The following is a 72,089-nucleotide window of genomic DNA, read 5'->3' as shown; positions in this document are numbered from 1 at the left end:
TTTATCCCACACTCCACTTTAAAATCTTGTCCTTTATCTAAACCTTGGTTTTCCAATAAATGTGCTAAGGCTGTTCAAGAGAAGAACGTTGCATATCATAATTGGCTTGTTTCTAATTCTTCAGTTTCATTTTCTGCCTATACCAAAGCTTTCAACAATTGTAAAGCAGTTATTAATCGGTCCAAACTAGAGTTTGAACAGGCTAAGAGTAGAAAACTTGCTTTTTGCCCTAATGGTAGCCAAGCATTCTGGTCTCTTGGCAAAGCTACTGGCCATAACTTTTGCCCATCTCTGCTCCCACCTCTATCCAAACCAGATGGTTCTGTTGTCACTTCAGCCAAGGATAAAGCTGACCTGCTAGCATCCCATTTTTCTTCCAATTCATGTAGTAATGATCTTGGTAAAACACCTCCCACCATTCCCAACACACTCCATTCAATGCCTCCTGTGGTCTTCCGTCAAAAGGATGTCAGAAGGGTTTTGACGAATCTTGATACTAAGAAAGCTCCAGGTCCCGATGGTATTTCTCCACTTGTTCTCAAAACCTGTGCTCCTGAACTTACTCCTATTCTTTGCCGCCTTTTTTCACTTTCTTATTCCAAAGGTGTTTTTATCTTCTGCTTGGAAATTTGCTCATATCCAGCCAGTTCATAAAAAGAGTGACAAATACCTCCCATCCAGTTATCGTCCCATTGCAATTACTTCTACTCTTTCTAAAGTAATGGAGAAATCAATTAACCACCAACTCTTAAACTACCTAGAAACCTTCCATCTTATCAACGATCTCCAGTATGGATTCTGTCAGTGTCTATCCACTGGTGATATTCTGTCTTATGTTACCCATTTATGGACTAACTCAGTGGAAAGGTCCGTTGAAACCCAAGTAGTTGCTCTTAACATCTCAAAGGCGTTTTATCGTGTTTGGCATAAAGGTGTCTTCTAAACAAACTTCCATCTTATGGTTTGCCAACTGTTTTTTGTAATTGGTTATCCAGTTTTCTCTCTGATCGCTCACTAGTGGTAGATGGCTTTCTGTCTTCTAATTTCTCCACTAATGCCAGTGTCCCCCAAGGTTCAGTTCTTTTCCCCACCCTTTTCCTCTTGTATATTAATGCCTTTCCATTTTGAGAAACCTTGCCCTGCTCAATCAGCCTCAACTTCTCGAAAATCTGCTACCAATTTGTTAAATGCAGATCTTCAGGAAATTCTCCGGGGCAAAGACAACTTAGTTGATTTCAATCCTTCTAAAACTCAGTCTTGTCTTATATCTCGCAAAAAGGATTCTTCTGCTCCTGTGCTTATCTTTGCTGACACTCCGATTTCTAGGCAAAATGATATATCTCTTTTTGGGGATTACCCTGACTTCTAATCTCTCTTGGCACAAGCACATTACAAATACTGTATTGCTTCCTCTGCATCTAAAAAACTTGGTTTTTGCTTTCGGCGTTACTTTTCTTCCAAACAGCTGTTCACTCTGTATAAATCGCAAATCTGCACTACCATGGAATATTGTTCCCTGGGGTGGTGCCCCCAAAACCTCTCTCAGGCTTCTTGATTCCATTCAGAAGAGGGCAGTTAGGTTAATTAATGATTCATCTCTAACAGAGTCTCTCCATTCGCTGTCTTGTAGACGTACTGTTTCTGCTGCATGCCTCTTCTACAGATATTTCCATGGGCACTGTTATGAATTGGCTTCTATAATTCCCGCTCTCTCTTTCAAAACAGTCCGAACACATGCAGCCACCAGCCAACATCCATTTACTGTCCAACTTCAAACTCACAGAACTAACTTTTCTTCTTCCTCGTTTATTCATTCAACTGCCGTTTTCTGGAACAACCTTCCTTCATGTGTATTTCCTGAAAATTAGTCTACAGTGTAATTCTGTAACCCAAGCACGGTACTAAGTACTATTGGTTCTAATACCTCTCGTGTATTAGGGGTTTACATAAAAAAAAAAAAAAAAACTCATTTTGATGAGTTAATCAATTCTGCACTTCTCCAAGCACAAGAGATGCTGTTCACTATTTTCATGGTTAGAAAAAAGGAAATTACAGTACAGTATATAAATTTTAAACGGATAACCGATCGTTTTCCCGCATGTGACGTAGTTTTCCCGCGATCATTGCATTCGTAGAAATTGGTACTCCAGCTTCTCTGCTACTGCTGAAGTGTCGGGTAGTTGTCCTGCGATCAACGCAAATTTGGAAACTGATACGTCGACACCCAGTCGTTGATGGGACAGCTTCCACGCTGCTTCGCCATCGTTGCTTGCCACGAAGATGCTTGGGAAATCGGTCACGTGACAACTGACCCTCGCTTCAGAATGGCGGCGGCAGTCCCCGTGCTATCCTAGCAATCGTAGAAACTGGTACTCGTTCTGATGCTTTGGCGCGGTTGTGAGGCAGGGAGGAAGGGGTCATGTGACAAACTAAACGTAAACTGTAGGAGGAGCGAAAGTTGTCGATCACTGCAGTGACTTCCGTCTCCTCCCTCAACTAAACCGGATGTATCAGCTTTCAAAGTTTAACATACATATATAATTACTGTATGTGGTAACTACATTACGTAGCAAAATTAAACTTAAAATCATGAATTTATTAATCTGATGGCCCTGTGCTGTCAAGTTTTCGTATCTTTGGTAGAGAGAGAGAGAGAGAGAGAGAGAGAGAGAGAGAGAGAGAGAGAGAGAGAGAGAAGGAATCACCAAGAAAGAGAAGAATGATGATATCCGGCTCAGGACCCTGGGTGTACCAAGCCCATACTCACCAGGTGTGAGCCCCCGATATGAAACTTCTTTTAGGCATTCGTTAAAAAGAAAAAAAGTCCTGTTTCATCTATGTTAAAAACTTGTTAAGAAGTATAACACCTCTCTTCCATAATTTTAAGTTCTTTTATGAAAGTTTCGGCTGCTTGATGTGCACTTACGGCTTATCCCTGGATTTTAAATCTATCGAACTTACTAGCTTTAAATGGCTCACATTTTTTTTTTAAGGTGAGCTTTCTTCAGATCATCATATAGACTAATTGCTTTTTATTTAATAATATTTAACTTAACGGAATTTCATTGGATAGTCAATAAAATTAGAAGCCTCCATTTCAATTATAATAGCCAGCCTAGCCATAACCGATTTAGTTGTTTGCATTGGAATAGCTGTCTTTCCTGCTGCTAAAATTAATTCTTTATTTTTTATAATTGTTCTTATAGTTGAATCTGCCAGTCCTAAATGATTGCACACATCTACTTGTCTTTAAATGGAATCGATTCACTTCAAAACGTGTAATTTTAATTTTCAAATTCAGTCTTTTTCTTACCTTCATACCAGTAGGCTTCATACCACGTCCAGACGTTGTTGCTTTTTAATTCTTATCCACGTTTATTAATCTTCGCAAATGTAACTGCGTCGCATTAATTATTATACAATGTTCGAGTAACACTGTACTGAGTAATGACTAGACTTCGGATAAATGCATATAACGCAAACATTACAAGCAATATACTTGATCATCTTTTAAAATGTTGATCTCTCAACTACGTAACAAGCCACCATACTGCAATTAAATTAGGGGGGAAGAAAATTTCACTGAGTGTGGGAAAATTTTGCAAGTCAGCATAGGAAACTTTTTAATGCTGCTTTGCTGTTCATTTTCAAGCTACATCAGATGAAACGTTTTATGTTAAACATGCCAAAAATTTAATCTATACACTGGTAGGAGCATTATAGTGAGCTGTTGACAGCTTTAGAGTGAGATTTGGGTTATAATATAAAAACAGCATTAAGGGAACCACGTTCTAATGAAGGCCTGCTTTATATCTTTTCAGTATAAAAATGTGAAAGCTGGTCCAAAATAATTCGAAAAAACCAATAGGCAAAACAAAAAATAAATCGCGACTAAAGTAAGTAAAATCTAATTTTTTCACGTTTAAGCACGATATCAAACTATATATTCATATAAAAAATGGATTTTTATCAAAGATAAGAGAAAAAAAACATTATTATATATATTTAAAGTGTTCCGCCGATTATTTTTAAATTTTAGAAATTTTTCTTGCATAAGAAATAATTTAAAATAGTTTTTTGCCTGGCATTCAAAAGATTTTTTTTTTTTTTTCAAATTTTTAAGTTTTTAAAAAAAAGAGGAAATAAAAAAAATGTGATTTTTAAACTTCCAACAAAGGTCAAACTGGTTCTGGTTCAGGTGAACTGAAGGGATTGTATCTGATCTATTTTCTTTTTCTGATTTTTTTTTCATTCCTTCTATTTTCTTATTGCAGGTCAAATTTGCTGTTTCCTATTCCTCCCCTAACTATATGAAAATTTTATAAAATTGAATGTCTCTCTGCAGCACACCAGTACTCTTTCTGTGGCACACTCGTTGGGAAGCTCTGGGTTAGATAAAGCATTCCCAACATTAATATATGCCACGCTGTTATTGTACATTTCCCTAATCAGTTCCACAAGTTCTGAATCAACTGACATATTTTGAAGGGCTTTCCATAATTCCTTCCTTGGAATGGAGCCATAACCCTTTTCTAAATCTATGAAGGCAAAGGATATCTTTATTTTTTGCTTTTCTTTTCTCTACTAGCTATTGTAGAACAAACAAATTGTCCACACAAGAGCGACCTGACCTAAATCCACTTTGTTCTTCGCTTATCTTTTACCTCCTGTCATAATTTTAACTGAAGCACTTTAGAGTATAGTCTAGACAGTGTGCAATTAACACTTAAGCCTCTATAGTTCCCCGGATCCAGATTATTTCCTTTTGATATATGAATGAAATATAACTTACTTTCCATTCATTTGGAGTTTTCCTTAGCTGTGTACAAAAATCATGGGATACCTACCTAGTAATGGGTAGGCCCACCTTTCGCCCAGATAAGGGCAGTCACAAGGCGAGACATTGAGTCCACTAGTTCACAAAAGCATTCCACGGGTATTTCCATCCATGCTTGCTGCACTGCTGTCCATAATTCTGTCGCATTCCTGGGTGGAGACTCCAAAGCTTGAACGGACCTTTCCACAACATCCCAAAGCTGCTGCACAGGGTTCATGTCCTGTGAATGGGGAGGTCATTCTATGGTTGTAAAATCTGTGGAATACTCTTCAAACCATGTTCTAGTCACCACAGCTCTGTGGGGAGGTGCATTGTCCTCCTTTTGGAAGAGTCCATTACCTTGTGGGTGCACAATGACCACAAAGGGATGCGGATGGTCTGCAAGGATGGACATATAACCTGGACCATTCAGAGATGTGTCTTGACATACCAGAGGTCCCAGCATGTGCCAGTTGAACACGCCCCAGAACATTACCGACCATCCACCTTGTTGACATATGGGTGTATAGCTTCGTGCAGTTTCCACCAGATACGCACTCTCCCGTCTCCTACTCATTGGAGTAGGAGAGCCATCTCCAACCATCGAAGGTGTAGTGCTGATGTTCTTTTGCGCAGTTGAGGTTTAGTCCTGTGTCGTGGTGCTAGCATTGGGGCTTGGGTGGGTCGGCGGCTCCCGTAACCTATTGTGGCTAATGATTGCCTGATGGTCAGTGGAGATGTTTCTGGCACCTCCCTCGTTGAAGTCTACAATGATTTGTGCCACTGTTTCTCTCCAGATGTCGACGGCCACGTTCATCCACCACCTTTCTCCACTCACGATGAGATGTTATTCTGAAAATGGTGTATTCCCAATACACTGTTGATAGTGCGATTTCTGTACCACCTTGGAGATAGCATGGCCCATGCGTAGGGCACCACTGTCATTCCTCTTTCAAAGTCTGTTAACTCACGACGTTTATCCATACTAACATCGAATTTCTGTCTGTGTGGATGCAGTGTACCTATACACCTGCCAAGCGGTGGGTTCGTCCACTAGTGAGAGTGTTGACAGCATCACATTGCCCAGTAACCAGGTATCCCATGAATTCTGTCCTTTCAATGTACATCTGTTAATCAGCTGTAGAAAACTTGATGGTCCATATTTATTAGTTCCATCGCTTGATACTGGGGGCTGGAAATTTTTGTTTTTTCATTAATTTTGCAGTCAAGAACTTAGTGTTTTGTAATTTCTATCTCCCTTTTATCTGCTGGTGGAGTGGTAATTATGCTCTGATATTGAGATAGCCTTTCTTGTAGGAGGTTATTATAATGATTTTCCCATGTTGGCATATCTCTAAAGTTCTTATTCGACTGAGATTCATTTGTTTTCAGTGCTCAAGCTTCGTCAGGCTTAAGATGACTGTTCCTTATGAGCTGTCAATATCTTTTCTCCCATGCTGCATTCTTGGATTCAGCAATTTTCCTTTTAACTTCTCTATTGCACCTTTTGTGTTCTCTATTTTACTGAATTTTATTCATCAACCATTTGTTATAGGCTCTTTTCTTTCTCCAAACCTGCTACCTCCTCGTTCCACCGATACTGTTAATATGTGTGATCTATTAGGCCTAGTGCTTTGTTAGCTGCCTTGTGTATGGTGGTTTTAATGCTGTTATACAAGATATTCACCTCTTCTATTTCGTCAATGTGAGATAGATGGTTCTGGAGTCTTCTCTGCTAAAGATCTTTAATACTGTTGAGATAGTAGTACCAGTTTATAACCAATAACAAAACAAATATACACACAAACAAACAATAACAAATAAAAATAACAAATTTCAATTAATATAAATTGAGAACAAAAGCCAATTAATAGAAATGACAGCAATGTCCCCTCGATGGTACCAGGTCCAAATTATGCGAAATATCCACATAAGTGGAAACAAACCAACCACAACAATGAAGGCAACAAGATTAGTGAGGGGAACAAAAGAGTGCTCTTAACAGATAAGACTTTAGTTTTGCAAATTGCAGTGTCTGGAGACTAGTCACTTGTGAGGAGATGTGATTGAGATTTTAAATGCATTGAGTAAGCAGTTGAGTTGGCATTCTTCCTCTTGCTCAGACTACATGCACCAGGGGGCATAAATTCAAATTGAAGGATGGCTGCAGGATAGATATAGGTAAATTTGTGTTCAGTATGCAGGTAGTTTGTTGGAACGAACTTCCATCTGGTTTTGTAAAAGTGGGTAGTGTTGTTTTTTTTTCTCTTCAGGGGGTGATACTGCATAAGTTTACTTTCTTGCATTATTTGCCATAGATACTGTGCTAAGGCCACAAGACTAACAGTGGCCTTGGAATCACTGCATTTAAATTGTTGCTTAATGTTTGAAATGCAATCATTCCACAGCCATTATTAGCCTTGTTGCCTTCTGATATTATGGGGCTCAATGATTGGTTTCTTTTTTTGTTTTACTAATAGTCATGTTGGATTTGAGATCTGTGCATAGTGATATTTCATGTCATTTGGATGCTGTCGAGTAAGCACTGATAAATTGGTGTTACTTGGTATCTTTTGTTATTGGCATTTCTTCTAAGTTATTTTTGGAACTTAACCTTCTGCAATACCCTTATCTCAGTTTTTCTTCCCCCTCCTTTTTTTTTTTTTTTTTGTTTCTCTAGTTATGTACTGCTTTATTTTATATTCCTACATTACTGCGCTTGTCAAATGACTGGTATACTCTTGTTGAAATGTATATTTCTTTGTTTGTTTGTGTGTGTGTGTGTGTACACACACAAAACTGCCACGTATTAGTAGTGTCAAATGATGCAAGAAAGCAAGCTCATGCAACATCAACAAAAAAAAAAAATTGTCACATCACCTGTCCATCCCATCCAATAGCATGTCTACTTCCTTAAATTTATTCAAGCTACCCACTTCCACAACAGATGGAAATTAAGGTGTGTAGTCTGAGCAAGAGAGGAGAATCCCATTAGCATTGAGCTGATGGGATTCTTCCTCTTCCTCAGACTAAGCTGACTCCATTCAAAGCCTTAAACACCTAAATGAGATTGCCTCACAGGTGCATAATCTTCAGATGCTGCAATTTACAGAACTGAAGCATTTCTTGCTAAGAGCACCCATAATGATGTTTTCCTCACCAGTCTTATTGCTCTTCTCTGTATCTGCTCCACGCGATACACATCCTTCTGTAAAAGACATTTCCAGACCTGTATGCATTATTCTAGATGTGGCCCAATGATTGCATTAGACAATGGGATAATCACGTCCTTATCCCTGCTAGCACAATTCTTGTATATCATTGAAAAAATGCCATTACTGGCCTGGAAATCTGCTTGCATCCTCAGCTTCATATCTGACTACACAATTACCTCCAGGTCTTTTATTTTCCCCTATCCTAAGTGTATTACCATAGAGTTTGTATATTAATGTGGGATTACTGCTACCCACATACAATACCTTGCATTTGTCAATGTTAAACTGTAATTGCCATTTCTCAGCCCATCACCTAATTTTTCTAGATCTTATTGCAGTAGCATGCTCTGCTTACTGTCATTAACCAGCCTGCAAATTTAGATATTAAGCCTGATATACCTTTATCAATATCATTAATAAATACAGAAAACAACAATGGGACCAGCACTGAAACATGTGGAATTCGACTAGGACCAGGGTGTGTCCTGAAGTTCTCCAGACTAGAGGGTGCCAGCAATCCCACCCCCAGATTGCCCAGGCCTGGGAGCCAGCATAAAAAAATAATAAATAAATAATAATAAAGAAATATAAATAATAATAAATATTTTTTAAAAATATATTAATAATAAAATAACATAACTCTCCTCCCCGCACAGGCATTCAGGAATCAAAGCCTCCTACTCCTGTGCAGAGGAAAAAATAAAATAACAAAAAAAAAGGAAATAAAAAAAAAACTACAATCCTGCACTTTAGTTACATCCTGCAAACACAAAAATAAAAAAAATAAAATAAACAAACACCAGGGTGGTTAGGAAAAAAAAAAAAAAAAAAACTATCCCCACCCAAATCTCAACCTGGCAATTTATCCCTCACAAGGTTAATTTCCACAGTGCTGCAAACAAAAAAAAAAAAAAAAACAGGGGAAGAGAAAAAAAAATATAGTGAACAGTTATTTTACAAATATCCAGACTGATGACCATCTTTTTTAGAAATACAGAAATAGCAAACCTTTGAAAATCTGACAAGTAATTATTTTCATTTCCATACCTCAAATCACTAATTACATTTTTAATTGAGCTCTGTAATTCTCATACAACAAACAATCATATAATATATGGTACCAAGTTTCTTCACCACCACATGCACAGTAAAGGTTTGACTTTAAAGCAAAATAATACAATTTACTATTCAAAGAACCATGCCTTGTTAACAAAGAAGTCTCCATACAGAAATCACTTATTCAATTTAAAGCATGCAAAAAAAAAAAAAAAAACACATTTGGAATAAAAAAATCTGGTGACCGCACCAGTAATACTATCTGTCCATCTGGCTTCCCAGATTTCCGTTAACTTATCATATAATTAAGGTCACATACAATGTTTAAACATGTGAAATTATTATGCTGCCTAATATAGTAACAGAAAGCTCTATATACAGGGAGATTGAGATTTTGTAGCAAAAAACACCAAGTTTTACTGACGTACTGAATTCTGTCACCATGAGCGCCAGCAGCTTGTATTTCAAAATTGGCTACTTTCACAGGAGCGGAGTGTGCTTGGTGTGTGTTTTGGTTTGAAGAACCGAAATCTGCACCAACGGCGCAATGGAATTTTCACACCAAATATGGAAAGGAGCCTCCCAGTAGACCTACAATGTACTCATGGCATATAAGAATTTTGTTGACACAGCTTGCTCTATTTGCCATGACAAATCTCCAGGGAGCCCCCCCCCATGTGTTTCTGATACTGTCATGGAAACGGCGAGGGAGATTTATTCAGTGTCCTCTGGAATCAAATGCGACGTGCGCCCTGTGAGACGCATTCCACAACCGACTGTTTGGCATGTGTTACGAAGACGTTTGCACTTGCACCCATACCGGTTTACCATGATGCAACAAATTACTCACTGAGATAAGACTGCTCGTCAGGAATTCTGTGCAGGCGTGTTACGTCAGATAGAGGAAGACAAGGCATTACTGGATAACATAATCTTTAGTGATGAGTCAACATTTCATGTTAGTGGCAGGGCCCACAACTGCAGGATTTGGGCTGGCGAAAACCCGTGTGCACATCTAGAACATGTTCGTGACAGCCCAAAGGTGAATGTCTTTTGCACCCTCAGCAAAGTAGTATAAGTTTACGGACCATTCTTTTTCCATGAGAACGGTATCGTGTATCTGGATAAGCTGGAAAATTTTCTCATTCCACAGTTTGACGAAGGACACTTTCAGCAAGATGGAGCACTACCTGATGGAGGTAAGGGAATTCCTCAATAACCATTTCCCAGGTCGATGGATTTGTTGAGCATGCTCGACAGTATTGAGCATGGCCACCTCGTTCCCCAGATTTATATGTCTCCTGAATAGATTTCTATACACTTACGAAGTTGTAAAGTCCTTTTTGAATCACCCTGTATAATAAAAATATCTAACTCTGTGGCCTGCTAATACCTGCAGTGCATTTGTTGACAGTTCTGCAAACCCTCTGAATTGCCAACAGCATTGTTCTTTGAACAGAATTTAACTTGGCTTTAAACAATCTTATTCAAACAAGTTACCAACACTGATGATACATAAGTCACTATTGGCATAAAAACTGCCGTATGGCCCATGATAGACTGAAGAACCATTTCAGCCTTCTCTTCAATGTCCCTTCTTGAGTTACCAGGCACACAGATAAGCAGATCATCTGCAAATGCTGTTGTATGGCAAACGATTTGTCTCAATTGAGGCCATTGGTTCAGAACCAAATTCCAGAATAGAGGACCCAACACAGATCCCTGTGGGCATCCCCTAGACACTAATTTCTTGTAATTTAAATGCTGTGCCCTTACAATTATCTGCCTTGAAGTTAAGTAGCTTATTACAACCCGGTATATAATCCCTGAACAATGGAGTGGTCTTAACGAGTGAAGAATACTCTCATGCCAGACTGAATCAAAAACTCCTGCAAAGTCAATGAACAGAGCAAGAACATATTTACTATCTGCATTTTTAACATAAAGCACCAAATCATTAATCAGTCCTCAGTAGATTTGGATTTTCTAAAGCCATACTGAAATGGCATCTGAATATGGTGTAAATTCATAATCGCTGGAAAATCAATCTCAAACAACTTGCCTAGGTTACATAACAGTGATATTGGTCTAAAGCTCTTGGGGCTTGTTTTTTCTTTACCTAGTTTTTGCAACAATTTCAGAAGGGCACATTTCCAGAAAACAGGAAATGTGCCTTCCAATATTTGTTATATGTATTGAGCAGAACTGGAGGATATATCTGTAATAACTTACTGATACTGTTGTTCTCAATTAAATTAGTCCCCAAAGTTTTATCAACATTTATCTGTTTGCTGACTATAAGTAACTCTGCTCTCATCTCACACTGTTCAAGAGTATCATTACTTACACAATCCTCAAGAAACAGCTTGTCTATGACAACTTTAATAGTTGCCTCCCAACTGTTGCCCTACCATCTACAATTATTATGTGAAATACATCCTGCTCTATCTTTTTATTAATAGTCAACTTATACAGTAGTCCCCAAGGGTTACTGTTTTCTGCAGTTACCAAATTCTGCCATGATCTTAACTTATACTGTACTGATAAATATCCCTCTGATATTCCCTCCTTTTACACCTATATATGTCACAAGCCTCTTTTATATCACGAGACCTATCTTTGAAATTGTATCCTGGCCGAAAAAAACCTCACCTTAAAATTTTCGGTTGTTCAGACCACCATGGTACCTGCTTATCTGTGGCTTTCCTACACCTAGTTGCACACTTCAAAAAGTACATTTTGAATATAAAATGCATATATATTCTGTGGCATTCATAGCGTTCAGAGCCAGATACTTATCATTACCAAAAAACCAATTGCAAGGAATCATTACGTTTTTCCCAATTTATCTTTTTGTATGCAAACCTCATCTGCTCATTGATTTTAATATGTCTTACTATATATCCCCACATTTATATGAAATAATATAGTCTGGTGGTCACGGTTTGTTGCATTCTCATCAGCAACCCAGTGACACTTTCTTAATCTGTTGAAACTAGTGTCAAATCGATGTTCGATTGTCCATGTACGTTACTAAAAGTATACGGTTGTGATTCATTTAGTAAAAAAAAAAAAGTAAAGTGCAGCCATTATCAACCCACTGCAGGATGGAAGCCTCCTCAACAATTCATGCTGAGGGAAATAGACCATAATCTGCCACGCTGGTCCAGTGCGGGTTGGCAGATCGACCATATTCAGCAGTCAGGGGCTTGAACCCCGGTCTACTCAAAGAGCACATGCTACTGCACTCCCGCTCCTGACCACTGGGCTACGGAGGCCTTAGTACAACTAAATTATTTCATATTATAAAGTCCTCCATACACATTCCCCTGTTATCAGTCATCCCACTGAACCACATATTGGATTTAGCATTTGTAAAAAGCCAATACTACATTGCCATAACCTATTGTGCCAATGCACATTCCATACATGAAATGAAATATTCAATATTATTTGTTGGAGAACAATACAATGACAATAAATGAAACGAAATGTCAGGCATAACAACATGAATGCAAACAATATCTTGATTGCACAACCCTGATACCACAATTATATTTAAATTCCTATTAAAGATAACTATTGCTACTCTTGGCCTCACTCTAGTAACATAAACTGACAGCAGTTACAGGAAACCTACCAATCTATAACTCTGCTCATGCTGCAATGCATATGGCTCCTGCAAACAAAGTAGGTCACACCGGTTTTCCATTGTATATATTCTAATTTCATTCATTACCATGTGAGGCCTTTGTCCATTCAACTGAACTGTTTAATATCTGGTTATTATCACTTATGTGCCATCGGTTGACACGATCATTATTATTATCCATAATTTATGCATGTACTTGCTAATTCAAGGGCTTTAGCATATTCTGGACAATTTACATCTCTTTTAGTCACGACCTCTACACTTAGAGTTAACACAATTTGGATGTTGGTCCCTGTGCTGACAGCATGAACATAGCCACCCCTCAGTGCAAAGACCACATGACATTGTTTTATGACTACAGTACTGGGCAGAGTGGCCATATCCCAAACATTTAAAATATTTGGCCACAACTGTGAATTTTGTTCGCTGCCACCAGCTTGTTTTCATCCCACGCTGCATCCAGGCATCATCACTTCCCCAGGTAAATGACACACACACATACTCGGCCGTCCACATGGTGCAACAGGAAATGTGATCCATTGGACCAGACGACCTTCTTCCAATCACTTAAGGTCCAGTTTCGATGCTTGCGTGCTCATTGTAGGCGCTGTCGCGGGTGAACCGTGGTTATCCTGGGCACTCAGAGCAGCCTGCGGCTACGCAGTCCCATTTTCGGCAGAGTTCGATGTGCGGTGTGTTGTGACGCATTACTCCCGTCACCAGCATTCCAATCCAATTACCGGCCAGTTCCGCCACAGTCTCCCTTCTGTTGTCACATACCATTCGGGAGAACCTCCGCTCAACTCAGGCATCGATGAGCTGTGGTGTTCCAACATCTTGCTGGCAGTTCATGGGTTCCCCCTCCTCGGACCACTTTCGGTAGGTACTAACCACGGCTGATCGTGAGCATCTCACCAGCCGTGCCGTTTCGGATATGCTCTGACCCAGTGGTCTGGCCATTACAATTTGGCATTTGTCAAACTCGCTTAAGTCAGTTGCCTTTCCCATCGGAAGAACAAAGGTAACACTGATTAACTGAGCTCAGTATCAGGTGTTTTTTAATACTGTGTCCCGACACGCGCATACGCCGTAGTTCACCTGCAGTCGCTTCGATTTGCATAACGACCGCTGGTTATAATGTTTTGGCTCATCAGTGTACCAATAAACTGTGTTAGAACATTTTTCTGAGCTTTAGATATATCTATAGTGACATCAGAAGTAAAGTTCATGAAAGAAAAACTATGCCTTTTTTAATGTAATAAAAAAAGGCCCGATGCACAATAAGTCTATAGAAAAGTGCCCGATCAAAACCTGCATAGCATTCGTTGAGACTGTTCTGCACAAACTAGAAATAACATAAAGCATTGAGCACTGAATCGATAACAATTTCTGTTTAAATTTAACGTGAATAACTCTGAAGTACCATGCTGATGCTCTGTATGCAACTATGGATAAGAAAACTGCCTTATAGTATAAATTAAAACCCTCCTTTTCAACCCCCATCTGACCTAAAACAAATTATTGCTGCACTAAATTTTTTTAACTTTTCGTGTAAGCAATTTAAATGTGGATAAAACGATAATCTCTCATCAATTCTTATACCAAGATATTTCACCTCAGATATTAGGGGAATCTGCCTCCTCTAATTAAAGCATAATTTAGTCGTGCATAATTTAGTTTCCCCTTAAGCAGCATCATAACTGTTTTAGTTGTAGATATAATTATGCAGATCAGCCTATAACACTTGCCTTTGTAACGTCTGGACCACTTTCAAGCAGACCTGGATTTACCAGTAACACATAAAACCAAATCATCTGCATAAGCAATCTTATGCAGATTTTCAGCATAAATTAAGTACTAAGTTCCAAAAAAGTGGGCCCAATACAGACCCTTGAGGACACCCTTTCGAAAGATTTCTATAAAATTATACATGCTTAGATTTGAGTATAATTTTCCTACCATACAAATAACTCTGTATCGTTCTGTACAATAAATCTGGACAATGCATATGCCTTAATGCAGACAGAAAAAAAAATCTATAAATCTAATGTCAGTGCTCTCCTCGTCAGCTTTAATGCTTATTTTATCAACTAATCCTTGTTGCTGTCAAACATTCTAGTAGTTTACCTAAATTTGCTAGTAACGCAAGCGGTTTGTAAGACTTTGCATCGCCACATGTGTGTGTGGACATGTGTTGTAGGCGCCTCCGTAGCCAGGTGGGAAGGAGCAGCAGTGCGTAGCACACGCTTCTTGATTAGACTGGGGTTCGAGCCCATCACCACCAAATACGGAGGATGCGGGAAGGTCAGGAAATGACCACCGCATATCCCCGAGCAATATGGCCTTAGTTGCTAATGCTCCTAAAAACCAAATAACAAAAAAACATGTGTTGTGTCTTACGCAAGGCGGCCCCTAAAAGTTAGTTTATCTCCGCCATGGTTCTCTGTAATAATATACAAGACTCTATACAATGGCCAGAAATGAGTGTAGTGTTATGTTTGCGTAATGTGTGTGTTGTGTTGTTGTTTAGCTGTTTCTGGCCGCTTTGCAACTAGGAAGCAGAGATCACCAGGAAGGCTGCTTCCCAGTACCCGTCCACGCCACGAGGAGGCGGGCCCAATTAGACACATACTAACTAAATATATTATTTCAAGCACCCATAGGAATAAGCGCAAGTCTTGTGGGTGCAGCTGTCTTTAGGAGTTAAAAATTAAAATGATTAAAAAAGCCCATCTGAATTTAAAGCCAGTACAGGATGGCTGAAAATTTTCAAATCTAACCACATTATTATTATTATATTAGGATTCTTCGTAATTGATTACATAAACCAGTATTTGTGTCTGTAAATTGAGAGTGTTCTCTGGTCGATTTGTCTGTTTTGCTGGACGAAAAAACTCCAGTTTCTGGGAGAAAAAAACCTTGCTATCTATGCCTGAGAAGCGCCATGGTATAAGGCAGCTTGAAATTCAAGGAGAAGATTTATCAGGTGATGCCCCGGAAGCAGAAGCTTTTAAAGAGTCTTGGCGCAGGAAGAATGTTTTCCAAGGATGACGTTTACAATGCAGATGAAACAGTCACTCCTTCGTAAATCATTTGCATCACGACGCGAAATGGCTGATCCTGGTTTCAAAGCTAAAACAACGTGTTACAGTTATGGTGTGTGCAAATGCAAGTGAACAGAATGTTTTACCATTGTTGGTCATTGAGAAATTCAAGATGCTTTAAAGGTGTAAAATGCCTACCAGTACAATATAAAGGACAGAAAAATGCTTGGATGGATTCCAACCTGTTTTTTTTTTTAATTAGTTTAGCCAAGATTTTATTCCAAATGTGAAGAGGCATCGGGAAAATGAGGATTAAGCTGGTAAAGTTTTGTTTATTATTGATAATGCATCCTCCTCTTGAAAATATAAATTCAGTTGACGAGAACTTCATTGTCAGGTTTTTACCGCCAAAATGGATCAAGGTGTTATAGAAAAACTAAAAAAGATGTGCAAAAAACAAGTCTTGAGTCACTTGCTGCTACCAGAAGGAGATGAAGAGAATGTGGTCGAGTTTTCAAAGGTGGTCAACATTAAGGATTGTTGCTACATGTTGGTAGATGGCTGGAACATGTTGTTGGAGAGAACTCTGAAAAAGGCATAGCATAAACTTTGGGGTTCTGCCTAAGAGCTGGTCACACTTGTGCAAAATTTAAATGAAGACGTAGGTGAGATTGTAACTTTATTTCAAGGGATTCAGGCGTTTTCCGACTGTGGGCAAGATGATGCAGAGGGATGGTTAAACAGCAATGCTGATGATCCTAGTTGTCCATGTTTTAACCGAAGAAGAAATTGTTGCATTAGTCCAGGATGAAAAACGTGCTGACTTTAACCAAGGTGATTTTAATGACGAAGAAGAAGAGGGAGCGGGCCCACTCACGCGGAAGTCTTCACTGTCTAGAAACTGCAATGGCATGGTGTGAACAACTGTCTGAATGCAGTTCTACGAAGATATTGCTATTAAAGAAGATGAGAGATCTCGCCACGAAAAAAAAGAAAAATTCAAGATTGCATATTTTATAAAATAAACCTTCCCAAGATTCATTATACTCTTATTTGTGTGAAATTACTTGTGTTTGTTTATTTCTGTTTATGTAAAAAAAAAATATATATGATTTATAGTTGCAACTATGTCAAGCATTTAGGCAAGTTCAAAATATATGTAATACATAATATACATTGTTTTTTAAAACGTTTATTTTTTATGATACTTCATACACTGGTGTGCAAAACTTAAGCACCAGTCAGGTTTTCACCTGTAGTTTCTCATAAGAGCGGCCTGGGTACGGGAAAATCATACCAAATGGACCTCGTGAGGTACAGAAATGATGAAGGAAACGACACAACAACGGAAACAAAACGGTACAGAGGAACTTTATTCAAAAACGGCAGCATAGCACTGGCTGCCACGATGCACATCACTGCCAAGGATGGAACAAAGAGAAGAGGTGGTCCTCAGTAGGAGATATGGCCACCCCTAATGTCGATGCAGTCTTTGCACCGCCTGTCCATACTTACAACAATGTTGTTGATAAGATAAGTTCTTGCGGTAACATCGTCCATTCCTCTGTTAACGCCATCTTCAGCTGGTGAACATTTTCTGGTGGGTGTGGACGTGCTGCTAGGCGTATTCCAAGATCGTCCCATATGTGTTCCATGGGATTTAGATCGATGAAAGGGCAGGCCAATCCACGAACAATGTCCTCACTTTTCAAAAGCATATCAAGAGCTGCAGTGCGATGGGGTGTGGCGTTATCATCCATAAACACGAACTCGGCGCCAATGGTACCTCGGAAGAGACGCACATGGGGAAGGATTACCTCAGTACATTAGCATGCACCGGTTACAGTACCGCCTTCCAGTATCTGCAGTTGTGTACGTCCATCCAAGATAACTAAAAAAAAAAAAAAAAAAACTATTATATTTAGGCCACCCGAATAATTAAATTCATCTGCCGTGCTGTGTCTTATGTCTGTTAATTGCGTGTGTTCGATTTGTCTGTTTGCTGGACGGAAAAAAATATGAGGTTTGAAAGAGAGGAAGTCAAGGAGTTCCGAGTGATTAGTGGATTTGGAGAACGATAGAGGCAACAGATGGATTTGATAGAATGTACTAAAGAGATTTTAAGTCAGCGAAGATCGAAATGACGATATTCCAGATTACTAAGTCTCTGACAGGGAACATCAGAGCAGATAAATGCAAAAGTACCACCTTGAAGCGAAAAGAATTAGGATAACTGAGATATGCAGTGTTGTTGTTGTAGGAGGATTTTTAGATGCATCAGCGACTTTGGCCATATTGCTCCTTTTATACTATTTGTAAATTGCATGTGTTCTTTGGTCGATTTTCTGTTTACTGGACGAAAAACCCATGCTACCCTCGCCTGAGACCGACTAACTCATCCACGTCGTGATAAAGGTCCATAAAAGTTCCTAACGTCATCGACGGGACTGCAACTCAGGTCTTTTTCACCCGGTGTGGGGAGGACGGCGATTCTACCAACTGTGCTACGAGTGCAGATGAGAAGTGGTTGAATCAACTAATAATCGGGATTCTGTCAAAAAAAGTACAAGGGCTTTTGGCAGACTGTAAGTGGAAATGAACATCATTGAGATTAGAACTGAGCCCACGGATATTTGTGAAATGAACCAGGACGTATTTGGGAGGTTTAGATGTTTTTGCAGATAAGTTTGTCTTTTAATTTAAAAAATCATAATGTATTCAGTAGTAAAAAAAAAAAAAAAAAAGGTGGCGAAGACTTGCTGTATGAAGTAATGAAATTTTGGATGTGGCGTACACACGACATGAATATACTCAGCTCCGTGACATAACGTTGCCTCGACAATGCTCCCCACATACACACTATTCGGACTCCCTCTAGCCACTATCTGGCAGAGTAGGGGCAAAACAAAAAACAAAAAAAAATAATAATAATAATAATAACTATTTATTAGGTCACCGGAAAGTTATTTCATCTACCGATGTGTATTGTGTCTGTAAATTGCGAGTGTTCTCTGTCCGATTTGCTGGAAGAAAAACCCCAAGTTCCGGGTAAAGAATTTGCTATCAACGCATGAGACCGACTAACACGGCCACAGAGTGAAAAAAGCCCATAAAAGTTTTTAGCGTCATCGACGGGATTCCAACCTTTTCCATTGACAGAGTAGGGGCGGCAAGATTATATACTAGTTAGCCTCCTAGAGAGTTACCATTGGTTTGGTCTGGTGGACTATCTAGCAGCCAGCCTGTGAACATCGTTTTCAGCTATACTCTCGAAATGTAAGGAAGATTGCATCTCGTCATGATGTCCATCAAACCTCAAAAGTCATCAATCATAGTGCATGATGGAAGAGATACGGGGGAGGGGTTGTCTGAATTGGAACGGGATTATATGTTTAAGGTTTGCGGCATATCACAATGCAAATGACAATGCGTTTATGTCCAAAAGTGGAGTGCACTTGCAATGGTCGATTACTGGATCGGAGACATTTCAAAGACGTTAAGGGGATGGGGAATATGTAAATATTTTCATGGCTATCATAACAGACAACCAAATCCAACAGTGAGTAATGTCATAGAACTTTTTATGTTCATTCCAGCGTCTCCTGAAAGACTTGCATACGAATCTAGGGTGGTACAGTGAGTTAGGGACGAATTTGGTGTGGTAGGTTGGTCTACCGGTCTTCTCTGGTGATTAAAATTTACAGAAATATGTAAAAATCCCCCTTGCTCGGATAGTTCTTGGGTCAAACCTTGCACGTGATAAATTTTCATGTGAGTAGTGACAGAAATATTACTTAAACAGGAATGGGAAGTCTAGCGCAAGTGAAAGATTGTTTTCTAAGGTAAGCGTTGATGTATTTTATTGTCTTACATTTTGTGATCATTAATTTTTTTAGAAATAAGTAGGATTTGTAAACGTAAATTTTTCGAGTAGTTTTAGCCCGAGGAATTATTTTTATATAAATTTATTGTATTTAAAGACTAAATGCACAAGGCATAATGATATGGATTTAAATTAACTACATAATATCGGTGTATCTACAGAATGAGAATAAATAACAGTAGTAAGAAATCTGTTTTTATTGACTAAAGGTACATTACCTAAAATGTGCTAAAGAAAAAGTTCAAGTGAATTGATTTGCCACAAGCTTTTTTGACAGCACTTTAGTGATGATCCGTAAAGAATTAGTGACTGATGCTTCCCACCTAGAGAAGTGTTATTTATTCGCAGTAGTGCAATACCTGATATCTCGTTGTGCAGGGAGCCACAACATGAGAAAATTAAACGATGCCTTCACGCTACGCATGTAATTCAATTTATGAGTAAACTATAGTGTATCTACACCGATATTATAAATAAATGTTTATTTTCGTATTGTAATTAGTTTGCTAAGACCATGGTTTTGGGATTTTCTTTAGAAATTTACAGTTTCTGGCACTTGATGTTTTTACCTTACTGTACATCTCTTTATTATTACTGAACTGAAGGGGGAACTTAATTCCCCGCACAGAACTTCAACTGGATATTTCAAATGCGTGGAGGATTGTTCCCCGGCATCATACTATGGGACCATGACTACTGGTTTGTACTACGCATCACAGAAGAGAATCTTTCTGAATCGCCCCCACTCTACGATTTTCTTTCAAATTTTTTCCTTTTTAAAAGGAACTGTAATTCTTAGTATGCGCGAGAGGATAACTAGAAAGCATTAGCATCTTGATCTAATGCTACTTCCCCCGTATTTTAAACTTGATTAAATAACCTGAGGTAACCATTACCCATAATCAGTGGCTCAGCAACCAAAGTTCACTTATATATATTTTTTTTTTTATGAAAACCCCAAACACGAAAGGCATCAAAACCTATAGTACTTAGTACCATGCATGGGTTGAAGGAGAAGTATGGGGGGAGGGGGATGCCGGAAACTTTGCTCTAGAGACTAAACATGGGGTTTCACCACTTCAAGCCTCCAATAAGCAAAGTGGTGGTATTTCACCGGTTGATGAAAGTCATCTACCACCTATGATACACCAGTTGGCTAATTAGTAAACTAACAAAGTTGATTTGGCATTTTAGATGAGTTATCAAACTTTTATGATACACCATGAGTCACTTCATTTCTTTTCAGGGGGTTATTGAACACTGCAACTGAATGTAGTTGTCGCTTTGGGTTCCAGTGTGTTCGTCTCGTTAAATTTGATCGCCCCCTGTCGATCAAACGTCACGCGCACATCGTATAGTAGTTAATACCTATTAAATTTGTATTTCCTAAATCTGGTTAATGTGCCTAACATAGAATAATTGGTAGTTGTTGATAGTTAACTGAGGATTTAAGAAACCTGTTTTTATTGACTAAAGGTACATTTACCTAAAATGTGCTAAAGAAAAAGTTCAAGTGAATTGATTTGCCACAAGTTCTTTTGACAACACTTTAGTGATGATCCGTAAAGAATTAGTGACTGAAGCTTCCCACTTACACTGTGCCAGTTTATTAGATACACCCCTGCTGTGCACACAAATGGCTTGTACCACAACGTTTCAGGTCACATGACAACAGTTGTGGGTATAAATGCAGCAGCAGAACAACCTTTCTACTATCAGTTAACTACAAACCGGAGCAAGCAACCCCAGGGGCTCACATCTGGTGAGTATGGGCTTGGCAAACCCAGGGTCCTTAGCTGGATATCATCATTCTTTTCTTGGTGATTCCTTTCTTCTCTCTCAGGGAAACGCGGGGAATTTTTTTTTTTTTTGGCTGGTGCAGCATAAGCCTCAGGCTTTCTTGCACCATATGGCCAATAAGAATGGTGAAAGGAGTGATCTAACGGACTTCGAACGTGGCATGGTAGTACGTGCTGGACAAAGCATCTCTGAAACGGCAGCTCTTCTAAACTTTTCACGCACCACAGTTTCAAGGGTGTATCGAGAATGGTGCAACGAACAGAAAACATCCTCTCAACAGCACTTCTCTGGAAGAAAATCTCTCATTGATGAGAGGTCAAGAGGAGGATTGCTAGAATTGTGCAAGCAAACAGATGGGCCACAATGTCACACATCACGTCAAAATACAACCTTGGTGCGCAGAACAAAATATCGCAACGGACCACTAGTCGCACTTTGCCGCGAATGGGCTACAACAGCCGACGGACACATTGCATACCTTTGTTATCAATGAAGAACAAGAGACCACGCCTCCTGCAAGCACAGCAACAGAAGTACTGGACTATCGACGATTGGAAAACAGTTGCTTGGTCTGACGAGTCGAAGCTCCTGGTGCATCATGTTGATGGAAGGCTCAGAATTTGGCGAAAATAACAGGAATCCATGGTTCCGTCATGTCTAGCGACTACTGTGCAAGGTGGTCGGGGCAGTGTTATGGTGTGGGGAATGTTTTCTTGGCACACGTTGGGTCCATTGATACCCATAGATTCACGTCTGAATGCCACATCGTTGCTGACCAAGTGTATCGGTTCGTGTTGACAGTTTATCCTTAGTCAAATGGTTACTTCCAGCAGGATAATGCGCCGGTGCGCAAAGCCCGAATCGCTATGGAACGGTCCCCGGAACATGACAATGACTTTTCTTTGCCGCAGTGTCCCGCTCAGTCCACGGATCTCAATCCTATTGAACATCTTTGGGATGAGTTGGAAAGAGCCGTTCGCTGCAGGCCTACACCTCCGTCGAATCTCAAGGAACTACGTGACACGTGTCTGCATGGTACTCCATTCCTGCACAACATTTTCAGCATATTATTGAACAAGATGCATATTAGCATCTTGTTCAATCCATGCCTAGACGAATTCAGGTTGTGTTGAAGGCTAAAGGAGACTCAACATGCTACTAGGTAGGTGTACCTAATAAAGTGGCAGCACAGTGTATCATGTTGAAGCGTTTTTTTTTTTTTTTTTCCCTTTCTGTAGCGTAAAAGGTTCCTTTAGTCAACCCCCTGTTAAATCGTTAACTTTTTTTATATATTTCTTTAATAAACGGATCTCGAATTATACTGCTAGAGTTGCCACCTTTTACAAAACTTCACCCGAAGGTGACAGAGGAGATGCAAGTGAATGAAACTAACGTGCAACACTTGCGCATATTCAGTTAATAGAAAGAACATGCTAAAAGGAACTCTTTACTCCTGTAACTTCCAAATCAGCGTTGGTAAACTGCTCGATCACGGTGCATCGAGATAAATTTTCTGGAGAATGCAGTTTCCAGAATTACTAGTCTGATTTAGTTTACCTAAAATTTATGTACGTTCTTAACTTAGTTTATTTTTATTAATAAACTTGCAGTATCTCCACCACCAAGTTTCCCAGGATTTATGGAATCCTGGTTGAAGGTATTCATTCAAATACACGACGCGTAGGGCAACTGGCTGACGCACTATCTTTGTTTGTATTATATATATTTCCAAATGATAAATATGTACGTAATGGGGTAAAACGTTTTGTGGTATTCTCTTACCACTTCAGTGACTGCGAAGTCAGTAACGAAGGGTTATTATTAGGAAATTTTTTTTTTTTTTTTTTTTTATTAGAGAGCAAAGGTCTCTAAGAACATAATTGGCCTAAATAGAACAAAGCAAGACAACTCGTACAGTAAAAAAACGCTTTGAAAAAAGCCGAATAACAAATTCAGACCCAGCTTTCCATACATGGACACAAGACAAATGGGTGTTTTCTGAAACATCAGTACTAGCCACAGACATCTACCATAACCGTAGTCCACAAAGAAGCCTTTTTAATAGGATCCACAGATAACATTAACCGCAACAAAGGAATTCAGATCGAAAACAGCCAGGTACACACTTAAAACAGTCCTAAAAGCAGTTTAAAATTCTTAATTACAACCAACCCTACAACAAAATCTCTCCCGACCAAGAAGTAGAATACGACTTGATTAATTCCTACCAACCACCCTAAAAATAGATTATCACAACCAGTGTAGTTCAACAATATTTATATTATATACTGTAGTTCATTTACTTGTTATATTGTATTCCACTTTAAACAACTACTTCAATTTAATTTATCGCATCCTTAAATGTTATGAGCAAGGAAGCCTGAGGTTTATGCTGCCAAAACCAAGGGAGACCAATCCCATACTACCCAGATGTGAGCCCCTGGGGTTATGTATCAACATTGTCCCTTAAGCCATTACCTGCAGAATTGATATCCTCGGTGCCGTAATAAATCCCGAGAGAAAGACTATTAAAGATTTTCTCTTTTCTAACAAACTATCTAGTAACGAGACTAAATAAATCGTAGTATTTAGTACAGTTAAAACACGAAACGTAAACTCGAGGCTCCTAACAGCACCTGACAAAATTAACAGAAAACGTGTAGTTTGCGAGACAATTGGGTACAGTTCTGTTTTCTGAAGTGTCTCGTTTTAGCCTACAGATTCTAGACGTTATTTCACCTGGAGACAAGGAATACAGTACCATCCCTCCGTGAGAGAAAGGGAGACTTCCAGTGGAGGCTGTTTTCTTGTGTAGGGTGGAATAATGATCAACGGCCGCACTGGTCCATGTTTTTGGTAATGTAAATGCGCAGAGGTACCCAGAACAGCTCCTCGAACCCTATGTGCGACTGGCCCAAATTCTTTTCATTCACAACACCACTCCACAGAGCTCAAGTGTTCGAGGAATATCTCTAAACTGAAGATATTCAACGACTGCTGTTGCCTGCACGAACAGACTTAAATCCGATCAAAAATGTATGGGATGCTTTTGGACGTCGCATTGCACACAAGCTAAATCTTTGGTCACTTGGTGAGCTAAGGTTTTCGCTGGTGGAAGAATGATTTGTTGCATCAGAATCTGACACCCTTATATCGAGCATGATTCACCGCTATCAAGCCTATTTAGCCGTTGGATCATAATCCGTACTGACGTCATTTGACCATGTTTTAGAGCATCTTGTATCGACTTCTGTAATGTGACCTGTTTATTTCTTATACAACCCCTATAAACTTCCCGTATAACCTGTTAAAATTTCGTATTTCGGCGAATTTTGTCGAACAGTGCAGTAAGAACTATAAAGTACTGCGCCTGCTGGTAGAAATCCAAACTGCAACTAATAGCATTTATTGAATTTTTTTTTTTATTCAAAAATATTTCTTTCGAAACTTCAACTAGCGGCAACCACAAGAACGCTGCCCGTGTGGGTAGCAGAGTTGGAAAATACCCGGAGTTGGTCTCGTCGATGACGTGAGGAATTCTTATGGGCCTTCCACAGCGTGGCTGAGTTAGTCTGTCTCAGGCGAGGGTGACATGGTTCTTTCTCCCATAAACTTTTTTTCGTCCAGCAAACAGAACTGACCACAGAACACACAGTTTACAGATCATATGCACAGAGAAATATGGTCTTAGTCGCTAATATGGTTTTTTTCACTAGTGGAAATGAAGCTTAACTTCCACAAACGAAGGTCCCAATATCTAATAAAATCGTCTTACCACCAGTTCTGCCCACTACAGAATCGTTACACAATGAAACCTTTCCCAAAATCTCAAGTAAAGTCTTAACTTGCTCTTCAAGCCTCCAAGAATTTGGAGAAAGTTTTTCTTCCTATCCTAACACAGTTCATCTGCCTCCAGAGACAGTCTCTGGCAGATCTGATATTCTTCGAGCTTTTTAGTATAACACGTAGATGGCCATCACCTACCTTGCCATCCAAGCAGCCTCCAGTTCCATTCACATCCTGGCAATCATAACCCTCTTGGAACACTTTTGTAATTCTTGGATGTGCTGTAGTTCATCAGTGCCCTTCGCAACCGGAGTGTAAACCCTCCAGGCAAACAATCATACGATATAATGAACCATTACTGCAGGAGTAACAAAAGAGTGGTACTATCTAATTTTATATTCATTGTACCGTTAATTGAGAACAGATCCAATATAATTCTGTGCCAGTGATTTAAGGATACTGACCCGATTAATCCAGGAGACAAGGTGATTGATCTCAACGCTGACATTAGTGCAAATCTCATTGACCACGGAAACTACTCAATCTTCAGGTCCACATTCAATGCATCAAAATCAGCTCAGATTATCTCCTAATCAATCCAACACAGGTCGTAGCCGCTATTGGAAGATCCCAGACTCTAAATGTGCCCTGCATATTTATTATCTGGGATCCTCCGATAGTAGCTACGACCCCAAGTTACGATTTCACAATCACATAAAAAAAAAAAAAAAAAAAAAACACTTGCTGAATTCTGGCTAGTGAAGTGCCAATGGCTCCACTTACGCGAGCCTGTGCTAGCTCTCATATACATGAGCACCTTGTATGTGGTCTGTATCGAGCTGAAGTCTGCACAAGCATCCAAACCGACCTGAAACTTCAATCGGTTTATACTGATTGGTGACATGGACAGCCCAAGAACTGGAGTTAGGAGGCTACCAAACCTACTTGAAGCCATGCTTGTATTCACTGCCAAAATGATTACATCGGAACCCGATATGAGTTCATGGTGCAGCTCCCTCAGCACATAGTCAACCCGAATGATAATTTTACATTCCAACCTTATCAGTATTACTAATTATAGGGTTTTAGAAGCATCAGCAACTAAGGCCATATTGCTCAGTATTTACTGCCTGTATATTGCGTGTGGTCTGTTTGCTGGACTAAAAACTCAACTTTGTCGGACCGTTTCCTACCTAATCAGATGCTGAACAGAATCCCATAACTATGTTGACCTCTATCTGCTTTCCACCAACTCTGCTTATAGGCGCCATGCTCTTCGCGCGCCAAGCTCCCTTACTGATTCTTCATAACTGCGAGAACTGAGCCATTCATCCTTGATGCTTTGCATATGGCTTCAGCCCCTCCAGTTGTGGATGACAACCAACAGGCTGTCATAATCTGGAGCTGGACTACTGCATCTGCCATAGTGCTCCATAAGAATAATTCTTCACTATTTGCAACGAATTTATTGTAATTTCCCATAATTACAGAATGTTACTTTAATTTTTGGATTTGTTATTTTTCTGAATGTACATTTTCTGACATCCACTTACTTTGTAAACCCTGTCAGTTTGCAGTGTTGAGACTAAAGTTTGTTTATTTATTTAGATGCTTCCTGTTGATCTGTTGATTTCTGCTCTTAATAAACCAGTAATGGTCGAATTGAGTGACGGAGAAACTTACAACGGGATCCTTAGCAACTGTGATTGCTACATGAATATATCTCTGAGAGACGTGTTGGTAACTTCGGGCAATGGAACAGTCTTTCGCAAAGTGCCCAGCTGCTTTATCCGCAACTTCTGCATCAAGTATATCATGATGTTAGACGAAGTAATAGATGGGATGCTTCCCCTTACAAAATCTGACGGCCGGACCGACTTGCCACCACTTCATTAGTATCTCCAAGATGACCACAGTGTAACGGTCTGATAGCTGTGCTGGTAACTCTTCAAGACCAAGAGGTGGACTCAGAAACACAAACTATCCAATCACGTTTATGAAGAACGAAGCTGAGAAACATTACTGTGGCCAAATGCCAATCATGTAAATACTGTATTTCATTAAATTACAATTATTCTTTGTTATAAAACATTTTTCAGAAAAATGTGAACTTTTTTTTTTTTTTCATCAAGCAAAGGAATGATTTCGGGTCTCGCAACCTAAATTGCTCTGTACACAACACTTGCAAAGCAGTGAAGGTCCTAGGTAGTGCCTGAATGGGCTGTAGCCCTCCCTTTTTTATGATGAATGTAAATTTAGTCTTTTTAAAACTATGCTCATTAAAACGTACTGATTCTCGGAATGCTGCTTTAGTCCACCCCCCCCCCCTCCTTGGCACCGTATCCATTACAGCAGAGGCGAATGCATCAGGTCTTTTAGATAAATGCGCGAGCAGCTGCAATACCAGGGTCTCGCATCTGGTGAGTATGGGCTTGGCACACCCAGGGTCCTGAGCTGGATATCATCATTCTTCTCTTTCTTGGTGATTCCCTTCTACCTTTTGACTCTCTCTCAGGGTAACTCGGGAATTTTTTTTTGGCTGGTGCAGCATAAGCCTCAGGCTTCATTGTACCATATAGCTACTAATAATAATACAGCGATCGCGTATAGGAATTCATCTAGAGATGGAAGTTGCAGATTTTTTTTTTCCTTGTTAGCGCATCAGCTTCTATGGCCATAATGCACCTCGCAAAGTTTTTGCATTTTTTACTGTTATCCAAGCCCGAGGCGGGAATCGAACCCGCGACCTTTGGGTTGCCAGGCAGGCACTTTACCTACCTGGCTAGCCCGGTCAGCTTGCAGATCGTTGTAAAGTTTCCAAAAACCACACCATAGCTTTCACTAAAGCATGGAAGACAACAGAATGAAAAAAAAATTAGAACAGAAACACTGAGAAGTTCTCATCATGAGAAGGAGAGAAAAACACAAGTAGCAATAATAAAAGGAATTCATAAGTTATTTTTTGAATAAGGTTTAAGCTATAGTAAAGAAAAATAAATTGTGCGCCTAGCACACATAGCTGAGGCGATGACTCTGCATTAAGGGGAGAGATGAGACGTTCCGTTACCAAATAAAGTTTCGGCAAGTGCTGTGGCATCGGATGATATTTAAAACCATTTGACTTTGATAGAGCTAATATCACTTTGTTTTTGAGAGGACAATGACTATCACTTACATCCTCATTTGGAAATGCTGTTTGAAAAAGGCTCATCTCGAGCTTCTACAATCTTCATATCGTTCTAGAACCAAAGCCAATCACGTACGGAACAGAAAAATAATTATCCAGGAATGTACGCTTAAACTGTTCGTGGATGCTTCAGTGTTTCTTAAAATAATGTTGCTGTGCATTGTGTTGAACGATTTGATAGAGTACTTCTGGCAGTCGGTTTTGTTTAGAGAACTTTTCGTTTGCAGTATCAACTTTGAAATCATATACTTGGATTTCGGGAAAGCTTTTGACACTTGTGCATGGAAGACTACTGTACAAATTGGAGCAGAATGGTATTAAGGATAAGTTGCTACAATGGATAAAAGGGTGGTTCAGTGGGAGAAGACAAAGTGGTAATCAATGGAAGCTGCTCTTCGTGGACTGTTAGTGGAGTCACCCAGGGTTTTTGGTGTTGTTTGGTATATTTATCAATGATATTGAAGAAGGTATATCAGGCTTAATGTAGAAGTTTGCAGATGCTACAAAGGTTGGCAGGGTTGTTAATGGCAGTGCTGCTGCTGCTGCAACAGGATTTGGGCAAGTGGGCTGAGAAGTGTCAACTGAAGTTTAACATTGACAAATGCAAAGTACTGTGTAGGGGTAGAAGTAACTTAGAGTGGTAGAAAATAAACGACCTGGGAGTTACTGTGCAGTCAGATATGAAATTTTCTGAACAGAGCAGCTCGTGGAGTATTGTCAATGATATACAGGAATTTCCCTAATAGAGAAAAGGCGATTTATTCCTTTGCCGCGGCCATTATAAGGCAATAGCCGCGGCACGCCTTAAGTATTGCGTACAGGTCTGGACGCCTTATTTTAGGAAGGATATAGAGTTGCTTGGGCGAGTACAGAGAAGGGCAACAAGATTGGAAACGGGAACGAAAAGTTTGGTCTTACGAAGAAAGGCTTAAGTTCTGCAAATTGCAGGGTCTGGAGACTAGGCACCTGCGAGGTGATCTGATTGAGGTGTTAAGGCCTTCTTGAATGGGTTCAGCAGGCTCAATTGTAATGGGATTTTTGATGGGATTACGAACCTCGGTGGGGGGGGCATAAATTCAAATTGGGGAAAGACAGTTGTAGAACAGATGTGCGGCAGTTTGCCATTAGCTGGCGGGTAGCTGATTGCTGGAACAAACTTCCATCTGTCGTTGTGGAAGTTGATAGCTTAAATAAATTCAAGGAGGAAATGGACAAACTTTTAGAGGAATGGATGTGCGAAATTTTTTTTGGCTGATGCTACATAAGCTTTCAACACGTGCCTGGATTACTACTAACTTCCATGACCCCTTCTGGAGTCATGGAATTCCAGTCCGTTTATCATGACTATACCTTGAATAGAAATCCTACGATTTAAAATCATATTCCAGCCGACTTACTATGGGTATTTCAGTTATTAAACTGTAATATCAATATTTACGTACTTCGAACAAGTGGAGAGAAAAATTTTCTCTTATTGATAAAAAAAAAATATAATGCTGTTGCTTGTTAACCACTAATGGAAACTAATTAGAGAGGATGGACTAACAGCATATTTTGGAATAGATCACGACTTTAAACGATGATTTGGTTTGGAAACAGGCTGTCGGTCTGTTAATCATCAGTATGTTATTGTTATAGCTTGAGAGTGTTCTAACAGGGGAGTATTCAGGGGTGGGCATATGCCCCTCCTTAATCCTAATTTTTTTTTAGACCTCCTGCGTTCTAAAAAACTGGTCGTCGTGTCCCCCCCCCCACTACGATGGCACCTGGACATGGTCGCTACGCCACCTGTTACGATGATACCTGGATGCGCCACTGGGTTCTAAAGTATGTTTTTGGTATTTTCTGAATAAAATATACACGGGAAGGAATTCTTCACACCATAATAAGATCACTTTAAAGAAGCTGTCATGTGGTCTTCCAGATTTTTGCAGATTTGCTTCATTCTAGCATATAATTCTCTTTCCTTAATTTGCATTTTCGTCTCTTGGTTTGTCATTCTAGAAAGAGAAAATATTACTAACATTGTGCTCAAATTCTTTGGTAAACAGTGACACCAGTCATTAGTGCAGTGTAAAGCGACCAGCAAATGAGCTGGAAGTTTTTTTTCCAGTGTCTGTCAGTAGAACAGATCCTATTTCAAGCAGAATTACAATGGGAATATTTTCTTGATTTTCTATACCTGCTGTCATGCTTTTAATTAAACAGAAAGGTCTGTAGTAAATTAACACTTTTTAACCGGGTGCGAATTTCTTGCAACATATGCATGTAAAATGCTACTGCAACCTAGATATAATTAAATGATTATTGTTATATTTTTCTGTTTAGTTTTTTGGTTTCACCCCTGTACAGCCTGTATGTTGGAGAAAAACACTAGTTTCCCTGGAGGAGGAAAGCCTGCAACCCTCGCCTGAGATCAAATAATTCAACCACATTGTGAAAAGGCTCACATAAAATTCCCTGCGTCATTGATGGCATTCGAACTCGGGACTTTTCCACCTGGTGTGGGAAGGAGGGCGATTATAACCAGTGCTTTTTTTTTTTTTTTTTTTTTTTTTTTTGATTTGGTAGTTGTTGGCGCATCGGCTTCTGTGGCCATATTGCACCTCCCAAGGTTTTTGCAGTACTTTGATCCAAGCCCGAGGCGGGAATCGAACCCGCGACCTTTGGGTTGCCGGGTATAAAAAGTGCAACCCGCCAGGGCTGATAAAAAATTATTACACGAGTATTAAAAGTACGTAAACCCGGTTGAGTTCAACATTTATTTAAAATTATAATAGTTATGTTTACAGGTGTATTCACAAGAAATATTAGATTAAGTATAAAATATATTTTCGTTGTTTTAAAAATATTATATTGTCTTATTTATCGTGTCACGGCCGTTCTCAACCTATCGTTTGGTATTAAAAGAATGCAAATTAGTCTGAGGCTTGCCACAAAAAGAGAAACTGCTTGCAGAGGACATTTCGCAAGAATGTGAAAAATATCCCTGAGGCATTCCAGCAAAGAGAACACCGAATAAAGAATACTATCGTCGAGCCTACTGGTCTATTACGACCTGATGGTTCTGTCGCTTCCTCAATTTAAGATAAAGCTCAGACTTTTCAGAATTCATGTACTACTTTTCTTCCTGCCCTTGTATCGGTGAACTTGGCAAATCACCTACTACCAACACCGAGTACACTCCACTGAATTTCTCCTGGACAGTGTTGAATCCAGTGTTTGCACCGGGTGGGTATAAAATGTAGTTATATGCGTATATTTTTTTATTATTGTTTAATATTTGCAACATACAGTATGTACGCTGGTGTTCAAAGAAAATACATCACCTAGGAATTTCACATTTCTAACCCTTTTTTGCGATGGTATGTTACATTAATGACTAGCATTATAAATATAAACAAAAGATATTTATTAATAGTTAAGGCAAAGCTAAGTAATAATTGACAGGTGCTCTGAAAATATTCCAAAATGAGCATTTGCAACCTTTATACAGCAGTTTTGGTAAACACAATTATGGCTGAAATGTTATCAGAAGCCCTCAGTTTGCTTCAGTTTATCATTTTAAATGGAAAACAAAATGAAAAGTTCACCAGGTGCAAACTAATACAGTATTTAGTTGAACCGCCTCTGGCCCTGATGACAGCAGCACACCATCAAGGCACTGACGATCAATTTCTGAAGATAATCAACTGATAGTTCGTGGTTCCAAACACGAATTATAGCTTCTTGAAGTTCACGAAGGATCTTTCTGGCAACTGCAGATTCCACACGATGCCAACAGTTCTCTATAGGATTCAGATCTGGCTGTTTCCGGGCCAGCTGAGTTGTAATGGACCGTTCTTCCTACCATTTTTTTCACTTGTAACAAATAAAAACACATTACTCTCGAAGCTCTAATGAAGAAATGAAGTTAAAGTAACTACAGAAGTGCCTACTTACTTTTCACCTGATTACAAGGAGCAGAGTCATCCTGAAAGATGCAGTTACTTGGCAGGTTGAAATGGTCTCTAATGGTTTGCAGCAGTTTACCTTCCGATATAGCCAGGTATCCATTGGCATTTACGGAACCTTTTATAAACTGCAGGTGACCTACTCCATGACACGAAATGCACCCCCATATCATTTGGCTGGTGGAGAATTTCACTGTAGACACCATAGTCTGGATGGTATTCTTCACCACGTCTATACGGCAAATCGTTTGTCTCCCATCAGAGCCATACAGGTTGAATTTTTTCTCATCCAAGAAAGAAACTGACTTCCATTGTTCGGGGGTCCATATGACAAGCTCCTTACACTAAATTAATCGGGCCTTTTTCATTTTTTGTGTGAGGAGGGAGGGGCTTCTTCTTAGCACGACTGGCTACAAGTCCATTTTGGAAGAGTCATCTTCTGACTATTACTGCACTTGCTACCACTCCTGTATGTTCTTCCCATTCTCTATTCAGCTCAAATATTCTTGTACCCTTTCTATTTAAGCGTATCCCATCCCTGTAGAAGCAGTCTCTCCCATTAACAAGCAGACCAGGCTGTGAAAAATTTTACCCAAAGAGCCTTGCACAATCTCTTCAGGGCCGAATTGATTGACAAGGCTCTCATCATATACCCCGGACATTTGCAGACATTTTCAAATTCAACGCTAATTGCAGCTTTTTTCAACACTGACCTGTACTTGTGAAGTAATTCCTCCGTTCTCCGATATTAATATCATTGGTGCCAACATGTACAACTATATCAACTTTTGTGCCCTTAAAAGATTATATATGCTCTACGTCATCAACTTTTTCCCCTATCAGACATACCCTGGTCTTGTTCCACCTATCTTTTTGGCACAATATATTCCCTGTTTCCCTAACAATAGAGTCAACAACAACAACTAGTTCGTTATTTGGTTTTTAGGAGCATTAGCAACTAAGGCCATATTGCTCCAGGGATATGCGGTGGTCATTCCTTGACCTTCCCACATCCTTCGTATTTGGTGGTCACGGGCTCGAACCCCAGTCTAATCAAGAAGTGTGTGCTACACACTGCTGCTCGTGCCCACCTGGCAGGGGCACCAACTAGTTCCTGTGGAACTAGCACAGATTTGCCTGATATTCAAGTGCAAGCTCTTGCGTTGATGTGGGCAGCTCAGAGCTTGATGGGCCCCTCAATTTAAATCCTTCGAGGGCATCTACCTTGTTCTACAAGCTCTCATAAAGGCCCATAACAATGCTGAGTAGGCACCTCATTTCTTCACACTCCTTACATCGAGCACACACAAAGACATTCTCCTTGGCAATATTGTCTTGTTCCTGATTGTCGACACACATCAAACAAGCAGTACATTTCAAAAGGCTGTGATTCAGAGGACAACCATCCCCCTCAGTTCTCCCGAGCCACAGCACTCCCACTGCCTTGAGCCTTTTGCTTTGCTACTCTGGTCTGAGGCATGATTTCGATTCAATTTTGATACAATTCAAATACAATTAAAAATATTACACTAAACTACTATACAAATGCAGTAATAACACTATATATATATTTCAGTATCGAGTTTTATCCCCTTCAAAATTATGTTATATTAATTTCATATCTCCTATCAAGTTTAAGTTATATGTACTGTTAACGTTACGTTTGTAAAATTGAAGTAGTCAGTCCTCGTATAACACGTGTTTACACTACACGAATTCGTTCATACACGACATAAGGTAACGATATCGTATATAACACAAACCGAATTCACTTATTAGCATTAGCATTAGTAGAGGCATTTGATGCAAGAAAGCAAGCTTATGCAGCATCAGCCAAAAAAAAAAAAAAAAAACCCACTTCCACTTCACCCCTCTGTTCGTTCAAAATACCTGTCCAGCTGAGCCTTAAACGTATTTAGGCTATCAACCTCCACCACAAGGGATGGAAGTCTGTTCCACCAACCAACCACCCGCTGGCTAAAGGCAAATTTCCACATGTCTATCCTACATCTGTCTTTCCTCAATTTGAATTTACGCCCTCTCAGGTGATTTTTCTGAGCTAGAAGAAGAATCCCATCAGCATTGAGCATGCTTAAACCATTCAAGGCTTTATACACCTCTATCAGATCACCTCGCTGGTGCCTAGTCTCCAGACACTGTAATTTGCAAAACTTAAGCCTTTCTTCGTAAGAGCACCCCTTTGTTCCATTCACTAATCTTGTTGCCCTTCTCTGTACTCGTTCCAGCAGCTCTACATCCTTCTTGAAATGAGGCCTCCAGACCTGTATACAGTACTCAAGGTGTGGCCTGACCATCGCCTTATACAAGGGAATAATCACCTCCTTATCCCTGCTGGAAACATTCCTGTATATCATTGACAATACTCCATGAGCTACTCTTGCAGCCTGTCTGCACTGCTCAGAGAACTTCATATCTGCCTGCACAACCACCCCCAAGTCCCTTTCATTCTCTACCACTGTCAGTGTAGTACCACAGAGTTGATACGTTGCTCTGGGGTTGCTGTTTCCCATGTGTAGTACTTTACATTTGTCAATGTTAAACTTCATTTGCCACCTCTCAGCCCATCTGTTCAACCTTTCCAGATCCTGTTGCAGCAGCATAGTGTCAGTAGTGTCCTTGACAACCCTGCCAACCTTTGTATCGTATGCAAACTTGGACATTAAGCCCGATATACCATCATCAATATCATTTATAAATACAGAAAACAATAATGGACCCAACACTGAGCCCTGAGGGACTCCACTAATAACATCAGTCCACGATGAGCAGTGTCCATTGATTACCACTCTCTGTCTTCTCCCCCTCAACCACCCCTTTATCCATAGCAGCAATTTGCCTCCAATGTCACTGCTCCAATTTGTGTAGCAGTCTTCCATGTGCAACAGTATCAAAAGCATTTCTAAGATCCAAGTATATAATATCAAAGTTATTCCCTGCATCCAGTTCTTTTGTGACTGCATCATAGTATCCAATCAAGTTGGTCAGGCAAGACTTCCCCTGAACAAAACCATGCTGTGTCTGAGCTATAACTGAAGTCTTGTCTAAATGATCCTGCAGTGCTTCTTTAACCAGTGCCTCCATTAATTTTCCTGGAACAGAAGTTAAGCTCACAGGTCTATAATTACTTGTGTCAGCCTTTGATCCTCCTTTGTGAATTGGGGTCACATTTGCACATTTCCAGTCTATGGGTACCTCCCCTGAGTCCAAGGAAGCTCTCATAATTATGGCTAAGGGTTTGCTTACTTCCTTGCTGCCTCCTTTAATATAACTGGATAGATCCCATCCACCCCGGGTGCCTTTCTTGTGTTTATCTTCAACAGTTTCTCCTCCACTTTACTCCCAGTTATTTCAAGATTCTGTAGCTTACTGCTAGAGTTGAATACACCTCTGGCATTCCCCTCGCTGAATAACTCCTCATGTGTGAATGTCGATGCAAAATATTCATTTAGTTTGTTAGCTACCTGAGCAGGATCATCAACACTTGACCCATCAATATCAAGTGGACCAATCTGATTCATCCCCTTCCTTCTAGAGTTAACATAAGTAAAGAACTCTTTTCTGTTTTTCTTTGCATCCCTTGCCAAGGATTTCTCGTAATCTGCCTTTGCCTGCCTAACCTCCTTTGTAACTTGGTTGCATATCAACTTGTATCTATCATAGGCTTCTGTATCATGTGTTAATTTGTATGTATCCCATGCATTTTTCTTCTGTGCCATATGCCTCATTAGTTCATCTGACATCCATTTTGGCCTAAACCTTGAACAATATTTCTTAGTTGGTATGTAAAGCCTAGTAGCTTCCAAGACAAGTTCTTTGAATGCTTCCCATTTTGAATTTGCTGTTGGTAACATCATCAGTTGGTCCCACTGTATAGAATTTAAATACTGTCTCAGTCCATCGTAGTCGCCTTTACGGAAGCAATAACCCTTCCCTTTACCCCTAATGGTAGTTACCTCTTTGAGTAATTCCCACTTCAGCACACTGTGATCACTGCCACCGTGGTTCATTTATCTGCAGATTCTTAATGCATGAAGAATCACTGCTGATAATCAAATCAAGAGTATTACTCCCTCTAGTTGCCTCCCGAACATGCTGATGTAGAAAACAATCATCCAATAAATCCACAAAAGCCCTGCTAGTGTGTGAGTAACCAGCCCCCAAATTCCAGTCAATATCCGGGAAATTAAAATCTCCCATTATAAGACACTCTGATTTACTGGCCCACTCTATTTCCCTGTACAGTTCCTTATTATACTCATCAGAGTCATTAGGCCTATAGCACACTCCTACTCTCAATTTTGATTTCCCTACGCTTATGTCACACCAAACTGACTTGACACTGCCCTGTCCATCGATGTCGACTGGCTTCACTTCCTTGGACTTTATGTGTTTCTTAACTAATAGCATAACCCCTCCTGTCCTGTCTATCCTTTCTATACACATTGTATTCCCCAAATTCCAGTTCCGCATTACTTATATCTGTGTGACACCACGTCTCTGATATCCCAACAATATCTGCCTTTGATGTTTTGAGCAATACCTCAAATTCATCCAATTTATTTACCAAACTCCTAGCATTGGTGTACACGCAGGTATACATGCACCTGTTTCTATTCTTGGCTACCCTAACACAACCCATGTGTTTACTTGTACCGCAATGACTCCCAGCAGTCTCTGAAATATCCTGCATCTTGTTTTTCAGGCTTCTGCTCATTTCAATAGCAGTGCAAGGATCACTTCCACCTCTGCCAGTGGCTACTGTTAATCTATTAGTCCTTGTATTAATGTGTTAGGAGAAATAACGAAGAGCTGGATAACTAAGATAATTTTAGTGGCAATGATTCTGACGACAATGTCTTGTCATATGATAACAAGATTAAAGTGGAAAATCCTGAAATTAGTTATTATGGTAAAAACGAAGTAAAAAAAAAATTGCAATTTTAGTTAACTGTTAACTAAAATAACATTATACAGAACAGTTAACACTTAACTGTTCTATATAATGTTTGTGATATTAGCTGTAGCATTTTTAGCTTATGTTTGTTCAAAAACATTTGAATTTTTAGAAGTAGGCATTTAGGCTGTTGTATTTCACTACTTTTTTTGTAGTAATTATAAACATCGTATGTTTTTTTATGTACTAAATTATACTGTTCATTATTAAATATATATGCTGCAATACCAATAATAATGATAACAATTTTCTTAATGGACTGCAATACTTATATTGTAGGCGACTTTTTTAGTTTAAAAGAAGTTAAAAACATGTTGTGTGCTTTATACCTTTTATTTAAAAAAAATAATTCTGCTGAAAATTACAAAAAAGTCCTTTAACATAAAATAGAAGAATCAGTCTCTTCCACTGTCCAATTTAAAAGACTCTTTTAGGTACAAGATTTCAAACATCCACACGTACAAACATTTCTTCTTATGATGTATATTATCAATTATATATATTTGATACTATTAGTTACTTCCGTTTTTCAGGTTTACTTCAAAATTTATTTCGAATTTTGTACCCTTTACAACATGCAAAATTCCATGACAAGGTACTTCACGAGGTTCCTTTGGTATGCTTTTCCCATATCCAGGCCACTCCAATGAGAAGCTACAGGTGAAAACCTGACTGGTCCTTAAATTTTGAACAACAGTGTACTAGGAAATGACACGCAAATGGCTGTGATTGGTTACGCTCCGTGTTTGGATCTGTATTTCGCGTGGTGGAACGTTTTTTGTATTTTTTTATACTAATAATAATAAACAAAGAATTTAAAGGTATTTTACCTCGAACCAAGAAAATTTTTCGCCTGCGGTACATTTCTTTCTTTTTTTTTGTGCTATGCTAAAAATACTTAAGGGGTTCCGTTATGCTGTACAAAATATAAAAGGGTTCCACGACTAAATTTAATTGGGAAACGCTGCGGTAGAGTAATGGCCATTTTGAGAGAATATCAAGTTTTCTGTTATCATCTTTACAATGTGAAAACAATAATATTTCAAAAACAACTAGGGTAAGATAGTGAATATTTACTGAACTAGTGGGAGAGGGAAAACAAGTAACCTGGAACTTTAAATAAATGCAGTATTGGCACTTGACCAGTTCTCTGCCATTCTTCAAGCAAAAGTCATATATGTAGTTTCAAAGATGGTGGTGGTGGTGTGTCTGACAGGTCCAAGTACACAATTTCAGTATAAAAACTAAAAAAAATCACTTCAAAAACTATTGCAGTAAAAGGCTGATTAAATTTAGGAAAGAGTCCATGCAGGTAAAACTGCGGATATCACCAATGTCCTCTTCCACAAAAGGTGCATTTATAGAATTTAATCATACCATAACAAAACAACTGTTTTTTTTATAAACCAAAATATTCAATATTTTTTTTAAGTTTTCTTTGAGGAACAAACTTTAGTGCTTTGTCCCAGTCACCTGTATTCTTCATCTCTAACATTACCTGAAGCATCTGATTAACAGTCAAGGACTTTGAACCACAACCCCAACTACAAAGAAATAATAGAAATATGTTAAAGATAGGTTACAACTAATTTGTTTTTACATTTGTAAATGATATAAATAACAGCATCCTTCCAATTTCTTAATATCACTGAAATAAATTAACTACAGGTTTTCTCATAAGTCTGGAATCATTGGAGAAATAAAAAATGTCAATACAAACACTTTTATTCACTGAATATGCTCAGTGTGTCCACCACTGTTCCTGATTCCCAAAACCAGACAAGATACTCAGCCAACAAGCACACAGTGAATGAAGTCAGGAGTAATGGTGTTGCTGTTGTTATTTGGTTTTTAGGAGCATTACAACTAAGGCCATATTGCTCCGGGGATATGCAGTGGTCATCGCCTGACCTTTTCACCTCCTCCGTATTTGGCGGTCACGGGCTCGAACCCCGGTCTAATCAAGAAGCATGTGCTACGCAGCCCACCTGGCTACGGAGGCGCCTAATGGTGTTGCATGCACCAATAATGTACTGACGGAAATCTGTAAACAGTGTGAGATCAGATCAGCACTTCTCGCTGGACATTCCCCAAGCCCTCAATGTCCTAAACAATTTTCAGGAAATTGTTGGTGCAGAAAGTGCAGAAACTATCTTACGTGGATGTTGTAATGTGCAGGAGCACCATCTTGCTGGAATCATGTCAGAAAGTCTCCATCCTCATTCAAAACACTACGGAATGCTTCCACATTGAGCATATGTAAACAGGTATATGCAGACATATCCTTGAAAAAAAAAAAAAGGAAGGGCCCTATGAAGTGGTCTTTCCACATCACACAAGTAGCTCTTCTTCCTTCAATGGGGTAAACCAATGAGGGTTGTTTTGAAACCAGTAGATCTGTCAATTTACCTCACCATTTCCATAAAAAGGAGCTTCACTACTAAACAAAAATTGTGGATAAGAAATTTTATTTTGACTATATTGTTCTCTAGCCCATTCAAATTCCACTTGTAAGTCTGGACCATCTTTGCTTAATTTCTGCAAGATCTAAAGTTTAGTTGAATGCCATCTGTGAACCGTAAGGATACAGTGAGTACTGCTTTTCAACATTCTTGTCTGAGAGGATCTTCAAAGAGACTTTTGCATAAATGAGCAAGGAGATAGCAGTTTTCATGTCACTGTTGGTGGCTCTTCACAAAGGTCCACTGTGAGGTTTATCCTCTATGGACCTTACTGAACTTTGTAACACGTTAGCTAACATAGCTAAGTGTTAATTGGTTCACGGTCTGGATGCAGTCTATTAAATAAGGCGGCAAACTCTGACCCCCCCCTCTCTCTTTGACTCCGATTTCCTATGAGAAGAATTATCTGGACTTGTTCTTTCTTACTCAAAGACATTTGGGGGCTGCAAGATGAAAATATATGAATTAGTTATTTTTACATATGATTCCAGACTTATGGGACACCCTGTATCAAAAAGAATACATCTAAATGAAGTCAAAATTGTTTATTTTTTTTTCATCATTAATTTGAAATTTCAGAATTTAGTAGAGAATAAGAATAGGTGTATTTATTGTTTTGTTCTCGAAGTCGACAACAAAACAATAAATAGACATGAATTTGTCTTCACAAAATTAAATTATATTACTGTTAAAAAATAAATGCTTACATATAGCAAGTAATAGTTCATAATAATAACTCTTCTAATTATAAGAAACTGCATTAGATGTGGAAATATCTGAACTACATATGTAATAAAGGTGATTACAGCTCAGAGTTCTGGAATCATTTATAAGAGTAAAAATTTCATCCTTGTTTATTCTACTTTCATCTCTCACAGTCTTATCAATAAGGTGTCTGTCTAGTTTCCGAGTTCTACAGCCTACTATTCAAAGTCTTTCCTCATTTGGGTTCCTTTTAATGGGAAATGGCCCGCAGCCCAAATGAGTTTGACACCCTGTATTAGAGGATAGACAGGTGATACAGAAAGAGTTGATTTATTGGCATGGCACTAAAAACATCCCATGTTTTTACTATACGATATAAAGCAAGTGGGCAGATATGTGTAAGCTTTAAGTGATTTTGAATATGGCAAGCAGTTAAAGGCAAACGAGCCAGTATGAGTATCTTGGAAACTGCAAGTTTCCAAGATACTCATACTGGCTCATCAAGATACTCATAAGGTCACCATTATACATCGGTTTCCATGTAAAACTGTGACCAAGGTATATCAAGATTTGTCCAATAATCAAATAATATAGTCACCAGTAACCCTGTGATCAGAAACAGCTTGATGATGTAATAGACCAACAGAAGATGAAAAAGCTTGTGCAGGGAAACAGAAAGGTTACATTTAGTCTAACAACCCAGTAATAACAGTGATAACCTAAGAAGCATTTCTAAATGCACAACAAATCATACCGTGTCAGAGATTGTGTATTGCAGCCAAAAACTGAAACATGTTGTGCTTCGTCGGCAAATAAAGAAGGCACAGTTATGTTTCAAGACCATCAAAACTGGTGGAGTGAAAAAATGTTGCGTGGTTTGAGGAATTCCACATTCTGCTGTTTCCCACTAATGGGAGAACCAGAATATGGCAAAAACAGCACGAGACCATGTTTGTTTTGTTGTTTGTTTGTTATTTGGTTTTTAGGAACATTAGCAACTAAGGCCATATTGCTCCCGGAATATGCGGTGGTCATTCCCCCGACCTTTCCGCATCCTCCGTATTTGGTGGTGACGGGCTCGAACCCCAATCTAATCAAGAAGCGCGTGCTACGCACTGCTGCTCCTTCCCACCTGGTTACGGAGGCGCCCACACGAGACCATGGAGTGTTTTTGTTTTGCACACTTGGTGACTTGATACCAGCGAAGCAACATTTGAATGTGACAAGTTATCTGGAAATTGTTTCTGATAAGGCACATCCCTTCATGGCTGCTGTGTATATATGTGAATGGATCCTTCAACAGGATAATGCAGTGTCATAAGGACAGAATTTTACAAAACTGTTTCCAGGTTGTTGTTATTTGGTTTTTAGGAGCATTAGCAACTAAGGCCATATTGCCCCGGGGATATGCGGTGGTCATTCCCTGACCTTTTTGCATCCTCCGTATTCGGTGGTCACGGGCTCGAACCCCGGTCTAATCAAGAAGCGTGTGCTACACACTGCTGCTCTTGGCCACCTGGCTACGAAGGTGCCACTGTTTCCAGGAACATGAGAATAAATTTAGTCTATTACAATGGTCTTCCCAGCTACCAGACATCAATCTGATTAGTATTAGTATTATAATGGCTAAATGATCAGTGTCTCTTCTGTCAATGAAAAAAAAGTGCCCATCTAATTCCACTTTAAAACTTGATCAAACCATCAATCTCAACAAATGTGGCAGGCAATTCATTCCAATTATCTATAAAAAGCTACTTAAAAGTAAACCTTAGGAGATCCAGCCTTCTGTCACTCCCCAAAATTTTTGTATTTATTCCCAGTTTTGCTCTCTCCTTTGCGGGTGAAAATATATCCCCTGTTAATGTTACTGATTCTCAAGGCCTCGCTCACCCCCCACCACCAACTGAGATGTCTAGTAGTCATACAGTTTGTATTTTCTAAGTAATTTTCATGTGGAAATTGATTAACAACCTCTTACCAATCTGGGTACCTTTTTTCAATATTTTCTCCAAGTATTTTTTCAAGCATGGCCTCCAGCTCTTCATATGGTATTCTCAGTGTGGTCCCGCTATCGTCTTATACAAAGGGCTAATGACAGCCTTTTCTCAACTTGTAAAAGTCCTATATATATCATAGGACACCAAGTGCCTTCCTAGATGACTGTTTACGCTGCATGGGTAATTTCATTTTCATAACTCCCAAGGCTTTCATCCTGAACTGATTTTAACCCCCCCCCATTATAAATAATCTCCTGGATTTCTGTTCCCTAGGTGCAAAAGTTTACAATTAGAAGCATCAAACTTCACTTGCCATTTTTCAGACCATTTCAGACACCAATCCCTCAACAACTCCATTTATGGCTGTTCCTGTGTCCTACCTTTTAGCCAGTACTTGATCTAAAGAAGGAACTTGCCATTAATTACAATTTGCTCCAATTTATATAATAACCTTCCATGGGGAACCATATGAAAAGCTTTACAAAAGTCAAGGTAAATAATGTCAAAATTGTTTCTTGCATCCAACTGTTTTATGACTTCTCGTAACAATTAACTAGATTGGTCAGGTAATGCTCCCGACCACACAATGAATCCATGCTGTGGTCCAGGGTCATGCCGAGCCATTTCAGTACCTGAGGCAAGAATGAAAAATTGCACCCTACTGTGAATGACGGTAACGTTGGCAATTATTTAATCTTTCTTTTGGCACCCCGTTCAGCTTTTAACCTAAGGCAAGATCCATTAGCATTAGTAGAGGCATAGGATGCAAGAAAGCAAGCTTATTCAGCATCAGCCAAAAAAAAAAAACACACACACCACTCCCATTTCACCCCTCCGTTCGTTCGAAATACCTGTCCAGTTGAGCTTTAAATTTGTTTAGGCTATCAACTTGAACAACAAGTGATGGAAGTCGGTTCCACCAACCAACCACCCGCTGGCCAAAGGCAAATTTCCGCACATCTATCCGACATCCGTCCTTCCTCAATTTGAATTTATGCCCTCTGAGGTGATTATTCTGAGCAAGATGAAGAATCCCATTGGCATTGAGCATGCTCAAACCATTCAAAGCCTTATACACCTCTATCAGATCACCTCGCCGGTGCCTAGTCTCCAGACTCTGTAATTTGCAAAACTTAAGCCTTTCTTCGTAAGAGCAACCCTTTGTTCCATTCACTAATCTTGTTGCCCTTCTCTGTACCCGTTCCAGCAGCTCTACATCCTTCTTGAAATGAGGCCTCCAGACCTGTATACAGTACTCAAGATGTGGCCTAACCATTGCCTTATACAAGGGAATAATCACCTCCTTATCCCTGCTAGAAAAATTCCTGTATATCATTGACAAGACACCATGAGCTACTCTTGCAGCTCGTCTGCACTGTCAGAGAACTTCATATCTGCCTTCACAATTACCCCCAGGTCCTTTTCATTCTCCACCACTGTCAGTGTAGTACCGCAGAGTTGATACGTTGCTCTGGGGTTACTGTTTCCCATATGTAGTACTTTACATTTGTCAATGTTAAACTTCATTTGCCACCTCTCAGCCCATCTGTTCAACCTTTCCAGATCCTGTTGCAGCAGCATAGCATCAGTAGTGTCCTTATCAACCCTGCCAACCTTTGTATCATCTGCAAACTTGGACATTAAACTTGATATCCCATCATCAATATCATTCATAAACACCGAAAACAACAACGGACCCAACACTGAACCCTGAGGAACTCCACTAATAACATTAGTCCACATTGAGCAGTGTCCATTGATTACCACTCTCTGTCTTCTGCCACTCAACCATCCCCTTATCCATAGCAGCAATTTGCCTCCAATGCCACACTGCTCCAATTTGTGCAGCAGTCTTACATGTGCAACAGTATCAAAAGCCTTTCTAAGATCCAAATATATAATATCAAAGTTATTCCCTGCATCCAGTTCTTTTGTGACTACATCATAGTATCCAATCAAGTTGGTCAGGCAAGACCTGCCCTTAACAAAACCATGCTGCGTCTGAGCTATAACTGAATTCTTGTCTAGATGATCCTGCAGTGCTTCTTTAACCAGTGCCTCCATTAATTTACCTGGAACAGAAGTTAAACTAACAGGTCTATAATTACTTGTGTCAGCCTTTGATCCTCCTTTGTGAATTGGGGTTACATTTGCACATCTCCAGTCTATGGGTACCTCCCCTGAGTCCAAAGAAGCTCTCATAATTATGGCTAGGGGTTTGCTTACTTCCTTTGCTGCCTCCTTTAATATAACTGGATAGATCCCATCCACCCCAGGTGCCTTTTTTATGTTTATCCTCAACAATCTCTCCTCCACTTTCCTCTCAGTTATTACAAAATCATCCAGCTCACTGCCAATGTTTACTTTACCTACATCATTCTCCTTCCTGAATAACTCCTCATGCGTGAATGTAGATGCAAAATACTCGTTTAGATTGTTAGCCACCTGAGCAGGATCCTCAACTGTTGAACCATCAATATCCAGTGGACCAATCTGATTCATCCCTTTCCTTCTTGAGTTTAAATATGTAAAGAACTCTTTTCTGTTTTTCTTTGCATCCTTTGCCAAGGATTTTTCGTAGTCTGCCTTTGCCTGCCTAATCTCCTTTGTGACTTGGTTACAGACCAACTTATATCTATCATAGGCTTCCATGTCACCCATTAATTTGTATGTATCCCATGCATTTTTCTTCTCTGCCACATGTCTCATTAGTTCATCTGACAACCATTTAGGCCTAAACCTTGAACAATATTTCTTAGTTGGTATGTAAAGCCTGGTAGCCTCCAAGATTAGTTCCTTGAATGCTTCCCATTTTGAGTTTGCTGTTGGTAACATCATCAGTTGGTCCCACTGTATAGAATTTAAATACCGTCTCAGACCATCATAGTCGCCTTTACGAAAACAAAAACCCTTCCCTTTACCTCTGATGGTAGTTACCTCCTTGAGTAAATCCCACTTCAACACACTGTGATCACTGCCACCTAGTGGTTCATTTATCTGCAGATTCTTAATGCATGAAGAATCACTACTGATAATCAGATCAAGAGTATTGCTCCCTCTTGTTGCCTCATGAACATGCTGATGTAGAAAACAATCATCCAATAAATCCACAAAAGCCTTGCTAGTGTGCGAGCGACCAACCCACAAATTCCAGTCAACATCTGGGAAATTAAAATCCCCCATTATAAGACTCTCTGATTTACTGGCCCACTCTATTTCCCTGTACAATATCTTATTATACTCATCAGAGTCATTAGGCCTATAGCACACTCCTACTCTCAATTTTGATTTCCCTATGCTTATGTCACACCAAACTGACTCGACACTGCCCTGTCCATCGATGTCGACTGGCTTCACTTCCTTGGACTTTATGTGTTTCTTAATTAATAGCATAACCCCTCCTCCCCTCCTGTCCTGTCTATCCTTTCTATACACATTGTATTCCCCAAATTCCAGTTCCGCATTACTTATATCTGTGTGACACCACGTCTCTGATATCCCAACAATATCTGCCTTTGATGTTTTGAGCAATACCTCAAATTCATCCAATTTATTTACCAAACTCCTAGCATTGGTGTACACGCAGGTATACATGCACCTGTTTCTATTCTTGGCTACCCTAACACAACCCATGTGTTTACTTGTACCGCAATGACTCCCAGCAGTCTCTGAAATATCCTGCATCTTGTTTTTCAGGCTTCTGCTCATTTCAATAGAAGCAGTGCAAGAATCACTTCCACCTCTGCCAGTGGCTACTGTTAATCTATTAGTCCTTGTATCCCCCCCAACTAGCAGTTTTCCGACCCACCTAACACTGCCTCGACAGCATCAGCAAAAATTCTTGCACCCTTTCTATTTAAGTGTATCCCATCCCTGTAGAAGCAATCTCTCCTGTTAACAAGTACAGTCCACGATGAAAAAAATTCTACCCCTTGAGCCTTGCACAATCCCTCCAGGGCCGAATTGATCGACAAGGCTCTCATCATATACTCCCTCCTATCATGTCTGGGCAGAATTGCAGACACTTTCAAATTCAACCCTAATTCACGGCTTTTTTTCAACAGTGACCTGTACTTGCTAAGTAATTCCGCCGGTCTCCTACTCTTAATATCATTAGTGCCAACGTGTACAACTATATCACCTTTTGTGCCCTTAAAAGATGATATCCGCTCTACAACGTCATCAACCTTTGCCCCTGGCAGACATACCCTGGTCCTATTCCACCTATCCTTTTTACAAAGCATGTTCCCCGTTTCCCTGACAATAGAGTCACCAACAACTACTAGTTCCTGTGGGAACTAGTAGTTGTTGTTCGCCTCACCCTTGACACGGCTCTGCTGTGGTTCATTAAGGATACCATTTTATTGAATTGGTCATGGATTGTAATCGTAATCAGTCTCCACGATCTTTGTCCGTCGGGTCTTTTGCACTTTCTTTGTAGATTGTGGAGTCATTAGTACTTTGGCAATCCAGGGAAGATTTCGATGGAGTCTAATGATGGTGTCATTAATATCATCATGAAGGCATCATCCTCAATGGTATGATGTCCTCATATGCAGCCTTTTTTAATTTATATGATGTATATTATCCAATCTCAGAGCCTTACCTTTGTGCATCTGCAATAGATCCTCCATATACTCTGCTCCAAGATCAGCAGTCTAACTCCATGACATTGATACCTCACAGTTTGAATGGTCTTTCAACAGTAAAGAAGGTCATTGCAAAGTATCTATTCAACTCATGTGTGACTTCTGCTGGACCTTTTACAACTTTTCAAGTAGGAGACCTATGTGAGTCATTCTTAATTTTTGTATTCATGTACAAAAGAACTCTTTGTCTGCATTTTTCAGTTCTCCTTATTAGTGATATCTTATAGCTTTCCCCTATCTTAAGCTATTGATGGTTTTCTTACAAATATGCTTATATTATGCTTATGGTAAGTATGCAAATATGCTTATGGTGAATGGAACAAAGGGTTGCTGTTACCAAGAAAGGCTTAAGTTCTGCAAATTCCAGCATCTGGAGACTAGGCACATACAAGGTGATCTAATTGAGGTGTATAAGGCCATGAATGGTTTGAGCAAGCTCGATGCTGATGGGATTCTTCCTCCTGCTCAAATTACGAACCTCAGGGGATAATTTCAAATTGAGGAAAGACAATTGTAGAATAGATGTGGGGAAATTTTCGTGAAGCCAGTGGGTTTCTGATAATTGGAACAAACTATCACAAGTTGTAGTGGAGATCAACAACTTAAATAAGTTGAAGACAGAACTAGACAAACATTTAGAGTGAACGGATGGGTGAAATGGGAAGGTTTTTTTTTTCTGGCTGATGCTATATAAGCTTGCTTTCTTGCATCATATGCATCTACTAATGCTAATGACTGAAATAAATCTGCCGTGTGATAATCTGTAACTATTCCATACTTTTTTCTTTCTGCTCAAATACACGTGCTAAATTACACAAAGAAACATTTGCTTAATTAAAGAGGTGCATGGACACTAATGCTAGGAGTATAGTAAACAAACTGATGAATTTAAAATACTGGTGAGGTCAACAAATATACACTGTAGCATAATCAGAGACATGGTGCTACACAGACATAAGGGATGCAGGAATTGAATATGGTGAGTACAATATGTACAGAAAGGACAGGAGCAAGGGGACTAGAATATTCTTGATTAAGAAGCATTTATAGCCTAAGGTAGTGCACCTGATTGACATTATTGAGTTGGTTTGGTGGGATGTAGGCATCATCAGTATCCTAACACCTACTTGTATCTGTGCTTCCTGAACAATAAGCTCATCCACACTTTATTCTTCTATCCTATCAATTTTAGTCTTTTGATCCTTAGTCATATCATTCGTATGATAATTCAAACATTGAAGATATGTTATCGGCCCTGCCTCGAAGAGGCAGATCTCCACTATCTAGAACTCAATTAAACTTCAAAGAAAAACTTCTATAAATCGTGATTCTTGTTCCAGCCAAATTAAAAACTCTAAACATTAAAATTCATCGATATCATCATCATCAGCCATTTTCAATCCACTGCAGGACGAAGGCCTCTCCAGCAACTTTCCAGTTCCTTCTGTTTTGAGCACTGGCCATCCATTTACTACTCAAAAACTCATGAATTTCATCTATCCATCTCCGCCTTTGTCTTCCAGGTTTTCTTCTAGCTCCTCTTGGGTACCATTCTGTTATTTTCTTAGTCCATCTGTCATCATGTCTTCGAGCTATGTGTCCTGCCCAAGACCATTTTAGTTCTTTAGTTTTGATAAGAATGTCCTTTACTTGAGTTTGCTGCCTAATCCATGTGTTTCTCTTCTTATCTAACATTCTAATTCCCAATATAATTCGTTCCATTCTTCGCTGTGTAGTTCTTAGCTTCTCTTCCATTCTTTTGGTGAGCATCAATATATTTTTGTATTTTATTCTTTTTACAACATATTATTTTTATACAACTATAAATTATAAAATCAATAAACTCCAATTCCAACTAAATCTCAACTCCATAAAAACACTATTTACATATATACAAATTTTTATGATTTTCTAATCCTGCTTACTTCTCTAGTGAACTCAGCAAAAGCTTCATTCCATTCCCTATTCTTAAACAAGTCACTCCAGGTGTATAAGTCGTCTGCAATCTGCCTAATTAGCATATTCCTTGGTATATCATATCTTACACACTGCTGTAAAATATGCTATGTATCCTCCACCATCCCAAATACACATTACATTTTCTTCTACACCAAGCTCTACCAGTCTTTTCTTTAACCCATGTCCAGTTATTAACATTGTTTGGAACATTCCTAGACTAGACCAAGGTGGGATGTAGGCAGTGGGAAGACAACAATGAGAGTAGGAATGTGTTATAGACCAAACAACTGCAAAGAGTATAATAAAGTATAATACAAATAGAGTGAGCCAGTATTTCAGAATATCTAACTGGTTGCAGGATAGATGTGTGGAAGTTTGACTTCAGCCAGGTGGTAGCTGACTGTTGGAACAAACCATCTGTTGTTGTGGAAGTGGATAGTTTGAATAAATTCAAGGAAGAAATAGACAGACTACTGAAGCTGATGAACAAATTTGGCTGATGCCTTATAGCTTGCTTTCTTTCATCATTTGCCATTACTAATACTAAAGTCCATGTGACAGTAAAAGTTTATATTATAATTAAATCTTATTATTAGGTATTTATTATTTAATTATAATTAAAGACGTTATCAACTTCTTTAATTATATCTCTCCACACTACTCATTTGGAATTTGCAGTTTACTAATGTCATCACTTGGTCTGACTGAAAAGAATTTAATCATTCTACACTTGTAGTCACCTTTATGAAAGTAAAATTCCTTCCTTTAACTCTTGACAGATAGTGGTTCTTTCATCTGGACACCGTTAATGTAAAAATAGTTACTGCTGATACACAGATTCAAATTTTTCGGAATCTCAGTTTACCTTTTCATCTTGTATCATACCAGACAGAATGAATGCTACATTACATGAATAGTGTCTTTTCACATTCACTATTGATCATAAGGCCATATCATATATCTTCTGTGAAATGCATGTAATGCATAATTAGATTTAAAGTAATAAAACACTTCCACATGAGAGACAGACAAAATTATAGTCACTTGTTCCACTTATAATGGTGCAGAAAAAGTTTCTTCAAATATTATTGGATTTAGGATACAATTATCTGACTATTTGGAACTTATTTTTCATAGTAATTAACTAATTTAGGAACTACTATAATTTCATCTGTCATCCATGATAAGTACCGCACTGTAGTCTTTTAAAGCTTCGAAAGATGACAGCAAGGCAGGTCATTAAATATTAGCCCATTCACCCCCTCCCCACCAATTCTTACAAATTTATGTTTAAATAATTTCATTTAGGAATTCACAGTAATCAATATATCTACAACAATATATATGAACTAGTGAAATTAGTGGCAGACAAAAAAAGTGGATGGGATGCACATAAATTACGAGATAACACAGAAGCCTACGGTAGATATAAACAAGTCTGCAATCAAGTCACAAAGGAGGACAGGCAAGCTAATGTAGATTATGAGATGTTTTTGGCAAATGCAAAGAAAAGACTTCTTTACTAATATCATCACTTATCCTCCACCATCCCACAAATACACATTACATTTTCTTCTACACCAAGCTCTACCAGTCTTTCATAAGCAAATATATCTTTGCTTATGTAAACACCAGAAGGACAGAGATGAATCACATTGGTCTGCTTGATTTCAATGGTTTACATGATGATCCTACTTAGGTTGCTGACAAACTTAAGAGATATTTTGCATTTGAATTCACACATGAGGAATTATTTAGGGAAGTGTATGCAAAAAGTTTATCAAACTGTAACAGGGAGCTAAATGATTCTGTGATAACTGAGATGAAGTGGAAGAGAAATTTTTGAAGCTAAACATAAAAAAGACACCTGGAGTGGATGGGATCTATACAATTATATTAAGGGAGGCAACAAAGGAGATAAGCAGTCCCTTAGCCATAATTATGAGAGCATTCTTGAATTCAGACGAGGTCCCCTACGGACGGGAGATGTGTGAACAAATCCCAATTTCACAAAGAGAGATCAAAAGGTGACATGAGTAACTACAGACCTGTAACTGAAGTCTGAAATCAGTAATGATAATTACAAACTTCAGAAAAACAATAGAATAACAATGGAACAGAAGTTCCAGGAAAAATGAGGAGGTCACTAAAATAAGTAATGCAAAACCACATAGACAGATGTGGTCAGTTACAGTTATACTGCAGTAACAGCACAGATATGTGCTGTTACTGCACATATGTGACCAAATTTGATCAAATACTGATTCAGTAACGATGAAAGGGGATGCAAAAAATAATTTTGATATAATATACAGTCGGACCTCTATTTAACAAACTTTTATATAGCAAATTTTTTTGATTTTCCCATAGTCATTACATTGAAAATACTTTCCGTATAACTAAGAATATTTTCATATAATGACTTGATTTCAAGAGACCTGGCTACACACTGTTCTCACCTCTGGCCCTTAGGCAATAGAGCTGAAGCTGTAGAAAGCAAGAATTAATCACTTTAGCATTTAAGAGTTAAAAGGTTTAAGAATTAATGACTTTAACTTTTAAGAGCTAAAGGGTTTAATTCTTAAGAGCATTCTACAATTTAGTGGTTCCAGTAAAACCTATACAACTGCCTTTACTGTACTGAGAAGTCGCACTAGTCAACTGATATCCATGTGTCCACAGCCATTGGCAAAAATTAAAGCATATTCCCAACACAGACATTGGCTCTGATCAACTTGTTTTCTATTGTAAGCACCCTAGTAGAGAATTAGGAGAGAATGATCTTCCTTTATCCTGGAAATTCATCTGTTGTTTTGCAGAAATGAGTCATCTACACTTTCACTAAATCTCACCTCTCTTTGTATGGTCGGTACAAGTGGTTCCTAAATCAGTTTTGTTTTAGCTGCTGTGAAGGTAACCTTACAATATCAAAGAGGAAATCCTTGAGTGTGGTGAAAAAATGGAAGAACAGATTGGGGAGTAAAAAAACAAGAAAGAAATCGCTTTAAAATTTGGTATCCCTGCCAGTAGTGTGTCAAACATTTTGAAAAACTGTTTTGATTCTCAAACTGTTTGAGGAAATGAGACTCAGTTGGAAGGGTGCGAAATTATGCCTGTACGAAGATATAGATGGAGCCGTTTTTAATTAGGTGAAGTTGATTCAAGACCAAAACGTGCTGATAGCAGGGCCATTAATAAAAGAAAAGGCTGTGGAGTATGCATCTATTCTGGGACATAAAACATTCCAAGTCAGTTCTGGTTGGCTGGACAAATTTAAAAAGCATTGCTTACTTTAAAAAGTTATTTCTGGTGAACGTGGCGTTGTAATCGAAGATGACAGTACCATCTGGAAAGAAACAGTTTTGGAAAAAATTATGGAGGACTACGAGCCCAAAGACATATTCAAAATTGAAGAAACGGCTATTTTTTTATATGTTTGCCAAACAAAACATTGGATTTTAAAGGTGATAAATGTGTAGGTGGTAAAAATAGTAAGAAGAGAATTACAGTCTTGGTTAGTGCAAATATAGCTGCTAACAAAAAACTGAAGCTTTTGGTAATATGCAAAAGTAAAGAACACAAAAAAAGTCAAAGGAGGTTAGGCAGATTACAAGAAATCTTTGGCAAAGGATGCAAAGAAAAACAGCAAAGAGTTCTTTACTTATGTAAACTCTAGAAGGGGATGAATCAGATTAGTCCACTTGATATCGATGGTTCAACTGTTGATGATCCTGCTCACGTAGCTAACAAACTAAATGAGTCTTTTGCATATACATTCACACATGAGGAGTTATTCAAGGAGGGCAATGCCAGAGATGAATTAAACTCTGGAATTGAGCTAGATGATTTTGTAATAATTGAGAACAAAGTGGAGGAGAAATTGTTGAAGATAAACATAAGAAAGGCACCTGGGGTGGATGGGATCTATCCAGTTTTATTAAAGAAGGCAGCAAAGGAAGTAAGCAAACCCTTAGCAATAATTATGAGTGCTTCCTTGGACTCAGGGGAGGTACCCATGGACTGAAGATGTGCAAATGTGACCCCAATTCACAAAGGAGGATCAAAGGGTGCCACAAGTAATTACAGACCTGTTAGTTTAACTTCTGTTCCAGGGAAATTAATGGAGGCACTGCAGGATCATCTAGACAAGCCTTCAGCTAGAGCTCAGACACAGCATGGGTTTGTTAAGGGGTAGTCTTGTCTCACGAATTTGATTGGATGCTATGATGTGGTCACAAAGGAACTGGATCCAGGTAATAATTTTGATATCATGTATTTGGACCTTACAAAGGCTTTTGATCCCATTGCACATGGAAGACTGCTGCACAAATTGGAGCAGTGTGGAGACAAATTGCTGCTATGGTTGAGTGGGAGAAGACAGAGTGGTAATCAATGGACACTGCTCTTCGTGGATTAATGTTATTAGTGGAGTCCCTCAGGGTTCAATGTTGGGTCCATTGTTGTTTTCTGTATTTATTAATGATATTCATGAAGGTATATCAGGCTTAATGTCCAAGTTTGCAGACAATGTGAAGGTCGGCAGGGTTGTTAATGATACTAATGACAGTATGCTGCAGCAACAGGATCTAGAAAAGTTGAGCAGATGGGCTGAGAGTTGTTTGCAACTGAAGTTTAACATTGACAAATGTAATGTACTGCATATGGGAAGCAGTAAACCCAGAGTAACGTATCAACTGTGTGGTACAACACTGACAGTGGTAGAGAATGAAAAGGACCTTGGGGGGTAACTGTGCAGGCAGATATGAAGTTTTCTGAGCAGTGAAGATGGTCTGCAAGAGTAGCTCATGGTATCTTGTCAATGATATACAAGAATTTTTCTAGCAAGAATAAGGAGGTGATTATCCCCCTGTATGAGGCCACACCTTCAGCCTCAGCAAGAATCCCATCAGCATTGAGCATGCTCAATGCTGATGGGATTCTTCCTCATGCTCAGAATAATCGCCTGAGAGGGCATAAATTCAAATTGAGGAAAGACAGTTGTAGGACAGATGTGGAGAAGTTTGCCTTTAGCCAGCGGATGGTTGATTGCTGGAACAAACTTCCATCTATCGTAGATGATAGCTTAAATAGATTCAAGGCAGAACTAGAGAAACATTTGGAGTGAGTGGATGGGTGAAATGAGAAGGGCTTTTGTTTTTTTTTTTCTTTTTTTGGCTGATGTTATATAAGCTTGCTTTTTTGCATCATGTGCCTTTACTAATGCTAACTCCAATGTTTCAAAGGAGTAAAGTCATTAGAACTGGACTACAACTTCAACAAAAATGCTTGGATAACAAGTGAAATTTTTGAACAGTGGATTTTAAATTTCGACAGAAAGATGAGATGAAAAAAACAGAATAATCACTTTGATTGTCGACAACTACCCTTCCTACCTTCACTTGGTAATTTTGAAATTTAAAAGGGTGAAGCTTATTTTCTTCCTTCTGAATACCTCGTCTAAATTGCAGCCAATACACCAAGGCATTATCAAGAATTTGAAAATGCACTACTGAAGATGCATACTGAAAAAAATTATACAGCCAGGCCTCGCATAGCATGAGTTCCATTAACGTGTTTTTCAGTTATTGCTATTTGAAAAAATTATATCACTTTTTACTTTACACAATGCAAATTTCCAGTTAATGGAATCTTTTTTTATGTGGTAGTTGAAAAAGATTTGAATTGCTTGCTAAGCTTACCATGTGTCGGGCAGGCAATAAACAAGCATTTGCCCAGTGCCAGCCTCAGTGTGTTCCATCAACCATCAGAAGATGTGTTACTTGTTTGTCTTCAGCTAATAAAGTTACATGCAGACTTGCATTTAAAAATTCTAATTTTTAAAAGCAAAAAAAATTTTAATTTTAGATGAGTCAGATGAAAATGTTATCACAATGGAGATAGCAGTAAAAGAACTAGGTTCTTCTTCATTCGATGTTGATCCTAACATCGAAAGAAGGATGTTATTTCGCCAGGGCCTAGAGAAGCTTGCTGTCGGCTATCGGAAGACATTGTATGATGAAAAAAAGAAAGCTAACACTGTTCAGACTCAGTTGCAATATTTCCATAACAAATAGTTTCTTCGTTCTGTATTTTATGCAATAAACATTTAATTATATAATTATTTTCATTATCTTTTATGTGGTATACATTGGTTTTTGGTTTTGGTTTTTTTTTTAGGAGCATTAGCAACTAAGGCCATATTGCTCTGGGATATGCGGTGGTCATTCCCTGACCTTTCCGCATCCTCCGTATTTGGTGGTGACGGGCTCGAACCCTGGTCTAATCAAGAAGCGTGTGCTACGCACTGCTGCTCCTTCCCACCTGGCTACGGAGGTGCCTAGGTATACATTGGTCTGTGACCTTCAAGACAGTCCATAAAGCATTTATGGATATTCCTAAAGGTCACGGACCAATTATCATTTTTCCTATTGACTATTATACTCTATTAAAGCATTTCAGTTCTGTGCGATGTGCTCGCAGGACAAATTAATTGTGTTAATTAAGGCCAGCCTGTACTGAGAATAGAAACTAACCAACCTATAGATTCTGTTATAGATTTCCAGATGTGCATATCAGAGTGGGCAAAAGTGTGGAGTCAAGATATGATGGAAACAATGATTAAGAATTGTTTCACAAAAGCAGGTTATACTAAAAAGCCAATTAACTGCATTGAGAGGGATGAACTGCTACAAGACATTGAACAATCTTGGTAAAAACTAAAAGCGAGAGGTTTGATTAATGGAGAAATTGTTCTTTATGAATTTTTAGTTGATAATGATGTCATAGTAGCTGAATATCTAAGAGATGCCAAAATTTTGAAGAGTATTCAAGAACTAGTGACAATCGCAATATTGACGACAAGTTGGATGAAAATAAAGGAAATGAAGCCAGTGAGGGCAATACAATGCTGAGGGCATTCTTCCTCTTGCTCAGCCAACACATGAGGTGGAATAAATGTAAATTGAAGGAAGATGGTTGCAGAATAAATTATTATTATTATTATATTATTTCTCCCTGATTGGGGGTTCCACCTTGTGACGGGTATTGCTACCAAGTACACAGGGTGGTTATTATGTCTGGTGATACTGTTGGTCGAGGAACTCTCTGACTATCCTACAGGTGTTCAGGATTGTGACTGTCTGGAGTTCCTTGTAGGTTTTCGCTGGGAGACCTATTGCTGCTAGGCTGTTATGTAGGGTCTTACCTGTGGTTGACACGATGATTGGGATAATCGTTACTTGTTGCATATGCCACAACTCTTTGATCTCCTGTCTTAGGTTCAGGTACTTCCTGATTTTTCCCCAAGGGTTTTCTGCATGTTGCCAGTGTTGGGTACCGCTATGTCAATCAGATAGGTTGCCTTTTCCATCATATCCACAAGGGTTATGTCCGGACTGTGGGCGGGATTGTCCTATCCGTTATTATGGTGTGGTCCCAGTACAGCTTGGGGCTGGGGTCTCTAGTACTGCCTGGGGTTCGTACTTGTAGTACGGTACACTTTCTTCAATCAACTGGTATTTCCTTTCTAGCTTCTGATGTATTATCCTGGCTACCTGGTTGTGTCTATGAGTGTAGTCAGTCTGGGTGATCACCTTGCATCCTGCGGTGATGTGTTGGATCGTTTCTGAGGCCAGGTGGCATCGTCATCGACATGTGTCATCGAACACTCCGGGCTCCTTGGCGATGCATTTTCTATAATTCCTGGTGTTGATTACCTGGTCTTGGATGGCGAGAATGAATCCTTCAGTCTCGAGGAAGAGCGTCCCGCTCATGAGCCATGCATTGGAAGCAATTTTATCTATGTGATCTTGATGGAGATCATTGTAGTGGCTGCTATGGAGTGTCTTCCCTGCCCATCTTTCTAGTTTCGTTTGTGCCTCCTGGTTCAGGAGGACCCCCTCGCTTAGGTTGAGTGGGGTATACCGCTTGTCTATCTTCATTATGGCCTGGTGGAATGCTGCTGTGTGTTTCTAGAACTAATCCTTCATGTTAACTATCGCTGTCTTCTTTTGCTCAATGAGGTCTATCAGGCCCCTTCCTCCCAGGCAATTGTCAGTCTCTCCACAGAAGATTTTGGGTGGTGTTGCCAGCTCTTGGTCATCATTGTCCTTGTCTTTCTCATGACATCCTCCAGCTTGGTGTTAGTCCAATCTATGACCCCAAAGTTAGCACTGGGACTGCACAGTTGTTTATTGCTTCAACTGTGTTCCTTCCGTTCAGCTCTGCTTTCAGCAGGCTTCTGAGTCTATGATGGTATTTTTCGGTCAGACAGGCCTTAATTTCGTTGTGCTGTAACTGCTGAGCCTGCATCATCCCCAAGTATTTGTAGGCCTCTCCCTCTGCAATGGCTTCGATCTCTTTACCAGTCTGCAGCTGGTAGTTTCAGCTGACTAATTTTCCCTAATGCAATCCGTGGGTCTTGCATTTGTCTGGACCAAATTCCATCCTAATATCATTGCTGAATTCTTCAGTGATCTGGAGTAGTTGCTGGAGGTGCTTCTCGATTTCTGCGTAGAGCTTGATGTCATCCATGTACATTGGGTGGGTGAGGGTGTACAGGTTCTTCCTTCCTTCTTTGAGGTTATATCCGTACTTGCTATTCTTGAGCATGGTGGATAGCGGGTTAAGTGCTAGACTATCCCACAAAGGGCTCAGGGCATCTCCCTGAAAGATTCCTCTCCTGATCGGGATCGGCCTGGTTGTGATGTTTTCAACCTTAATGGTGGTACTCCATTAGTTTTTTTTGTCATTATCAGATTGACTTTGTAGATGTTCAGCACCTCTATTAGCCAGCTACGAGGCACAGAGTCAAAGGCATTGCGGTAATTGACGTAGGCTGTGTACATGTTGCAGCGCTTCTTGTAGGCTTGCTTCATAACCATGGCATCTATGGTTAATTGCTCCTTGCATCCTTTCTGCTGTTCAGCCATTATGTTCTGGCTCTCCAAGTGGTCTGATATCTTCCTGGTTATGCATCTGGTCAGGATCTTGTACATTGTTGAGAGGCAGGAGATTGGCCTATATTTTGCTGGGTTTCATGTATCTTCATCTTTAGGCTTCAGATATGCGATTCCTTGAGTGAGAAACTTCAGGATTGTCTCTACCTTATCATTCGGGTGAACTGCTCTGCCAGATGCTTGTGTGTGCAAGTGAGCTTCTTGTACCAGTAGTTGTGGACGTTACCTATTCCTGGAGTTCGCCAGTTGCGAGTTCTTGATCGTCTGTTTTACTTCTTCCTCAATCTTCCACTCTCTCATTTCTTGTACGTCCTTGGTTTTCTTGCATTCTAGTTCTAGCCAGGTGGCACAGCAGTTATGTCTTACTTCCCTGCTCCACATGTTTCCCCAGAACTCCTGAATAGTCTTCTTCTCGGGCAGTCCGTTCCCTTCTTTCCCATCTTCTCCAAGCTTTCTGTAGAAGCCTCTTTGGTTGTTTATTTTCCTCTGGCAGCTCCCTTTGTATCGGGAGCTGCCAGAGGAGACTACACTATCGGTGTAGTCTCTTGCTGAGTGCAAGGAGGTTCTGCTTCAATGTGTCCAAGTACTCTCCTATTCTCTGATTTTTTGTCTCGTGTTTGCTGTGGACGCTGTCTCTCTTAAGGATGCTCTTCACTTTTCCAATTAATTTCTTTCTCCTATTGTCCCGTTGGTACTGGGTCAATTGGCCTATCCTTACTCTTAATTCTTCAATCTTCTGCTGAAGTCTTCTTTCCCAAGATGGTGGTTCCTTCTGTTTTCGGTTCTTCTGCTGCTGGTCTCTCGCTTCTCTTCCATTAATCCTCTTGGCTGCTACCACAGCACAATACATGGCTATGTGGATGTGGATGGGAAATGTTCCAGTGTTGCACCATTGCTGTTGAGGTAATGCGGTATTATGTGCCGATTGAGGTGGTCTGTGACTCTCCACAAGGTTCTATTCGGCCTCTGCTTCGGTATCACGTGAGTCTTTATGGGGTCCATTCTTTTGAATTCTGTTAGGGCCCTTCTTCCACTCGTCCTCTATTCTGGATATCATGACCTCGTCTCTTTCCACTTCAGCTGCTGTGGGTTGTATTTCTTCTAGCTCTTCCTCCTCTGGTTCGGTGGTGGTATGTTCTTCCTCCTCTGGTTCTGTATTCTTTATCCTTTGTAGTTGATCGCTCACGTCCTACTTGATTTTTTCCAAGATTGCAGGAGCTATCAGGTTCTTCATGACGATGGTCCTTCTCTGGTCTGCTATTTGGTGACCTGAATATCTGGGAATCACTTCAGCCACTTGGTATGTAGTCTCTCCCTGTAAGTTGAATATCAGTCTCCAGCTTCGTTATTTTGTAGTATTCTTGCATGATGTATGTATTCATTTCATACATATATACATGCATGATGTATGTATTCATTTCGATGCTTCACTTCATGCGTTGGCGTTTTCTCCCTTCCTGGGTGATCACTAGCGCAGTTGCACAGGAAGCACTTCCAGATGGTTGGGCTGGATGGTCTTGCTCTTCTCTTGTGGTAGCCATATGGGGACAGTGCCACTTGCTCCACTGGCTTCCTTGGGAGACCATCTCTGATTTATTACTATTAATATATTTATTATTATTATTCTAATTTATTACTATTATTATACCGGTCTCCCAGTGTAATGGAGCCGCGTTCGCTTCTGCCAAGGCTGTATTCCAACCCGGGTCCATCAGGCTGGTAGCCCAGTGTCGAAACCACTGGGCCATTGCGCCCCTGTTTAGGTTAGTATTTATTATTATTATTAGCCATATGGTGCAAGGAAGCCTTAGGCTTATGCTGCACGAGCAAAAAAAATTTCTGAATTACCCCGAGAGAGAGAGAGAGAGAGAGAGAGAGTGTGAGTGAGTATCAGAAGTAGAAGGGATCACCAAGAAAGAAAAGGATGATATCCAACTCGGGACCCAAGGTGTGCCAAGCCCATACTCACCAGATGTGAGCCCCTGGCACTGATGTGTAGAAGTTTGTGTTCAGCCAGGCAGTGGTTGATTGTGGAAGTGGATAGTTGCAATAAATTCAAGGAAGAACTAGATAAACAATGGACGGGATTGGCAGGTGATTTTTTTTTTTTTTTTGGCTGTATAAGCTTGCTCTATTGCATCATTTGCCATTACTAATAGTATTGATATTCTGATTATTCCCAATATGGAATAAATATTTAAAATGAATAAGAATAGTTGCAGGATAGATTTATTCGTAAAATCTATCTATCTATCTATTTATTTGTCAACGTAGAATGTATTGAGCATTACAGCTCTGATTCATACTATCTAAGGATAGATTTATGAAAATTTGATTTCAGCATATTTCTTTATATCTTTAAGAGCAATTTATTGTTGGAGCAAACCTCCATCTGCTATTGTACAAGTGGATAGCTAGAATAAATTTAAGGAAGAATTACACCAATTCTTAGAGGAGATGCACAGGTGATATGCTTACTTATATCATTTGCCACTGCTAATAACACAAAAAAAATTGCCTTTTTAGAATTAAACTTCTATTCAATCTAGTATACTTACAGAAGATATTTGTCCAATGGCAGTTTTACAGCTCTGACATTTTCCTTCTTACTCTTTGCCAAAGATATTGGTTTTGATTGTGATTGATCAACATAACCACCTAAAATAAAATGAAAAAGTAAAAAAAAACTATATATAAAAGAAAGCACAAATGCATTTAGATAAATTAATTTTAATTATGATAGTATAGCTAATAATTATTCAAATGGCAGCACTGGAATCAAATGGTGTATAATAATGTTGCATATACTCTACAAACTGGTGACTGGAGGGCAGTCTGAGTAGTGTATGCTCCTTGACATATTCCGGCTTCTTCTAGCAAGGCAACATTATATCAAGGTGCTGGGTATATTCTTGACGTATGTATGACAATCAAACACTTTCTTAATTGATACATGTTCCATCCTCTACTTTTATTTTATCTCTAGAATATAGCATGAATAAGCACACTAATAGAACAAAGTGATCAGTACTTTTCTGATAAAATCTCAACTGCAAATCATCTGTTACCTAAATTATTCACTATATGATTCCTTTCTCTTCAATGATGGTATCTGTGCATATGTCTGCTTTTTTTTATTGTTATTTTTTGGTTTTGGGGAGCATTAGCAACTAAGGCCATATTGCTCCGGGGATATGCGGTGGTCATTCCCTGACCTTTCCGCATCCTCCGTATTTGGTGGTCACAGGCTCGAACCCCGGTCTAATCAAGAAGCGTGTGCTACGCACTGCTGCTTATGTCTGTTCTGATATTCCTTGTCAAAGATTTTCTCATTTGGAATCTCCTCAGACTTAAACTCTTCCAGGTGCACATTATTATACTCTTACCCCAGTGGTTTTCAACCGAGGTGCCGCAACAACATTCCAGGGGTGCCATGTAATTTGGGTTTAAGTTACTTAAACTTATATTATTTTTTAATTTATGTTTATTTCATTATAAAAAGGAGTACAGTACTTTTTAATTTTGTGGTGATCTATAATTGCTGTTTACTTAGTACCTCTATATAAACAATAAAATTATATACTTTATACATATAATTTGTATTATGAAATGTAATTTTTATAATTATATTATTGTAATAAATATCATATAACATATATTTTTTAATATAATATATATGTATATATATTGAGAAAATTGAGTAGGGGTGCCGCAAAATAAAATAAATTACTTAGGGGTGCCGTTATTAAAAAAAAGGTTTAAAACCACTGTCTTACCCCCTAGTTTGTGAGGTAATTTTAAAATAAATTTAGGCAATAATCATACCTCAAACAACAGCAGGAAAGCACAAAGCATGGGAATGCTTTGGCTTGAGAACTATTGCTAGCAAATCCTTTGTGAATCACAGCTGCGTTCATTGTGCTACGTGGTTATCAGTAGTGGGCCATGATATGCCCAAGGGGGGACAAGGGAGACTTCGTGTGTGCTTTCATTGCAGAGATTCTGAGGAACTTAAGTGCCAAATCAGCATTCTCACGGGCTTATATCAGAGGTTGAGAAACAGGATTGATACCATTTAAATATTAAAAAGTCTTTCAACAACTCAACCACCCAGCACAATGCTTATTGTTGTGCTGGTTGGTTTCTTGTTAATGAATCAATTGATGGGGCAAGGGAAATATATTTTGTAAAAAAGGAGAGAAGGAATAGAATCAGGATATATCTTCATGGGGAAATGTTGATATTTTTATACATGTTGTTACTAATATTAAGAGTAGTTCTGATAATTTACTCAACTAGTATGGGGCAATGTTGAAAATAAATTCTGAATTGGGGATTAAATTTCAAAGGGTGTAGAATTCGGCCCAAACATGATTGGAAGAAGTATATTATGAGGGCCTTATCGATCACCTTGGCCCTGGAGAGACTGTGCAAGGTTCGTGGTGTAGAATTTTTCTCAGCTTGGTCTATGCTTGTTAACAGGGGCAATTATTTTTTACAGGGATGAGATACACTTGAATGGAATGAGTGCCTTTGCCAAAACCACACAACTTTCCTTTTTTTGTTTTTAATTACATATCCATGAAAGTAAATAATCAGCTAATCAAATATTAACACCATGTAACTTTCGAACAGCGAAGTTCATAACCTGAACATATGGAAACATTAAGGTACAGGTGACACGCACTGCATGGCACCTATGCCTTAATGTTTCCATATGTACAAGGATCACATAACACTGGGCGAAGTCAGCACCAGTTCATTACAGCCGAATCACTGAGGTCGATAAGCAGTTGGGATGCTGTACCCTTAACTGAATCTAGACCTATTATTGTCAAAAATTATTATGGGTGATGAAACATGAGTTCATCACTGGGAACCTCAGACCAAGCAAGAATCAGTGCAATGAAAGCACAAGGGTTTCCTGCCATCCAAAAAATTTTGGACACAACCTTCATCTGGCAAGATCATGGCCACTATTTTTTGGGGATGGTGAGGGAATTTTGTATATTCACTGCTTGGAACACAAGCAGAGAGTCACTGGGGAGTCATATGCATCCCTACTGTACAACCTAATGGATGTAACATGTAAATTAACAAGTGACACAAAGGCCTATGATAGATATAAGCTGGTCTGTAACCAAGTCACAAAGGAGGTTAGGCAGGCAGGGCAGATTAAGAGAAATCTTTGGCAAAGGATGCAAAGAAAAACAGCAAAGAGTTCTTTACTTATCTAAACTCTAGAAGGAAGGGGATGATTCAGATTGGTCCACTTGATATCAATGGTTCAACTGTTGATGATCCTGCTCAGGTAACTAACAAACTAAATGAATATTTTGCATCTAAATTCACACATGAGGAGTTATTCAGCAAGGGGAATGCCAGAGGTGTATTAAACTCTGGCAGTAAGCTAGATAATCTTGTAATAACTGAGAGTAAAGTGGAGGAGAAATTTTTGAAGATAAACATAAGAAGTGCACCTGGGGTAGATGGATTCTATCCAGTTATATTAAAGGAGGCAGCAAAGGAAGTAAGCAAACCCTTACCCATAAAGTAAGTATAGAGCTTCCTTCGACTCAGGGGCAGTACCTATGGACTGGAGATGTGCAAATGTGACCCCAATCCACAAAGGAGGATCAAAGGGAAACACAGGTAATTACCGACCTGTTAGTTTAACTTCAGTTGAAGGGAAATTAATGGAGGCACTGGTTAAAGAAGCATTGCAGGACCATCTAGACAAGACTTCAGTTATAGCTCGGACACAGCATGGTTTTAAGGGGAACTCTCGTCTGACAAATTTGATTGGATACTATGTGGTCACAATGGAACTGGATGCAAAGAATAACTTTGATATCATATATTTGGATCTTAGAAAGGCTTTTGATACTGTCGCACATGGAAGACTGCTGAACAAATTGGAACAGTGTAGCACTGGAGGCTAATTGCTGCTATGGATAAAGAGATGGTTGAGTGGGAGAATACAGAGAGTGGTAATCAATGGACACTGCACTTCATGGACTAACGTTATTAGTGGAGTCCCCCAGGGTTCATTGTTGGGTCCATTGTTGTTTTCTGTAATCATTAATGATAATATATCAGGCTTAATGTCCAAGTTTGCAGACAATACGAAAGTCGGCAGGGTTGTTAATGACACTAATGACAGTACGCTGCTGCAACAGGATCTAGAAAAGTTGGGCAGATGGGCTGAGAAGTGGCAAATGAAGTTTAACATTGACAAATGTAAAGTACTGTATATGAGAAGCAGTAACCCCAGAGTAATGTATAAACTTTGTGGTACTACACTGACAGAGGTGAGAGTGAAGAGGACCCGGGGGTAATTGTGCAGGCAGATATGAAGTTCTCTGAGCAGTGCACAATGGCTGCAAGAGTAGCTCATGGTGTCTTGTCAATGATACACAGGAAATTTTCTAGCAGGGATAAGGAGGTGATTATTCCCTTGTATAAGGCAATGGTCAGGTCACACCTTGAGTACTGTATACAGGTCTGGAGGCCTCATTTTAAGAAGGATGTAGAGCTGTTGAAACGAGTACAGAGAAGGGCAACAAGATTAGTAAATGGAAAAAAGGGTTGCTCTTACGAAGAAAGGCTTAAGTTTTACAAATTATAGTGTCTGGAGACTAGGTACCTGCCAGGTGATCTGATCAAGGTGTATAAAGCCTTGAATGGTTTGAGCATGCTCAGTACTGATGGGATTCTTCCTCTTACTCAGAATAATTGCTTGAGAAGGCATAAATTTAAACTTAGGAAGGACAGTTGTAGAATGGATGTGCAGAAGTTTGCCTTTAGCCAGTGGGTGGTCAATTGCTGGAACAAACTTCCATCTGTCATTGTAGAAGTTGATAGCTTAAATAGATTCAAGGCAGAACTAGACAAACATTTGAAGCGAGTGGATGGGTGAAATAAGCTGGGGTTTTTTTTTTTTTTTTTTTGGCTGATGCTATATAAGCTTGCTTTCTTGCATCATGTGCGCATGCTAATGCTAATGTCACAAAGGAAAAACAATGTGGAAAGTTTCCAGAGTGTGCTGCTTCTTCGGTGCAATGCAACGGTGCACAGGTCCCATGCTGTTGCTACTGCTTTGAGAGACTGTGACTTTACAGAATGTTCCCATCCACCTGACAGGCTGCGTCTTTCCTGCAGTGACTACTTCCTGTTTCAACACATCAAGAAAAACTTATGTGGATGTTGCTTTGCTGATGATAATGAACAGAAGTCTGTTTCTGCATTTTTTGATGGGCGGGACAAAGAATTTTATTTATCTGGTATTTCCTCATTGCCAATAAAATGGAACAAGTGTTCAGGGGAGTTACATTGAAAAATTAAAAACAGATTTTTTGCCTCTATCGCATTTTCTTCTTAGGTAGATAGATAATTTATTGAACACCACTCTCATGTTGTGAAAAAAATAGTTTAAAACTGTCATTAAAATTACAGAATCACTGATCTTTGCCTTCACAACGTTGAAATGCAAATGCTATATCTCCAAATAGACAAGAAATCCTACACACATAAATAACTAACTAAATATATATACTAGGATCTGTTCCTCTTGCCACATGCATTAAACAAAGAATGGCAATGGGTGTGGGCAAAAAATAGCATAATTACCAAATAAAAAATAGCACTTCAGAAATTGATTACACAGCCTGTGAGTGCAGAAAATATTCATTTAAATTCCTCCAAGAAGAGTGAAATCGATGAAAGAAATGGGTAAGAGTGATAAGATTTTTTTTTTAAATATGGCACTCTTTCAAAAGCCTTATGCTTATTAAGTTTATAGCATAATTTTGTCAGAACTGAAAACAATACTATAATAGCGATCTTACCTATAACATACACAGCATCATGATCATATCCTTCTAATACATCATTTGCATGTGGTGAGAGATACACGATTTTATGCTTAGGAAATATATCCAAATAACTGTTTTCATGTAACTTGATGAAAAATTCTTCCAAGTTTTTTACGAAGATCTTCTTTATGTGTTGTAAAGTTAAGCTGTCTAATTTTACATTACAAAAATGTATATCAAATGGGCATGAGTTTGACCTATTAAAAGCAATTAATTCTTGAATTTGGAAAGCGCAATATTTACAATCCTTCCTAGACATATATTCATCATAATCCAAATCAATTACAATTTTCTGTCCAAAGAGTGCTGCATTTGCTAGCCTATAGTTGTAGAAGTTAAAAACTGAAGCTTCCGTTATTCTCAAGAACATACGATTATTATATAAACCATAAATACTAAAATCAACATAATGTTTCGGTCTAAGCTTTTTATTTATCCTTTGACTTCGCCGAAGTTCCTTTTTATATTTATCTGATAACTTTCTACATTCCTTCGTTCTAAGAAAACTAAAATACTGCTTTCTTTCCTCTCCGGTATTCAGTTCTAACAATTCTATCATGTCATTTACTTTTAACTCTGTGGGTACTTTATCACCAGATATTTTTGCATATTCGTACTCCATACATATTAGTTTTACTTTGGTTTCTTTATCAACATCCCCATCAAAGAGCTCTTCGAATTGAGAAGAATCTGCAATATATTTTACTGAAGAATCAACAGTAGAAAAACTTAAATTTGGAGAATGCCATTCCTTAGAATTTTGTACACAAATGGAGTTAAATAAATAACGTTTATACACAGAACAGAAACGTAATAAGTGAACTTTCCCTTGAAGTTGCCGCATATATTCAATCGGACGAAAGCTGTGCGAAAAAAAATAATTAAGAAATAAAACAGGTCGTCTTAACTTTAAAACATCCGGAATTCTAATCAACATTCCGAAATGATCAATATTTTTGGTTCGCGTTTCAAACTTCCAACATTTTATGATAGCATACGACAACACACTGCGAGCGCAGACGTACGCTAAGAACATGCGCGACATCTACCACGGTGTACTTCTTCTTCTTCTTCTTATTATTATTATTAGCCATGTTGTGCAAGGAAGCCTGAGGCTTATGCTGCACCAGCAAAAAAAAAAAAAAAAAAAAAAAGTTCCCGAGTTACCCTGAGGGAGCATTAGCACTAGCAAAAGCATATGATGCAAGAAAGCAAGCTTATATAGCATCAGCCAAAAAAAAAAAAAAAAAAACACCCCCTTCTCATTTCACCCATCCACTGTGTGTGTGTGTGTGAGAGAGAGAGAGAGAGAGAGAGAGAGAGAGAAAGGAATCACCAAGAAAGAGAAAAATTATTATTATTATTATTATTATTATTATTATTGGCCATATGGTACAAGGAAGCCTAAGGCTTATGCTGCACCAGCCAAAAAAAAAAAAAAAATCCCAAGTTACCCCCTGAGAGAGGAGAGAGAAGTAGAAAGGAATCACCAAGAAAGAGAAGAATGATGATATCCAGCTCAGGACCCTGGGTTTGCCAAGCCCATACTCACCAGATGTGAGCCCCCGGGGTGGCATGATGATATCCAGCACAGGACAGTGGGTTTGCCAAGCCTATACTCACCAGATGTGAGCCCCTGGACTTCTCTGTGATATCTAAAAATATTCCTTGGCTAAATGCCTAAACATAGAGCAATAAGATATGTTACTACTCTGTGTGCCTAAGAGTATGGAAAGTTAGTTTATGCATAGTTACTGCACCTACATCATTTCTCCTACATAGGTAGTACGAATGCATCCAGGAGCGGCGCTAGGGTTTTTCGACTTCCCTAAGGACTAGGCAGAAATGTATTTGGCGCCCTCAAGATACTTTTATTAGATATTATTATAATAAAAATTTTGAATTTCTGCGCGCCCAGACGTTGGCACCCTATGCCCTGAAACTATCTCACTGTTAGTTCCGCCGGCCCTAAATGCATCGTTTAATTATATCTCGTATTGTGAATACCTTCGCAACCCAGTTATGAAGGAGTTATACTTCATAACTAAGTTGTCACTATTGCAACAACAGGGTACCTGCCTACCCACCGATGAATAAGCCAACAAGCTTCGAAACGTTGCCATCTGGATAATGGTATCTGCCGAGAATAAGTAACATTAGTCTTCATAGGTGAAGCATTACTTATTCGAGGAAGTGCAATACCATGGCAACTCACTGTTGCCATGGTATTGCAATATCTCGTATTCACAATATGAGGTATACTGATGCATTCATCTACCTAAGTAGTAGAAATACAAAAATTATATATATATATATATATATATATATATATATATATATATATATATATATATATATATATATATATATACAGCGTATAACAAAGGGAAATACAGTATTTAAAATATTGAAAATAAAAACGTTTATACTGTATAGAAATTGTACCTAAGTGTGAAATTATGAAATAATGGCATAATCAAAGGGGAGGGAGAAATATCTATTTTACCCATTGCTACTAAAAATATATATTAATAGTAATCTTTAAAATTAATAGATTTCTTTAAAAATTTATTTAAAAACAAAAATATAAATTTCGCAATGAAACTTGAACGTTTCTTACTAAAGTACAATGTGTTAGATAAAGATATCCTATGGTCTCTACGAAAGAGAAGTCAAAGCAAACCTATTTCTGGACCTCTGTTATGCGAAAAAGTGTTACAAATTAATCAAAATTTTAAAAACGCATCTGAATTTAAAGCCAGTACAGGGTGGCTGAAAATTTTCAAATCTCGCCACGGTATAAGGGAGCTTGAAATTCAAGGAGAAGCTTTATCAGGTCATGACCCGGAAGCAGAAGCTTTTAAAGAGTCTTTTCTGAAAATGGCGGAGGAAGGTTTTCCAAGGATGACGTTCACAATGCAGATGAAACTGGTCTTAAATGGAAGTCACTCCTTCGTAAATCACTTGCATCACGACGCGAAATGGCTGATCCTGGTTTCAAAACTAACAAACAACGTGTTACAGTTATGATGTGTGCAAATGCAAGTGAACAGAATGTTTAACCATTGTTGGTGATTGAGAAATTCAAGATGCTTTAAAGGTGTAAAATGCCTACCAGTACAATATAAAGGACAGAAAAATGCTTGGATGAATTCAAACGTTTTTGTGTTTTTTTTGGATTGGTTTAGCCAAGGTTTTATTCCACGTGTGAAGAGGATTCGAGAAAATGAGGGTAAAGCCGGTAAAGTTTTATTTAAAATAAATAAATAAATAAATTTTCTGTTTATACTCCGGGACGACCAAACGGTCAGAGGAGTTTACAAGATACACAGAATACAAGAAACAGCACCGTATTCAGCAGTCACGGGCTTGAACTCCGGTCACTCAAGGCACGTGTACTTATGCACCCGCGCGCCCGACCACTAGGCTACGGCGGCATCGATAATGCCCCATCCCACCCTCCTCTTGAAAATATGAATTCAATTGACGAGTGAAAAAAAAAAGCTCAAAATAGTTCCTCGTGTCATCGACGGCATTCGAACCCGGGCCGTTTCGAGTCGGTGTGGGGAGGACGGTGACGATATCATTGTATTTTCGAATACATGCGATATCTTAATAAATCGGTCAACTACTGAGTGCCAGGCACTCAGGATGAAGGTTCCGTAGTCATGAATGGTCGTTAGTGTAGTATCTCAAATAGAGAGCTTTATGGTAACTGAAAAAAGTTTGTAGCATCCCGGATTGGCCTAAAACTGAGGAACTAACGAAAACGTTGTCTATTTGAGCCTTTCCAGTTGTTGTGATTGACAAGGGTGGAAGAAGCGACTGGCAGGTGAGAGCCATGCAAAACTCCGCTCAAGCGTCTCCCCACCACAGCCGCCTCAACACCGGCTCTCTCTGAGTACCTCCTTGCCGAAACAACTCCAGTTTTGAAAATTGTTAAAAAATACTTCTCGTCGTAAAATTTATAAATGACCTTTATAGAATTATTAACTAACTTTTTGCAACCTTTTTGTCACCAAAAGGAGAGTTACGTAGTACAAAGAAGCGCGCGCTATCGAAGTGCAATAAAAAATTGTGTTTTTAAATTTTAACACAAAGTAAATGATAGATTTCAATCGGAATAATTTTCTCTTGATAAGCATCGAATAACACATAGCTAATGTGATTTTTAAATTTTTAGCTGCATTAGCGACGAAAATATGGGGGGGGGACACGAAAATTATTCACATTTTCCTGTCTGGCGTTGCCATTTTTAATTTTTAAAATATTTTAAACCTCGCTGAGCGCTTTCCAACGGTGTATAATAAGCTATAGGTTGTCGACAACATTTCTGCCCCCTCCCCCCCCACACACACTTCTCAGACAAATATTTGTCAACAACGATCAATATGGCGTTATGTTGGCCCGCATGACGTACAAACCCATGCAAAATTTCAAGTCAGTAGGTTGAGTGGTTCCAGAGATACAATGCTGTGACGGACGGACAAAAAAAATTAAAACAATTATATTAGGGCCACCCATAATTGCTTATATATGCCCATATATGTATTATGTCTGTAAATTGCGTGTGTTCTCTGGTCGATTTGTCTGTTTTGCTGGACGAAAAAACTTTGCTCTCTACGCCCGAGACCGACTAACTCAGCCACGGAGTGAAAAAAGCTCATTAAAGTTCCTCGCGTCATCGACGGGATTTGAACCCGGGCCTTTTCCACCCGGTGTGGGGTGGACGGACAGAGACAACCGAGTGACATTATAAGGATCCTTCGTTAGACTACGGACTCTAACGATGATAACTGGATCCAGACAGTGTCTGGAGTTCTAAATTTTTAGAATTTTTGAATAGTATGACATCACAATCATGCTTCCTGAAGTTACTACTGCAGTACGTATGATTGCAACAATACAAATATTTGTCAACAATTTCTTTTTTCGTCTCGCATTTTCGTTACATTCCATTATTAGGTTTCCCTAACAGCTTCGTATGTCGCTTCAACTACAAGATCGGTACATCAATCGGTGCTATTTTACAGAGATATTTAGATACGTTGCACTCGCAAGTATACATCTCTTACTTTAGTTAGAGAATACAATGGATTTTTTTTTTTTTTTTTTTTTTGATAGTTATTGGCGCATCGGCTTCTGTGGCCATATTGCACCTCCCAAGGTTTTTGCAGTACTTTGATCCAAGCCCGAGGCGGGAATCGAACCCGCGACCTTTGGGTTGCCGGGCAGGTACTTTACCCACTCGGCTAGCCCGGTCGACACAATGGATTTATATAAATCCATTGTATCTGGTCTTCTATAAATTATGAAAATCTGTGAATGATCAATAAAATATTTACAATAAAAAAGCTCTTTTATTTCCTAATCGATATATACAAATCAAAATACCTAAAAGAAACGAAGGATGTTTCGCATAAACCATCTACCGCACACGCGCAACTTTTTTAATCGTCTTTTCTTTCTTTTTTTTTAATAACTAGCGAAATATAACGGATACATTTTTTTCATGATAAAATTTTAATATTGTGAATAAAAAAGAACATGAAATATATCCCATATCACAAAACATTCCACAATATAAAAGCAAACTTTTTAGAAAAAGTACACAAAAAATCACAGATTACATGAAAAAAAATTATATCCCAAATATTCAAGAAAAATTTATTCTAAAAATTGCCAATTTACTTCTTTATTAATATTTGCTGTCGGTCTTCTGCTTTGCTCAATAGCTGAGCAATGATTACAGAGGAAATCATTCCTCTGTAATCATCGCAATGATGACAACCCAGTTGCGAAGTATAATTCCACAATATGAGAGATGCCTGATGGTGTGGAGTAATTTAGGAGCAATGATGCCAACCTAGTTATCATTGCAACACCAGGGTACCTGCCCACCCACTGATGAGGAGCCAATAAGCTCCAAAACGGTGCCGTATGGGTGATGGTATCCGCTGAGAATAAGTAACAATAGTCTTCTCCCATGGTAAAGCGTTACTTATTCGAGATAGTGCAATATCATGGCAACTCGTTGTGAAGGTATTCACAATATGAGATATACTTAATGATGCCAATTTATAACTACTTATGTAGTTGGCTACGTACAGAAATGATGC

At 39.0% G+C, this 72,089-nt stretch overlaps 1 protein-coding gene across 1 annotated transcript; it reads right to left on the bottom strand.

Annotated features, from left to right (window-relative positions):
- Window positions 1-37,944: 37,944 nt before the first annotated feature.
- LOC150086050 (mitochondrial ribonuclease P protein 1 homolog) lies at window positions 37,945-66,814 on the bottom strand. Its single transcript, XM_090374782.1, has 3 exons — window positions 65,944-66,814; window positions 60,655-60,754; window positions 37,945-38,911 (listed from the first exon to the last, which is right to left on the bottom strand). Exons 1-3 carry the CDS (start codon window positions 66,812-66,814, stop codon window positions 38,767-38,769), a joined length of 1,116 nt encoding a protein of 371 aa, XP_090230908.1. The 3' UTR covers window positions 37,945-38,766.
- Window positions 66,815-72,089: the final 5,275 nt, after the last annotated feature.

Source organism: Mastigoproctus giganteus, chromosome 5 (genome assembly GCF_048544385.1).
Source record: "Mastigoproctus giganteus isolate SK-2022 chromosome 5, ASM4854438v1, whole genome shotgun sequence".
Lineage (NCBI taxonomy): Eukaryota > Metazoa > Arthropoda > Arachnida > Uropygi > Thelyphonidae > Mastigoproctus > Mastigoproctus giganteus.
The sequence above is the reverse complement of the archived record's forward strand: the minus strand, read 5'-3'. Positions and strand labels throughout refer to the sequence as shown.

What these genes read in the sequence shown, in the direction of transcription:
- LOC150086050 (XM_090374782.1), bottom strand. Translation starts at nt 66,814, where the DNA reads ATGCGGCAACTTCAAGGGAAAGTTCACTTATTACGTTTCTGTTCTGTG. An exon ending in TGATGCTGTGTATGTTATAG is followed by an intron (nt 60,755 to 65,943) that starts GTAAGATCGCTA and finishes ATTTTATTTTAG; the next exon opens with GTGGTTATGTTGATCAATCA. An exon ending in CCATTGGACAAATATCTTCT is followed by an intron (nt 38,912 to 60,654) that starts GTAAGTATACTA and finishes ATTTCTTTGTAG; the next exon opens with TTGGGGTTGTGGTTCAAAGT.